General features: G+C 48.7%; 1 protein-coding gene across 2 annotated transcripts; it reads left to right on the plus strand.

The window, feature by feature from the left end:
* The first annotated feature begins 25,405 nt into the window (after positions 1-25,405).
* On the plus strand, positions 25,406-35,513 carry LOC147102955 (myeloid-associated differentiation marker homolog). 2 transcript variants are annotated; one of them, XR_015073160.1, is made up of 2 exons: positions 25,406-25,605; positions 34,810-35,513. XR_015073160.1 is itself a non-coding variant. In XM_085963931.1 (2 exons), exon 1 carries the CDS (start codon positions 26,491-26,493, stop codon positions 27,403-27,405), a length of 915 nt encoding a protein of 304 aa, XP_085820057.1. In that variant the 3' UTR covers positions 27,406-27,449; positions 34,810-35,513. The 2 variants fall into 2 exon arrangements, 1 of the variants encoding a protein (XP_085820057.1); XM_085963931.1 differs by lacking the exon at positions 25,406-25,605 and adding an exon at positions 26,491-27,449.
* Positions 35,514-72,089: the final 36,576 nt, after the last annotated feature.

Consider the following 72,089-nt stretch of genomic DNA (forward strand, 5'->3'; position numbering starts at 1 on the left):
TTATGAGGAAAGGTTGAGTAGGTTGGGCCTCTACTCATTGGAATTCAGAAGAATGAGAGGCGATCTTATCGAAACATATAAGATTGTGAGGGGGCTTGATCGGGTGGATGCGGTGAGGATGTTTCCACTGATGGGTGAGACTAGAACTAGGGGGCATAATCTTAGAATAAGGGGCTGCCCTTTCAAAACTGAGATGAGGAGAAACTTCTTCACTCAGAGGGTAGTAAATCTATGGAATTTGCTACCTCAGAGAGCTGTGGAAGCTGCGACATTAAATAAATTTAAAACGGCGATAGACAGTTTCCTAGCAGATAAGGGAATTAGGGGTTACGGGGAGCGGGCAGGGAAGTGGACGTGAGTCTAGGTTCGGATCAGCCATGATCCTATTGAATGGCGGAGCAGGCCCGAGGGGCCGTATGGCCTACTCCTGCTCCTATTTCTTATGTTCTTATGACTGAGGAGGAGGAGGAGGATGAGACCAAAGGCGAGAACGAGTGAGGAGGAGAGTGAGAGCAAGAGTAAGGAGGAGGAGGATGAAGCCAAGAGCAGGAGGGAGGGCAAGGGGAGGGTGAGGAGAGTGATGGTGAGTGAGGAGGAAGATGAGGGCAAGGGAGAGTGTAAGGGAAAGGGAGGGTGAGGATGAGTGAGGAGGAGGGTGAGGGCAAGAGTGAGGAGGAGGAGGGCAAGGTGGAGGGTAAGGGCAAGGGGTTAAGAGGATGAGGGTAAGAGAGAGGTTGAGGCCAAGAGTGAGCAGGAGGAGGAGGGCAAGGTGGAGGGTGAGGGTGTACGTGGAATGGAAGTCAGAAATACCAAACACTGGCTCATCATAAACTCTGGAACAACACTGGGACAGAATTCAGGCAGCAGCAGTGTGACATTATTGAAGAAAGATGACAGAAGAGACATTAAAAATTATCACAGGAGCTCGGAGATAGCAAGAGGAATCATAGGAAGGGGCAAAAAAGTTTAATTCAGTGGCGCCTATTTTACAAGAAGATTCATTGATTAGCAAGCCATCTTGTCCGCTGACAGTAACTAACATAAAATGAAAAGAGCAGGTACTGCCTATGGTCTGATCATCCCCTATCTTTAATCTTAGTCAGGAGCTGAGGTCCAGGCTCTGCAGCCGTTGTGGTAATAGCGACAAACCTTTGATGTTCCCGCTCATTCAACAGTATGTTGTTTGGTTCAAAGTGAAGAACAAAGGCTGTTTCTGTGCTTTTAAATTATTAGCTCCCTAAGTCCTCTGTAATGATATAGTTTGACTGAAGTGTGCAGTTTATTAGCTGCATAAAGATGATATTATTAGGAGCGCAGGAGAGCGGCAGCGAGTTTTTGCCTTTCAGTTTAGCAGCAGGGGCTTTCAACACTTTGATCTCAATCACTACTAAATGTCTTTGTGAGATAGTGTGAGCTGCTGAAATTACCTTGGGCACTGAGCCCCATCAATTATTCACCATTTCTTCCCTTCTAAATTAAAGTGTTTCTCCATCTCTTTTTTCCTACTTTTATCCCCCCCCCCCATTTGAATACATACTTCAATCGGTTAATAATATTCATTCTGACCTTTTCGAAATGTTAGGACGATTCTCTTCATTCTTGCCAGATTTTTCTTTTTGAAAAGATTAAACAGATTTCAGATAAAAACGTAAATCAGTTAGGGAAATAAATGGGAGCGCTCTCCTCACGCCTGCTGATCATCTGGTTCGTTATTTAATTTCTTCTAAGATTTTTTTCTACTTCCCATTAATTAGTGTGGCGTCAGCCAGTGGCTCAGTGGGTAGCACACTCGCCTCTGAGTCAGAAGGTTGCGGATTCAAGTCCCACTCCAGAGACTTGAGCACAAAAATCTAGGCTGGCACTCCAGTGCAGTGCTGAGGGAGCGCTGCACTGTCGGAGGTGCCGTCTTTCGGATGAGACGTTAAACCGAGGCCCCGTCTGCCTCTCTCAGGTGGGCGTAAAAGATCCCATGGCACTATTCGAAGAAGAGCAGGGGAGTTATCCCCGGTGTCCTGGCCAATATTTATCCCTCAATCAACATCACTATAACTGATTATCTGATCATTTTTACATCAAATGTACAGCACAGAAACAGGCCATTCGGCCCATGCTGATGTTTATGCTCCACACGAGCCTCCTCCCACCCCATTTCATATAATCCTACCAGTGTAACCCTCTATTCCTCTCTCGCTCATGTGTTTATCTAGCATCCCCTTAAATGCATCTATACTATTCGCCTCCACTACTCCCTGTGGTAGCGAGTTCCACATTCTCACCACTCTCTGGGTAAAGAAGTTATTCATTGCTGTTTGTGGGAGCTTGCTGTGCGCAAATTGGCTGCCACAATTCCCTACATTACAACAGGGACTAGCTTCAAAAGGACTTAATTGGCTGTAAAGCGATTTGGGACGTCCTGAAGTTGTAGAAATGCCAGTCCTTTCCTTTTTCTTTAATTCCACACAAGTTGACAGGAAGGAGCAAGTTTCTGAGTGAGTGTCCACTGACCAGGCCCCCCCCCCCCCCCCCACTTGCCCACAGACGTCAGGAAATTTGGATGGTAGCGCGCCGGTAGCCATTTCCTGATCCGTGCGGTTAGTGGTGGAGGCTCGACGCCGGCAAGGCAACCTCGAAAACTGGCCCCAAAGTGCTAAATCTCACTATAAAGCAGGTTAACAGTTGCAGGACTGCAATTGTTTAAGAGCAATGAGCCATGGCTGATGGTGAATCGCCACAAAACGGTTAAAATTACTATTATTTTTGTAGATTTCAATGTCTGCCGATTAAAATGTGGCTTGTTCATTAGTGCTGTGTTCATTAATCCCTATTTTGTTAAGGTGAATGGGCAACGCCAGGCCGATATGGCCTTATTTGCAAAGTGGATCAGCCGCTCATTATACACCTCCCCCCTTGAAATTTTCCTTTCCATTGAAGTCAATGTATTTACAAAATAAAAATAAATGCCATTGCAAGCAAATTACATCGTGGGCTGTAAGTGTAATTGAGTTATTTAACAATAGATTCACAGGAACAGCCCCAAGAATCATGGACTTTACACTGAAGCACCGCAATGTGCTGAAACTTCCAACAGAGGGCAGCATTGTTCTTTTACTCAAATGCTCCAGAGGCACAATGTCAAAGAGGGCGAATGTTTTAAGAAAAACTAAAATGCTGGAAATACTCAGCAGGTCGGGCAGCATTTGCGGAGAGAGAAACAGAGTTAACGTTTCAGGTCGATGTCCTCTCATCAGAAATGTTTCTCTTTGGTGGGGTTTACCAGTGTAACCGGGTACCCACTGCACTCCTGCCAAAGTTAGAGCAGGGTGGGTGGGGGGGAAAATTCGGAGGAAGTTCAGCCCCCTTCAAACCTTCAGACTGCTCTGTGCTCGGCACTGGGGCAGGATGTTGGTCAAAATAGATGGAAATTTGACTCTGCCTTTTCAAATTCCTCCATGGCCTCGCCCCTCCCTATCTCTGTAATCTTCTCCAGCCCTAGAATCCCCCGAGATATCTGCGCTCCGCCTATTCTGGCCTTTTGAACATCCCCAATTTTAATCGCTCCACCATTGGCGGTCGTGCCTTCAGCTGCCTAGGTCCTAAGCTCTGGAATTCCCTCCCTAAACCTCTCCACCTCTTCTCTTTCCTCTTTTAAGATGCTCCTTAAAACCTACCTCTTCGACTAAGCTTTTGGTCACCTGCCCTAATTTATCCTTATTGTGGCTCGGTGCCAAATTTTTTTTTTATAATGCTCCTGTGCAGAGCGCCTTGGGACATTTTATTACATTAAAGGCGCTATATAAATATAAGTTATTGTTGCATTTAACTCTAACCTGGGACTGCTGGACCCTGACACTGGGCTCCTGGAATGGGAAAGTGTTACATTCCCCAGCTGTGACACTGTGATTGCGGGTGATGCTCTCGTTCACAAGGTCACTGTGGTTGAACTTTATGATGCCACAGGAGGAGGAGCCAGAAGGAGAAATCTCCCCTTTAACATCAGTTTGTGGGGTAATTCAGTAGATTATACATCTCCCTCTATAAACAGACCTTAATGCCAAGAGTGAAGCTTTGTGGTGGCAGAATTAGTTCCTCTGAATGGCTACAATTCTCCCAGACCTGTGTGGGTTCACTCAACCCTTTGAATATGTCCCTCATTTAATAACCAGTGATGGTCTTATCGTGTCTGCCAACTGCCCTTACCCCCACACTTAAATCTTCCACACGCTTGACGTGGTTCTCATATTTTCTAAGAATAACCCACAGCTTCTGGGCCTGATTGAGTCAGTCTATGTTGTAAAAACAACTGTGTGGGTGGAGTTATTTATTGTAACTTGGAATTGTGGTTTGCAAGAGCAGTGCCTCTTTCTATATTTACATTTGCCCTCATGTTATTTCTTTCTTTCTGCTCCATCCATCCTACAGTTTCCCCAACCCAATGGCCTCTTCCAGAACCCATGAGCCTGATGGTGGGCAGTGCGTTTCAGATTCAGAGTGTGTGCTACCCTCTCCCTCTGCTCTGCACTTCCAACTACTGGGCCTGGCTGAGGTCTGGGTTGTGTGTGTTAGGAGGTGCAGTGTGAAGGTCTGCCATACCGTCTCATGTTGCGTGTCCATGTATCAACACATCGAACCCCGGGTCAATGACTTTAAAAAGGAACCCTCTATTTTTAGGGGGGGGGGGGAGAGACCCAGGGACTCGCAAAAGGAGATTTTGAACCAAGGAACTAGTGCAACCTGAAGATCCAACAGCCTGTGACATCTGCAATCCCTTCGAATATAGACTACAAGCAAATCACAATTAACATTCTGGCAAAGAGATTGGAATGAATGTTAATGACCAAAACAAATTGGATCTTCAAACACTGCTACTTAAATAGATAAATCTATGGGATTCCTCACGTCATCCAGGTTGCTAGGGGAAAAGGTTCGTCACTTCTTGTGCTCTGAAAAACAAACTCCACCAGTGGGACTGAGGCTGGGCGTGTGTGAGGTAAGAAAGATCCAGCCTAGAGGTTAATCCCAGGATCACCGTATTTATCTTTGGCTTGTTGACGATCATTTTTCATTAACAGATACAATTCATGAGGGGGCGCAGCACTTCCAACCTCCCTTGGGAGATCTGCGCCAAATATGGATCTTGTATTCTCATCGCTGATTATTTATTTGTTAAGCCCTGTTGTGCAGAAACTGAGACAGACTTGTTAGAGTGGCACTGAATGGGCTGTCTATCAGACGATGGAGGTTGCCCTGGTTAAAGAATCCAAATTCAAATCTGCAGAATTATTTCTTTCGGATTTCAATGGGATCTGACACATATACCCTGTATCAGCCTTTACCTACAGACCACTATACATTTAGTCTCAAATTCTATTTATATAGCCCAATTTATATTTATATAGCCCAATCCTTCTTCTTCTTCTTAGGCAGTCCCTCGGAACCGAGGATGACTCGCTTCCACATTAAAAATGAGTTCTCAGGTGACTGATGAGTCCAATGCGGGACCTACAGTCTCTGTCACAGGTGGGGCAGATGGTGGTTGAAGGGGTGGGTGGGTGGGGTGCTTGGGTTGACGTGCGCTCCTTGCGCTTGGCTTCCGCTTGCTCCCGGCGAAGAGACTCGAGGTGTTCGGCACCTTCCCGGATGCTTCTCCTCCACTTTGTGCAGTCTCGGGCCAGGGATTCCCAGGTGTCGATGGGGATGTTACACTTTTTCAAGGAGGGTGTCCTTGAAGCGTTTCCTCTGCCCACCTGGGGCTCTCTTGCCGTGCGGGAGCTCCGAGTAGAGCGCTTGTTTTGGGAGTCTCGTATCGGGCATGCGGACAATGTGACCCGTCCATCGGAGCTGATCGAGCGTGGTCAAAGCTTCGATGCTGGGGATGTTGGCCTGAGCAAGAACACTGACGTTGGTGCGCCCAATCCTACATTACAAGTAACTACACTTCAAAAGTACTTCATTGGCTGTAAAGCGCGTTGGGACGTTCGGTGGTCATGAAAGGCGCTATATTAATGTAAGTCTTTCTTTTTTCTTTCCCAGTCTCTAAGAAACAATGAAAACCTCACAGTTTTTCCACTGCTAGATTTTAATCGCTCCACCATTGGCAGCCGTGCCTTCTGCTGCCTGGGCCCTAAGCTCTGGAATTCCATCCCTAAACCTCTCCGCCTCTCTCTCCTCCATTAAGACACTCCTTAAAACCTACCTCTTTGACCAAGCTTTTGTTCATCTATCCTAATATCTCCTCAGTAACAAATTTTGTCTGATAACGCTCCTGTGAAGCGCCTTGGGATGTTTTACTGCGTTAAAGGCACTATATAAATACAAGTTGCTGTTGCTAAATTGCACTGCATTAAAATGAGGATCAATCAGGGGCTCTTTCAAAAATAAAACCATTATAAGGGGCTGTAATTTTTCGTGCTGATTATAAAGTGAGGGAGAGCTGTGCTGTGGGACAGAATACATTTCCACTTTAGGTACCAAGGCCGGAATTGGGCGGGTCTGGTGTGGACGGTGTCTGTGGCGGGTCCCGGCCCCGCTGCTGGCTCTATCCCACTGTTGAAAATGAGCTTACCTTAATGGGGCCTATTAAGCCCCGCCCAGCACATTACCCGGCCCAATTAGATGGAGCGGGGTCTGCTGACGTCATTCATGACACGTTTTCAGCCGGGATCCTGGCCACATTACATTTGATGTTTATTCTAACAAAGTGGGTGTTGAATCTTTACTCTACAATAATATAATAAAAAAATATAATATGAGTGACAAAGAAATATTTAAATAATATTATCATTAAGTAATATGATGCCATCTACAAATATGATCAAGAACAAAATTTTAAAAGTTCATTAATTGGGAAGTTATTGGTGCTTTAGTCACAAATCTATAGACTTTTGTATCAGTAACTGGTACAAATAAAAGATGTGTGTATGGAGAATACATAAAATTAAGCAGATTGTAAATGTAATTGTAAAGGGGTGGATTTACAATGTTATGCAAGTGCAGCGGAAGAGCTGCGGAAACCCTGACAAACAGTGTAAGTGGTGCTTACAATGTGTTTCTGGGATTTCTGCAGCTCTTCCATTGAAGTTAACAATGGACAAGTGAGAGAACCTCCTCAGAAATTCACCCTAAAGTCTCAGACTGAAAAATTATATTAGTTATATTCAGGGACAGAAAGCAAATTGAACCAGTGGAATGAGTGATGAGAATGAAATTGTGATGATTGATGATTTGATTTAATCTGTAACTGGACAATCACAGTATACTCTGAGAAAAACCCGACTAGAAATGTTGTGTATGTACCTTTAAGGGAATAACTGGTCTCAGACTGCAGTACCGGCAGTGACCACCCCTGTATAAAAGGCCCTAGCAGGCTTCTGTAGTTTTCAGTTTCCAGGTTGTCTCCATTCAGTAAAGACTTGTTATAATCAACTCCTGCAGTCCGTGTCTCAATTATACACGGACATAATACTGGCGACGAGTAAGAAACGAACTTACCTGCAACTCGGCAACACCTCAGATGACGTATTGAAGGTCGAAGCCAGAAGAAAGAAAAAAATAAATAATCCAAAGTAACTCGAGAAACGGGCGTCGACCGTGGGCAACCGCCCTCCAAATCATCGAATTGAAAAGTGCAGGAGAGACTGTCGAGAGCCTGGCTTGATTCTCCAGTCTGTGGTTTCCCAGCTAATCGGGCTGGTGGCAGGTAGTGCACTGATCCTTCCTGGGCTGCGGCGGGCTAGAGCTCGATCGGGTGGCTCTGCAACGGGGCCGGGCAGCGAGTCGGGAAGCAAAGAGAGAGAGAGGGTGGAGCACACAGGGCGCGGCTGGTGCTTCGAAGCCGGGCAGCGTTCGGACCTAAGAAGAGGGAGGGAAGTGTCCCAGAGGGTCCGCTCCACGACGGGAACGGTTCTTCAATTAACGGAGCAAATATTGAAGCGCGATAAAAAAATAAAAATACCGTGGAGAGCGGCGTTGGCAGCAGCGATCGGGGAGACGCGAAGACCATAGGGCGTCGCCATTACAGGATAGTAAAATAAATATAATCGCCAGCAACAGCGTTGGCAGTGGCGGGAAAGCGCAGGAGGCGCCATCTTAACTCGGCGGGGAAGAAGGAAAAGCGCGGGAGGCACCATTTTGATCCATCGGGAATGAAGGCAAAGCGCGGGAGGCGCCATCTTAGATTTTCAAGATGCCAAAGACTGGCGATATCACTGCCTTCGATAATGCAATAGAAGACTGGACCACGTATGTGGAAAGAGTCGAGGTATATTGCGAGGCAAACAAAATAGCCGATGAGAAAAAGGCATCGGTATTGCTAAATTTAATGGGCGCAAGAACATACGGCCTATTGTGGGACCTGATTACTCCAGCCAAACCGAAGGCGAAGAGTTTTAACGAAATTGTTGCTATCCTACAGGAACACCTAAATCCTACACCGCTGCTGATAACAGAAAGATTTAAATTCCACAGGAGAAATCAGCATAAAAATGAGAGCAATGCTGATTACCTTACGGAACTACACAAGCTATCAAAGCACTGCCAGTTCGGAGCAGGACTGGCAGATACCTTACAGGACAAATTTGTCTGTGGACTCCTGAGTGAAGGAACCCAGAAGAGGTTACTCTCAGAGAAAGAGCTGACGCTAGATAAGGCTTTCAGCGTGGCAGTATTGTACGAAGCAGCAGCAAGGGGAGCTGCGGAAATACAACAAAAGCCACAGGAATACGGCACCCACAAAATGACACGGGGATTTGCAAAATGTTATCGCTGCGGCAGAACAAACCATGACCAGAAGGACTGCTGGTCCAAGGACAAAATATGCAGGCAATGCGGAAAGATGGGACACATTGCACGAGTTTGCAGGTCTGGGAAGAAGACCAACGACAACAAAAAGGCTACTAAGGAACCGTACAGAAAAGTACAAAAGATGACGGACAGTAGTTCCGAAGACCAGATGAGCGATAGTGAATCCGGGAACAAGAGACGAAGCTGTCTCAAACTTCACAACGTAATCGCAAAAGAGGATCACCGAACCTTTTGGGTCACCCTCACAATAGCAGGGTCCCAAGTCAAAATGGAATTGGATACAGGATCAGCTCTAACCGTCATGAATCGACGAGACTACGAGCGGCTATTCTCACACATACCCTTGAGAGAGACATCCATTGTCTTGAGGACGTATACGGGGAAAAAAGTATACCCCAGAGGAAAAATAAGGGTGCCTGTCGAATACAACGGCAAGAAAATACGGAAATTGTATCTCTACATTCTGCAAGATGGTGGACCACCATTATTGGGATGTGAATGGATCAGAAAGATAAGTTTAGACTGGCACTCCATTCAGGCACTGACGGTGGCTGGTAAAAAGGATGACGACGTCACTCCTGGACGATTGTCAACAATCTTAGCTGATGCCAAAGAGGTATTTCAACAAGAACTGGGCACTCTTAAAGGTGTAACCGCCTCGATAAAAATAGAGGAGAATGCAATTCCCAAGTTTTTCAAAGCAAGACCGGTACCATATGCAATTCGCCCAGCCGTCGAGGCAGAGCTGGAGAATCTGGAGAATGCAGGCGTGTTATCTAAGATAGACTGGAGCGAGTGGGCGACACCCATCGTTCCTGTCATGAAGAAAACGTTAAACAATAAGTCTGAGGAGCCAAGGAAGGTTCGCATCTGTGGGGACTTCAAGGTGACGGTGAACCCAGTCCTTCACACAGTACAATATCCTCTTCCAAAGATAGATGATATCTTCGCCTCACTATCTGGAGGGAAGGGTTTTACAAAAATTGACCTAGCACAAGCATATTTGCAGATGGAGGTTGAAGAATCCTCTAGGAAGTATCTCACGATAAACACTCACAAAGGTCTTTACCAGTATAATCGACTGGTATTCGGAGTAGCATCAGCTCCGGCGATATGGCAAAGAGCGATGGAACAAGTCCTGCAAGGGATTCCGGGGACTCAGTGTTACTTGGACGACATCCTAGTGACAGGTGAAGATGACAGTGAACACCTTGCCAACCTAGAGCAGGTGCTCACTAGACTACGTGAACATGGGCTATGAGCCAATCGCCCCAAGTGCGAGTTTTTTAAGAAACAGATATCGTATTGTGGCCACGTGATTGATGAAGAGGGGTTGCATAAGTCCCTTGACAAAATTGAAGCGGTAGTTAAGGCTCCAGCGCCTGAAAATGTGTCGCAACTGAGGTAATTCCTCGGATTGGTGAATTACTACCATAAGTTTTTGCTGAATTTGTCCACAATTCTGCATCCACTGAACGCCCTACTACGAACGGGAGTAGCATGGAAATGGAGCGATGAATGTAAGCGGGCCTTTCAGAAGAGTAAGGACCTAATCACTTCAAGAGAAGTATTGGCTCACTACAACCCATCACTACCGATAAGACTGGCGTGTGATGCGTCTCCCTACGGCATTGGGGCGGTACTGTCACATAAATTCTTTGATGGTTCAGAGAGGCCGATAGCTTTTGCGTCACGCTCGTTAACTTCAGCCGAGCGTAACTACGCCCAGATTGACAGAGAGGCCCTCAGCCTGGTGTGGGGGGTGAAGAAGTTCAATCACTACCTGCACAGTCAGAAATTTACTCTACTAACTGATCATCAACCTCTCGTCTCCATTTTCAACCTTCAGAAGGGCGTACCGATAATGACGGCACAACGGCTACAGAGGTGGTCCCTTTTCCTAGGGGCACACCAATATGACATCGAGTACAAAGGAACTAAACAGCATGGGAATGCTGATGGATTGTCGCGCCTACCGTTGCCGACGGTGGAAGAAGAACTGGCAGTGGATCCAGTGGAGTTATTCCACTCGACTATAGTCGAATGTCTCCCTGTGACGAATGCAAACATAGAAAAGGAAACACGAAATGACCCGACACTCTCCTGGGTCTATGATTTAACGGTGAAGGGATGGCCAGCACATGACGAACCACTGCTGCCAGCATTCTCGCCGAGAAGAGAACAGCTGTCAGTGTGCAGAGGAACCTTGATGTGTGGATCCAGAGTAGTAATTCCACCCAAATTGAAGGATAGAGTGCTCAATGAGCTTCATGAGGGTCATCTGGGAGGGGTAAAAATGAAGAACTTAGCCAGAGCGTTTGTGTGGTGGCCGGGAATCGATGGAGAAATCGAAGAGATGACCAAGAGCTGTACAGGATGCCAGAAGGTCCAAAACGCCCCACCACAAGCCCCTCTACATCCATGGGAGTGGCCCTCATCTCCATGGCAAAGGGTGCACATTGATTTTGCTGGTCCCTTTATGGACTCGATGTTTTTAATTGCGGTGGATGCACATTCAAAGTGGCCAGAGGTAATAAAAATGTCCTCAACCACCACAGAAAAAACTATCACAGTCTTACGAGCCATATTCGCCAGGAATGGACTGCCTGAACAGATTTGCTCTGACAATGGACCACAGTTTGTGTCTGAAGAGTTCCGGAGGTTCTTAAAGAACAATGGTGTTAAGCATTACACATCCGCCCCATATCATCCAGCCACTAATGGATTGGCTGAGAGGTTTGTTCAAACATTCAAGAAGGCTATCAAGGCAATGTGTAATGAAGATGTACCCCTACAACACAAGGTGGATAACTTCTTGTTTGCCTACCGGAATGCGACACATGCTCCAACCAAACTCCAGCCATGATGTTCTTCAATCGAAGACTACGATGCCGCTTGGATTTGGTTAAGCCAAACGTCAGAAGAGATGTGGAGAACAGGCAGTTTCAGAATATGAATGAAAGGCCGACCAGGAGTTTTAAGATAGGTCAACCAGTTTTGGCCCGGGACTACCGCACAGAGAAATGGCAGCCAGGAATGATCTGTACACGGCAAGGACCTCTAATGTATACCGTGGACGTTGGAGAGAGCATTGTAAGACGCCATGCTGACCAGATTCTAGAGTCACTGGAAAACGTCAACTCCACACCACGATCTGATACACCTGGCGATGAAACCGAAGTACCAATTGCATCTACCGCAGAATCGGTGATATTGGAAGCAGACGAACCAAACAACAAAATTGATCCCGACTCAACCTTGCCAGAAGAACCTGATATCCCAAAGAGGCGTTATCCAGACAGAATCAGGAAGCCTCCTCAAAGACTGAACTTATAATTGCTTAACTTCAACCAATGTATCTAGCAACCGTAATTGTAATTGTAATTAGTTATTATTTAGTTGTTAAATGAATGTTATGTGCTGTTTATCTAAAAGGGGAGGAATTGTTGTATATGTACCTTTAAGGGAATGACTGGTCTCAGACTGCAGTACCGGCAGTGACCACCCCTGTATAAAAGGCCCTAGCAGGCTTCTGTAGTTTTCAGTTTCCAGGTTGTCTCCATTCAGTAAAGACTTGTGATGGGCCTTCAATAACCACAAAACTAGAAGTTATAGACTTAAACAAGTTGGCTTTTAATCACTAAGATCAGAGCTAACATCTCAACACGCCGACTGGTTCACAGGAATGAGTCATACAGATCCTGGGATCTTTATGTAAGAGAAGTCAGGGGCGGAGCCAAGAGCCAAGACCTGGAACCTCCCAGGTTAGTCGAGAAAGAGGAAGTGAAACTATACACAGTGGGGGAGGGTAATATACATGAGTGCAAAACGAATACAGGATCAAGACAAACAGATTTCATTACAACTTGTTATAATCAACTCCTGCAGTCCGTGTCTCAATTATACACGGACATAATAAGAAACAACACAAAAATTTATTTAAATGGTTTATGTCATTTTTTATAGTGCAGATCAATTCATTGCAATTACTGTTCAGTTGGAAGGCAACAGCCGAGAATGGCCAGTGAAAAATGTATTTCCCTCACCAACCAGGGTAGGATGGGAGCCTTCAGCATTCACATCCTTTCAGGAATTTCTGAATTAATATTTACCAGTAGCTTTTCAAGTAGGACAGAATCTCTATCAATCTGTTAGCTGATGTATTCAACGTGTTTTTATTTTGGTTTGTTTTTCATGCTGTCAAGTAATCAGCTGGAGCAATGGCCACGGAGCTCACGCCTCAGGTTGACAGACGTGGTTCCCGAGCTGCGTGAATCCCATGGCCATGCAGGGAAATTTAGAAAGTAATTGAAAAAAGGCTCTTAAATGCTTGTAAACTACCTGATAATGATTTCAATTGGGTTGCCCATCACTGCCGGTCGGGTCAGCTCCGCGATGACAGACGTGCCTGTGGAAAAAACGCGTGGGAGCGAGATCATAGAATGGTTACAGCACGGAAGAAGGCCATTCGGCCCATCAAGCCTGTGCTGACTCTCAGCTAGTCCCACTCCCCCGCCCTGTCCCCGTAGCCCTGCAAAATTTTTTCCTTCAAATACTTATCCAACTCCCCTTTGAAAGATAAGATTGAGTCTGCCTCCACCACCCTTTCAGGCAGTGCATTCCAGATCTTAATAATTCAACTTTTATTGTCATTGTACAATGCACAAGTACATGAACAACGAAATGTGATCTTGCAAGCTCCCATGAGTCCAGTACAAATAACATTAACATTAAATGTAAATAGTAAAGATCTTAACCACTCGCTGTGTAAAAAAGTTTTTTCTTCCGTCGCCTTTGGTTCTTTTGCCAATCACCTTAAATCTGTGTCCTCTGGTTCTCGACCCTTCCGCCAATGGGAACAGTTTCTCTCTATCTACTCTGTCCAGACCCCTCAATCTTCTCTGCTCCAAGGAGAACAACCCCAGCTTCTCCAGTCTATCCACATAACTGAAGAGATCACAGTGGGTTCCCACCGGACCCCCCCACCGATCTCGCCCGCTGCCATCCCGGAAAATTCAGCCCCTAGTCTCAGCAGTGGAGAGTCCCAGCTCAGGTACAACAGTGCCCGATGTAAAGTAAGGCTCCTTCTCTCCTCACTAACGTTCCTTCATTTCAACACAAGACCTCCTCTTGTACCACTGTGAAGTTGTCTATTTACCACACAAGCAGTCCCATGTGACCTGAGTGAGAGAGCTTGTGTTCAAGTAATGTTCAAGGTGTCAGCTGTGGCTCAGTGGGCCGCACTCTCTCGCCTCTGAGTCAGAAGGTTGTGGGTTTAAGTCCCACTCCAGAGACTTGATCACAAAATTTAGGCGGACACTCTAGTGCAGTGCTGAGGGAGTGCTGCACTGTTGCCGTCTTTTGGATGCGATGTTAAAATCAAGGCCCCGTCTGCCCTCTCAGATGGACATAAAAGATCCCATGGCACTATTTTCAAGAACAGGGAATTTCTCCCCAGTGTCCTGGCCAATATTTATCCCTCAACCAACACAACTGAAAAAAATTATTTGGTCATTATCACATTGCTGTTTGTGGGAGCTTGCTGTGCACAAATCGGCTACCGTATTTCCTACATTAGAACAGTGACTACACTTCAAAAAGTATTTAATTGGCTGTGTAGCATTTTGGGACATATTGAGGCTGTGAAAGGCGCTACATAAATACAAGTTCTTTCTTTCTGAATGAGCTGATGGATCTAAATATGACTTCCGCCATTGTAAATTTGGCAGAACTATTTTTAGTTGTTTACAAAACCCTTTTTAATGAAACCAATACCTCCTAACTGGAAGATATGAATTCTTTTTAAAAGCAATGATATTCAAGGAGCAGGTCGGTGGGGTGGCAATGGGCAGAAACCAGGTAATGATTTGGAGCTCCGGCAAAGAACAGTAAAAAGTTATAAAATACCAATAGAAATGGGGAAGGCTGGGTCGGGGGTGGGGGGGAGAGGTGGAGTGCCTTGTTAGAGATGGGGTGAGTGTGCTCACAGAGACAGGAGGGTAGAGGAATACCAGTGAAGGTGGGGGCAGGTGTGTGTTGGGGGGCGGTTGCAGGAACACGTTGAGATCTCTTCCAAGGTTTAGTCAGTTGTTTTATTTTCAGCCTCACCAAAGCTGGAAAGTAACTGTCAGCCACCTCGCACCCACCCACCCTCCTCCCCCACAGGAACTGGTGAACAGCAATATCCAGCTCTGCTTCATTCTGGTTGCAATGAGTAAGAACAACTGGGGGGGGGGGTGGATTTACAAAATGTCCGCACTAGTCAGAGTGACTGTGCTGCGACCAAACCAGAGTAGATATTCTGTCATTTAAACACCTCAATTATACAATCTGCCCAAGTTCCGATTCCACACATCTTTGCACCTCAACCTGTAGCTGACACAGCGACACACTCTTCATTTCTGCACTTCCCTCAACTTACCGTGTGGCTGCTGATTTCTACAGAATTTGATCTGCGGCTGACAGGCAATAGGTGCTACTATTTTCAGAGCCACTGTTAAGTCGTTCTGCTCACCTCAGACAGGCAAGCCACACATAGCCACCTGGAGGGTTGTGGAGTTGGGGGGGGGTGGGTGGCGTGGTGGGATGGGGGGAGGAGTGGATGAAGGTGTAGGGGAGTGGATGGAGGGGGCAGGTGGATGGGGGGGGGGAAAGAAGTGGATGGGGGAGAGGGAGGCCTGGATAGAGGGGGGAGGGAGGGAGTGGATGGTGTGGGTGGGGGTGAGTGTTGCTGGTCCCCAGTTTTTGTGAAGCAGACTGGCCTCTGGGTTTGCAGCAGGTTGAATCCGTGAGACCTGAGGACAGAGTGGGCCCTGGGTATGCTGACTGCTGGATTTTCATCCCTATCGATCGGCTTATCTTTTTATACTGCATTGATTTACGTCACGGAGGGCACGATAGTGAACTGAGAAAGGCAACCAGCTAAAGTCAATACATGGAATGACCTCTTGCCTTTCAGGGTCTTTGGCCTGCCTTTTTTCCTCTGCTATCCTGCCCCGTCAGACAAGGGAGAGAAACATTGCAGTAATTCGAGCGGAGGCACCTGCACTGGCTCCTCACCCTGACCTTGATTTCCTTCCGCCCGTCCACTACTGGCAAATGTCCGCAGTTTAGTGGGAATGGGGTTGAGGGAGCAGGAGGTGGATCTCAATGGACAAGTTGAACTCGGAGATGGAATTGGGGGGAGATAGGAGGGAAACTAGAGACTCGTTCGTGTTTTAGCAAAGCCTTTGGAAGTGGCTGTTCTAGGACTATAATGCTGCTGGTTCAGTTACGTACCAGCTTCATCACCCATTCTATGTAAATTGATGTCTGTGGCCACCCCTTATACAGGCTGTTTGCAACAGGGTTGCCTATCTACACAGATTTCCAATGCTTCACCAATAATGTTTAGAGGTTTAGTCATTCAGAATTTTCCCAAAATACCAGGGCAGGATTTACAGGAAGCCTACCTGGACATCTGTCCTAGGTTTAACATGTTAGGTGGGTCCAGCAGGTTGCCGTGGTGCTAATTTTCATTCCCACAATGCAGAGCAGCAACAAAATTCACTCTACCGCTAGAGCGTGTCGCTCTGCATTATGGGAAACAGCGGTCTTCATATGTACCAACTGCAACAACAACAACTTATATATTTATAAAGCGCCTTTAACGTAGTAAAACGTCCCAAGGCACTTCACGGGAGCATAATCAGACAAAAATTGATGCCATGTCAAAGACATTAGGACAGGTGACCAAATGCTTGGTAAAATAAGTAGGTTTTAAGGAGTGTCTTAAAGGAGGAGAGGTTTAGGGAGGGAATTCCACAGCTTAGGCCTAGGCAACTAATGGTGGTGCACAAGAGGGCAGAGTTGGATGAACACAGAGATCTCGGAGGGTTGTAGGACTAGAGGAGGACACAGAGTGGTGAGGCCATGGAGGGATTTGAAAAACAAGGATGAAAATGTTAAATTTGAGTTATTGCTGGACCGGGAGCCAATGTTGGTCAGCGAGCGGAGGATGATGAGTGAATGGGACTTGGTGCGGGTTAGGATACGGGCAGCAGAGTTTTGGATGAGCTCAGGTTTATAGAGGGTGGGAGATGGGAGGCCGGCCAGAAGAGTTCCAGTTGGGCAGTAACCCATGGGTGGGTAGATTGTGTACAGCCACAAGGACCAAGAGAATTGGTGAGTAACTGGAGCCGAATGCCGAAACCACTTCAGGGTTGATGGGGGGCGTTTTGAGTTTTTTTTGATGGTGTAATTTTTTTGTTTGTTTTGTTCTGAGTGTTTGTTTTATCATGTCTGAGAGGTGGGTGTTGGGAGGGGGTGGGGAGAAGATTTCCTGGTTTGGAGGACTGGAACCCTGTTGTCTGAGTCGTGTTCTAAATACTCAAACTGAAGCCAAGTCAAAGTGAAGTTTTTTTTAAAAAAGCTGTCATTTAGTAAGAGGCCAAAGAGCTGTGGGCATCAGATTCTCTGCAGCTGATGGTAGAGTCACTCTTGAGGTTGGCTTTAGCAAGTAAATGCACTTCCTGAGATATACAGACAAGCAAAGTACCTTTGATTCATAGTCTGTGCTTCAGATGTGATGTTAAACCGAGGCCCCATCAGCCTGTTCAGGTGGATGTAAACGATCCCATTGAGGCTATTTTGAAGAAGAGCAGGGGTGTTCTCCCCGGTGTCCTGGCCAATATTTATACCTCAACCAACACCACTAAAACAGATGGGCCTAGAAATTTGGGCGCGGCCATTTTTGGGCGTGTAGGTGGCACGGGGAAGCTATCCTCTGAGCTTCCTGCTCGCCACGTTGGATGTTTAGGAAGGCCAATTAGTGCCCGGAAAACAGGAGCTGTGCGGCTGAATTTATCTCAGGTTCCTGAGGCATAGGCCCCGGTTTTCGGGCCGCTGTCGGGCGGCTTTTCATGTGGCCGTGGTCCGAAAATCGTGGAAAAAGCGGGTCGGGACCCCCCCCGCCTGATTCCCCACCCCGTCTGACATTCGGACTGCCGTTTCCACGCGCCCCACTTCAGTCCCGCCCGCCGCTGGCGGGACTGCTCGTCGGAGCACTAATCACCAATGATCACCTTGTTAAGGACGATTTTCCCATGCCGTTGCGACTTTGGGGCTTTCCCCACCTGAAACCCGCCTGCGGGGAACCCCGCCGATGAGAGCTGGCGTGAAAACAGCTGGCTTGCTTGCTTGCAGCAGCAGGTCGCTGAGGGCTGAAGAGATTTAAAGAGGCAGCATTTGCAGGCTGCAGGACCTTGTTGATCAAGGCTTGGGGGAACTATTTGAAGCCTTAGGAGCAGCTGCAGAAAGTTGGAGCCTCACACACTTCTTCAGTGTGAGCTCCTGGGAAGCCCCTCTCACCACCCTAACTCAGGACCTCCTCAACCGAGGCATCTGCTAGAAGCATGGGAGGCCTTTGGCACCTTCCCTTCCTGGCATTAGAGGATCTCCAACAGCAGAGGTGACAGCAGCAGAACCAGGAACAGCAGGATGATTACCAGGAGCACCAGGCTGCTGCTCACTCACCTTAAGCTGCACAAGCCAGAAGGGGCCAGCGCTTGGAAGTGGCTTGAGAGCACCTTGCTGCGCTTTAGGGGGCCAGTGGGACCCGTTTCTGCACTGGCAGTCCTACTCAGAAGGACTTCCATGAAGATCTGGTTTCTCTGTTCAACAGATGGCCAACGCTCCTCAAGAGATGTCATTCTCTTATGAGCACTCACCATGTTTTCCATATGCTGGCGAGTTATCTCCTCCATGGAGGTTGCCAACCTTTCCATGATACTGCGTTCATGCACCAATGACTCCACAAAGGCTCTGCTCATGGTCGCTATGGACTCCTCCATTCGCTCCACACTCGCAGCGACCCTGGAGACAAAACCTGCCAGAGACTCCTGCATCTGTGCATGGAGATCCATCACCTCTTCCCTTGCGGATGGACCCAGAGGCAGAGGGTCGTCATGCAGCACAGCTGAGCTGAGCTGGCAGAGTCCTGCGCCCTCCGACGAGGACTCTCCACTGCTGTCCCTGTCTCCAGAATCTGCTGAGGCTCACTTGTGAGATGTGAAACATCAGGTGACAACACTACTCTATGTCCCGAAGGTCCCCCCGAGGTGTGAGTGTCTGCGCTGGTGCTGGGTGCGCTTACTTCTGCTGATGCTGCGCCCTCAGAGGTTGGAGCTTCCTCTGAGGAGTCTGGTTGCACAGCGTCTTCCTCCTCCACAGTGAGGACGGGGGCTCTGGATGGTACTGTGGGGGAGTAAAGGAAGGAGTTAGAGATGTAATGCCAAGGTTCTTCTGGTGACTCCCAGCGAGTTGGCATCTGCTGACACCTGCATCCATGCAGCATTGGTCTCAGTGGGAGGCCTCTTCCTCCCTGACCTAGGGAAGAAGACCTCCCTGTGGGCCCTAACCCCATCCAATAATGCCTGCAGTGAAGCCTCGTCGAATTTGAAGGCAGCTCGGCCTCTGCTGCTGGCAGCAGCTGGTGCAGGCTCCTCTGCCATTGTGCAAGAGTGGTTGAGAAGCCTGCAGAGGTGGAGAAGCTTACTGGACACTTTGAAAGCACCACGAATGATGGCATCATAGTGTGGGGATTTCTGACTCGAATTGGACAATTAGCAAGGCTTCCCACATGCTGGGAATTAATTGGCCACTTGAGGGAAAATTGCGTGGAGCTGGCTGACACTTTTTTATGTGTGTCAGAAACCCCACATTCGGGGAAATCCGACCATTCCCCACACAAGCCGAAAATCGGGGCAATAGAGTTTTTCTTGCTGACTCTCATCAGCGGCCTGATTTGTTATAAAGTACAGTGCCTACACCCATTAAAAGACCATGTTATCAATTATTTCCTTTTTCCGAAATATAAAAATGCAGATAACGAAACACGGCAACAGCTCATAGTTTTAAAAACTCTTTCTGCTGCTGATTGATATTAGGAGTGTGAACTTTACTTTCCATTCAACTGGTTTGTTAAGTTTTCCCCTCCCCCTCCATTTAACTCTTTCCTCCCCTCCTCGCCTGGCACTGACTCATACTGGGTGTTGCACAGACACCAACCACCCTATGATATCTCACCCAACTCTCAGGGTGATTTTGCCAATGGGGAGCTTTTGGAGGCGGGACTCCCACTTGTCGGGTTTCAGTCCCGTCTCCATCAACTTGTGGCCAACCCACGCTATTTTCCCTTGATTGACCTTGTTAAGCCCGCCCAGCGAGCTTAGCAGGCCAATTAAGGGGAAGCCGGTTGCAGAGAACATCAATGTATGACGTTTCATCTGTCAAAAAATTTTGACAGATGAAATGTCATTGTTTGACAGCTCTGTGAAGCTGTCAAACAATGACATTCTCTGTAGTTTGATGAGGTCTTGAATTCAAGACCTCATCAAACCTCTTTCTTTTGCAGAAATGAGATGGTTGTTGCATTGGAGAATGTAATGGCCATCTGTCATCTCTACCACAGAGGTGCGAGACTCTGCATACCCACCGACTGAAGCCTGCAGGAAGAAACAAAGGTAAGTACACTTTTTCTAACACTTTGCAGTTACCTCAGATACTCACCTCTCCACACTTGCACCCATCACTCACCTCCACAGCACACCTTTGGACCCCTCCGACCCCCCTACTCGGCGGGGTTCGGAGCCTTTGGGAAGCCCGCACTTATGTGGGCAAAATGGTGATAAGCCTATTTTCTGCCTGTTAACTACCTGTTAACAGACAGTTAAGTGGCTGTAATCCCTTCCCGCCTCCAAGGAGACAGGACCCAGCGCGGGTCGGCTACCTGCTTCCTGGCAAGATGGCATGGAGGCGAGTTGGACACCCGCCCCCAAATTCTGCCATTTTCCCGGCAGTCCCGCCTCCCCAGGGCTGGCAAGATCGCGCCCTCTGTTTTCATGTGTGTGAATAGATAATAAGTGCTAACGGGTTATCCCCTAAAGGACATTAGTGAACCAGTTGGGTTTTTACGACAATCCGACAGCTTCATGGTCACTTTTTACTGAATTGGAATTTTAAGCGTATCCATGCATGATTTAATTATTTTTTTCATTCACGGATTATGGGCATCACTGGCATTTATTGCCCTTCCCTAGATGCCCTGAGGAAGCACTTCAGAGGGCAGTTGGTCAACCACTTTGGTGTGGGGCAGGAATCATAAATAGGCCAGACTGGGCAAGGACGGCAGGTTTCCTTCCTGCCGTACACTAGGATCAGTAGATAGCAATCAGGAGTCAGAGTTCTGGGTTCTTTTCCATGAGTCGCCCCTCCCCCCGTGGCTAGCCTAAGGGCACTGTGGACAATTGTTGTCCCTATTTACAGCCCAGCAGAGATTAGGTAACTCTGCACAGCTTGGGTATCAAACCTGGGAGTTTCCTTGTCTATGTGCCTCAGTACCATCAGGCAGCACATTTACCAATAGAGCCAATGAGGCAGGCATAAAACAAAATGCAAGTAATGTTGAGTAATTGTCCCTGTCTGTAGCTTGTTTGTTTTATTTTATTGTAGTGGTGTTACTTTGCAGATTATTCTGTCATGGCTGCCCTGATTTTATCACCGGCAGTTTCCAGTTACATTGAGCATGTCCTCTGAATGAGTTTAAAGGGATGTGACAACAGTTCTTATCATAATTTAACTACCGGGCCGAGCGATGCCACTGTGCGACTGGACTGGTGAACAAATATTACTTGTAATTTTTTTTGCTGAAGATTTTTTTTTCCTGTTCAAGAAAGTAGAACGGAACATTGTTCCGCCCAGTGTCAGTATCAAGCACTCCTGGATCAGGTACAGCTTGATGCAGAATAAACCTCCCTCTACACTGCCCAAGCTGAGTGGTTTTGGATTGCACCAGTGTGAAATTTTCCACTTCCTCCATCTTTCTGGCCTGCTGACTGTGTGTTTGTGGGCTCATACCCAGTGAGAATAGGGCTGTGAGTGCTCCAAACTTACTTAGTTTCAAACAGGCACGATGTGCTGTATGATTCTATATAGGACCTTTATCCGCTCGGTTCAGAACTCAGGTCCTAGAGGTGAAAGGGCAATCTGTTCCTCGCTATGCTACTCACAGCTTTTTAATACCGAAGGCAGGATAGTCGGCACAAAAACTCTAAAATAAAAATGCCAGTTATGTCGAGCAGAATTGAGCTGAGGTGTTGCTGCAGATCAGTGCTCTGTCAAGTTAAGGACATCTGTGGTTAGTTCCTTGTAAACCATGCACAGCTTAAAGCGATGGCACCTGCCTCCTCCACTGGTTGATTACCCCATCATTGTGAAACCACAGCTTGCCGTTCACAATAGTGGTTATTCTACTAGACTAATAATGCAGACGATGCTAGGTCAAATTTCACCATGGCAGTTCAAGAATTTCAATTCAATTTTTTTTTTAAATCTGAAAATAAAAGGTGGTATCTGTAAAAAGTGACCATGAAACTGTGGGATTGTCGTTAACACCCAACTGGTTCACTAATGTCCTTTAGGGAAGGCAACCTGCCGTCCTCGCCCGCTCTGGGCCTATATGTGACTTCAGTCCCACACCAACGTGATTGACTTTTAACTGTCCTCTGAAATGGCCTAGTGAGCCACTCAGTGGTATCAAGGCCCACTACCTTCTCAGGGCAACTAAGGATGGCCAATAAATGCCGGCCTTGCCAGCGATGCTCCCGAGAATGAATTTTTAAAAAATGAATTAAAAAACTAGCAATCTAATTTTAGCATTGCTGACAGTTAATCCATCTTGAACAGAGCAGGGGCAAAGCTGGGTCTCAATCTGTGGAGAGGTGAGGTGGGAAGGGTGTGGAGACGAGAGGTGGGAAGGGCGTGGAGGTTTTTTTCACTCGTTCCTGGGATGTGGGCGTCACTGGCAAGGCCAGCATTTATTGCCCATCCCTAATTGCCCTTGAGAAGGTGGTGGTGAGCCGCCTTCTTGAACCGCTGCAGTCCGTGTGGTGAAGGTACTCCCACAGTGCTGTTAGGGAGTGAGTTCCAGGATTTTGACCCAGCGACGATGAAGGAACGGTGATATATTTCCAAGTCAGGATGGTGTGTGGCTTGGAGAGGAACTTGGAGGTGGTGATGTTCCCATGCACCTGCTGCCCTTGTCCTTCTAGGTAACAAAGATCATGGGTTTGGGAGGTATTGTCGAAGAAGCCTTGGCGAGTTGCTGCAGTGCATCTTGTAGATGGTGCACACTGCAGCCATGGTGCGCCGGTGGTGGAGGGAGTGAATGTTTAAGGTGGAGGATGAAGTTCCAATCAAGCGGGCTGCTTTGTCCTGGATGGTGTCGAGCTTCTTGAGTGTTGTTGGAGCTGCACTCATCCAGGCAAGTAGAGAATATTCCATCACACTCCTGACTTATGCCTTGTAGATGGTGGAAAGGCTTTGGGGAATCAGGAGGTGAGACACTCACCACAGAATACCCAGCCTCTGACCTGCTCTTGTAGCCACATATTAATGTGGCTGGTCCAGTTAAGTTTCTGGTTAATGGTGACCCCCAGGATGTTGATAGTGGGGAATTCAGTAATGGTTATGCCACTGAATGTCAACGGGCGGTGGTTCGACTCACTTGTTGGAGATAGTCATTGCCTGGCACGTGTGGCACAAATGTTACCTGCCACTTATCAGCCAAAGCCTGAATGTTGTCCAGGTCTTGCTGCATGGACTGCTTCATTACCTGAGGAGTTGCGAATGGCACGGAACACTGTGCAATCATTAGTGAACATGCCCACTTCTGAACTTATGCCTTATGATGGAGGGAAGGTCGCTGATGAAGCAGCTAAGATGGTTCAGCCTGGAATACTTCCCTGAGGAACCCCTGCAGTGATGTCCTGGGGCTGAGATGATTGACCGCCAACAACTACAACCATTTCCTTTGTGCTAGGTATGACTCCAGCCAATAGAGAGTTTTCCTCGATTCCCATTGACTTCAATTTTACTAGGGCTCTTTTTTAATGCCACACTTGGTCAAATGCTGCCTTGATGTCAAGGGCAGTCACTCTCACCTCACCTCTGGAATTCAGCTCTTTTGTCCATGTTTGGACCAAGGCTGTAATGAGATCTGGAGCCGAGTGGTCCTGGCGGAATGCGAACTGAGCATCAGTGAGTATGTTATTGGTAAGTGCCGCTTGATAGCACTGTCGATGACACCTTCCATCACTCTACTGATGATTGAGAGTAGACTGATGGGACAGTAATTGGCTGGATTGGATTTGTCCTACTTTTTGTGAACTGGATACACCTAGCCAGTTTTCCACATTGTTGGGTAGATGCCAGTGTTGTAGCTGTACTGGAACAGCTTGGCTACAGGTGCGGCTAGGTCTGGAACACACATATTCAGCACGACAGCCCACAGCGCCTCATAGATGCCCAGTTTTGAGCTGCTAGAACTGTTCCGAATTTAGCACGGAGGTAGTGCCATACAACATGATGGAGGGTGTCCTCAGTGTGAAGACGGGACTTCATCTCCACAAGGACTGTGTGGTGGTCACTCCTACCAATGCATCTGCGACAGATAGATTGGTGAGGACGAGGTCAGGAAGGTTTTTCCCTCGTGTTGGTTCTCTCTCCACTTGCCGCAGGCCCAGTCTGGCAGCTATGTCCTTCAGCACTTGGTCAGTAGTGGTGTTACCGAGCCACTCTTAGTGATGGACATTGAAGTCCCCCACCCAGAGTACATTCTGTGCCCTTGCTAGCTACAGTGCTTATTCCAAGTGGTGTTCAATGGAGGAGTACTGATTCATCAGCTGAGAGAGGGCAGTAGATGGTAATCAGCAGGAGGTTTCCTTGCCTATGCTTGACCTGAAGCCATGAGATTAAGATGTTAAGAACTGCCAGAGTATACCACTGTGCCACCTCTGTCTGGATGGTGATGGAGCAGTCTGGGACATTGGCTAAAGGTATGATTCTGTGACTAGTCTGTGGGACAGCTCTCTCAATTTTGTGAGGACTTTGCAGTTTCGACTGGGTGTGCCATTGTCGTGTCCAAAGCCGGTGCGTCCGGTTTTATTCTTCTTATTGTTTTTTGTTGCAGTTTTGTACAACTGAGTGGCTTGCTAGGCCATTTCAGAGGGCAGTTAAGAGACAACCACATTGCTGTGGAGTCACATATAGGTAAGTACGACAGATTAGTGAACCGGATGGGTTTTTATGACAATCCGATAGTTTTATGATCAATAACATTTCTGATCCGAGCTTTTGATTCCAGATTTATTTAAACTGAATTTATTTATTCCCCAGCTGCTGTGGTGGGATTTGAACTTACGTCTGCTGGATGATTAGTCTAGGCCTCTAGTCCAGTAACATAACCACTATGCTACCGTACCCGGTAAGGTGTGAAGGATGTGCTGAAGCAATTCTGATAAGCATGTTGCTAATTTCTGTTTGCGAGGGTAAAATTCTCGTGGTTATTTTCAGCGCCTCCTGATCTCTCGGGGCTAAACACTGCAGTTGAGAGAATGGATGTGCAGCCTGCTAACAAGGCCTGGGCTAACCTGACTTCCAATTTTCCCTTTCTCGATAGAGCGGCTTTCAACCTCAGCTTAACATTTCCCCACCGAGCAGTGGAGCTGATTTGGTTAAGTTTGTTTTTATTGGTTGTGCCCCTTGCTACCTCTTAATTGGTGATGGCAATTGCCATCAACCACTGCAATAAGAGTGAGCAGTGGAGTTGCAGCCAATATCTCAGCTCCTTGTGGTTTCAGACACAAGATACAGAAGTTTGTAACGAGGAGGCCAGTCAGCCCATTGTGTTTGTGGTGGCACATTACTAGAGCAATCTAAAACTTGCTACAAAATATAGCAGTGTTCTTTTCTTGGAGGGCAAAAAACAGGGTAAGTATTTTTTATTTGTAACATTTAAAGTATGTAAGTGTAGGAATAGACTGGATGTTAGGCAGTTCTTCTTTTCCGAGAGTAGTGAGCTTCTGGAATATACTGCCGGTTGGTGTGGTGGGTGCTTTCAAGAAGCAACAGGACTGGTTCTTGACTGGGGCACAGATCGCATCAATATTCCCGGCCAGAATGGAGATGATTGGGGAAATAGCGGTGTCACTATATGTAGTCAGGTAAGTGTCTTCATAAATCACACTTGGTCCGTGTGATCTCCTGGACTGGTTTCGATGGCCTGAGGGGGTCAGAGAGGAATGTTTCCCTTATTGTATTTGGTTTTTTTTCCTGTTTATTTTCCCTCTCCCAGGAAATTACATAGCTGGATGGAAAGTGTGGAGTCCTGATGCTCCAGCCATCAATGGTGTGTGTTTGTGGCAAGCTTAATGGCCCAGCTGGCCTTTTCCTGCCGCATTCAATAGATTAATGTATTATAAAAACAAAGTGCTGGAAGTGCTCAGCAGGTCGGCAGCATCTGTGGAGAGAGAAACAGAGTTAACGTTTCAGGTCGAACGACCCTTCGTCAGAACAGAGTAATGTGTTAGTTGTCCCGTGTTAGAAAATTAGACTCGCCTAGCAAGCAGCGGTTTCCTAAAGCCCTTACCGTCAGTTGCATCGCTGCAATTGCGGTTAGTAAGTAGGTCGCTTTACATCTGATAAGACCTCATTTCGCGCTCAGATTTTCCAGTGAGACAGGAAACGTGTGTAAGTACATAAATACAGAGATGCAGCCGGTTACTGTGTTATTTTCACGTGGGTCTGCTGCCTCTTGCTTGATTCTTAGCTCCAGGGAAATTGGATCAGGAAGAGAGCGGAGGAACAGGAGGCGAGATGCCGGTGAGATTCAGTGAGCTGAGTAACCTGACCTCCCCGAAGGCCGTGATCCGGCTGCTGCAGATGTTGTTCACCTGCGCGGCCTTCAGCCTGGCGGCGGGCGGACCCGAGCCCAGGTCCGGGGGGACCGGGACCCCCGAGGCCGGGGCCTTCGCCACCTTGGCCATGTTCAGCTGGTGCTTCTCCTTCGCCGTCACGCTGCTCATCTTCCTGGCGGAGTTCACTCAGCTCCACAGCCTGCTGCCCGTCTCCTGGAAGAACCTGCCCGTCGCCCTGGCCGCCTACGCCGCCCTCATGAACCTGACCGCCTCGGTCAGCTACCCGCTGCTGGTGCTGAGCTCCGGCCGGACACCGGCCTCGGACTGCCCTCGGCCCCAGGCCGGCCTCTCCTGCTACTACCAGATCGCCGCCACCGTCTGCTCCTGCTTGGCTTTCCTGGCCTACTTGGCCGAGGTTGTGCTGGCCCGCCGCGCCGAGGGCCGCGCTTACATGGCGACGGCGCCAGGCCTGCTGAAGGTGCTGCAGGTCGCGCTGGCCTGCCTGCTGGCCGTTACCCTGGCGACCGCCGACATGCCGCCCGGCCCCGCCCGGCGCGCCTGCGCGGCCTCGCTGGGCGCCTGCGCGCTGCTGCCGCTGGTCGCCATGGCGACGATGGTGGGCGAGTGCCGGGCCCGCTGCCCGCTGCTGCCGCCGCCCCGCCGCCTGCTGTTGGCCGCCAGCTCGCTCGCCACCCTGCTCGCCGCCGCCGTGCTGGCGGCCTGGAGCCTCGGCCTCGGCCGCCGCAGCGACCTGCTGGCCAAGTGCTCGCGGATGGACTGCCCGCTGCTGGCCACAGCTCTGTTCGCCGTCAACCTGCTGGCCTATGTGGCTGATCTGGTCTACTCCATCAAACTGGCCTGCTCCAGGAGCTGAGATTCCGCAATCACAAACACTGCAACTTGTGGACTGATCCCAGGGTAAGATGGCATCCCTTTCTCTGATTATTTTAACCACATTGCCCGGTGATAAAGCTGTGGCAAACTTCTCTCCACGGTCTTGTTTGTTTGGAGTAGTTCTTTTAGCCCAGCCTTCCCTTTACTGTACACTCACTTTTTTATTATACATTCACACTTATTGTACATTCACATTTATTGATGTCACATTAATGTCAGCTGTGGCTCTGTGGGTAGCGCTCTCGCCTCTGAGTCAGAAGGTTGTGGGTTCAAGTCCCACTCCAGAGACTGGAGCACAAAAATATAGGCTGACACTCCAGTGCAGTGCTGAGGGAGTGCTGCACTGTCGGAGGTACTGTCTTTCGGATGAGGCGTTAAACCGAGGCCTCATTTGCCTCCACAGGTGGATGTAAAAGATCCCATGGCACTATTTCGAAGAAGAGCAGGGGAGTTATCCCTGGCGTCCTGGCCAATGTCTATCCCTCAATCAACATTACTGAAAACAGTTTATCTGGTCATTATCACATTGCTGCTTGTGGGAGCTTGCTGTGTGCAAATTGGCTGCCGCGTTGCCTACATTGCAGCAGTGACTACACTTTTTAAAAAAAAAAGTATTTCATTGGCTGTAAAGCACTTTGGGAAGTCTGAGGACGTGAAAGGTACGATAGAGATGCAAGTATTTCTTTATCCTACATTCACATTTATTAAACACCCACATCTATTATATAGCTACAATTCTATGGCCAAATGAAAAAGAAAGACTTGCATTTCTATGGCGCCTTTCACGACCACCGGACGTCCCAAAGCGCTTTACAGCCAATGAAGTACTTTTTGAAGTGTAGTCATTGTTGTAATATTGTAATGTAAAATGAATTATACATCCACAATTATTATTCATGCATATTAAATAACATTTATTTTTTAAATGTTGCTATACACATTATTAAAACCCATGTTTAATATGCACTCCCATTTATATAGCAACATTTATTACATGCACATCAATTTATTATATACCCACATTTATAATGTACATAATTTTATACATTCACATTTATTATACACCAAATCTGTTATACTGGTGTTTATGGTCTAGTACAGTTTTTACTCATAGAATCATAGAATGATTCCTCGTCAAATAACAACCACTACACTACTGCACCCGTTGTTAGGATTGTAAAACTGCAAGAGGTTACAGGGATAGGGAAGGGCGAGGACATGAAGGCATTTGAACACGAGGATGAGAACTTTAAATCATAGATTCATAGAATGATTTTTTTTTTAAAAAGAAAGACTTGCATTTATGTAGCGCCTTTCATGACCACTGGACGTCTCAAAGCACTTTACAACCAAAGAAGTACTTTTTAAGTGTATTCACTGTTGTAATGTGGGAAACGTGGCAGCCAATTTGCGCACAGCAAGGTCCCACAAACAGCAATGTGATAATGACTAGATAATCTATTTTTGTTATGTTGGTTGAGGGATAAATATTGGCCAGGACCCCGGGGAGAACTCCCCCCCACTCTTCAAAATAGTGCCATAGGATCTTTTACGTCCACCTGAGAGAGCAGACGGGGTCTCGGTTTAACGTCTCATCCAAAAGACAGCACCTCCAACAGCACAGAAGGAGCCCATTCGGCCCACTGTGCCAGTGCCAGCTCTTTGGTAGAGCTATTCAATTAATCCCACTTCCCTGCTCTTTTTTTCCCTTCAAGTATTTATCTAATTCTCTTCTGAATGTTACTATTGAATCTACTTCCACCACCCTTTCAGGCAGCGCATTCCAGATCACAGCTCGCTGTGTTTTTAAAAAAAAAAAAAAAAAAAATGTTTCATCATGTCGCCTCTGGTTCTTTTGCCAAACACCTTAAATCTGTGTCCCCTGGTTACTGACCCTTCTGCCGGTGGAATCAGTTTCTCCTTATTTACTCTACCAAAATCCTTAATGATTTTGAACACTTCTATCAAATCTCCTCTTAACTTTCTCTGCTGTAAGGAGAACAATCCCAGCTTCTCCAATCTCTCCACATAACTGAAGTCCCTCATCCCTGGTATCTTTCTAGTAAATCTCCTCTGCACCCTCTCTAAGGCCTTGACATCTTTCCTAAAGTGTGATGCCCAGAATTGAACACCATACCCCAGCTGAGGCCTAACCAGTGTTTTATAAAGGTCTAGCATAGCTTCCTTGCTTTTGTACTCTATGCCTCTATTAATAAAACCAAGGATCCCACATGCTTTTCTTTTTTAACAGCCTTCTCAACTTGTCCTGCCACCTTCAAAGACTTGTGGACGTCCACCCCCAGCTCTCTCTGTTCCTGCACCCTCTTTAAAATAGTACCATTTAATTTCTATTGCCTCTCATTCTTCCTACAAAAATATATCACTTCACACTTCTCGGTGTTAAATTTCAGGTGCCATGTGTCTGCCCATTTCACCAGTCTGACTGTGTCCTCCTGAAGTCTTTTACTATCCTCCTCATTGTTTACTACATTTCCGAGTTTCTTGTCATCTGCAAACTTTGAAATTGTGCCCAGTATACTCAAGTCCAGATCATTAATATATATCTAAAAGAGCAGTGGTCTTAATTCCAACTCCTGGGGAACACCACAGCACACTTCCCTCCAGTCTGAAAAACAACCGTTCACCACTACTCTCTGCTTTCTGACCTTTAGCCAATTTTGTATCCACGCTGCCACTGTCTCTTTAATCCCATGGGCTTTAATTTTGCTAACTAGTTTATCATTTGGTACTTTTTCAAACGCCTTTTGAAAGTGCATATACACAACATCGACCTCATTGCTCTCATCAACCCTCTCCGTTACTTCATCAAAGAACGCCATCAAATTAGTCATACACGATTTGCCTTTAACAAATCCGTGCTGACTAATTTATTAGCCCATATTTTTCTAAATGCCAATTAATTTTGTCCCGGATTATCATCTTTAAAAGTTTCCCCACCACCGACTTTAGGCTGACTGGCCTGTAGTTGCCGGGTTTATCCCTCTCCCCTTTTTTAAACAGGGGTGTAATATTTTCAATCCTCCAGTCCTCTGGCACCACCTCCATATCTAAGGAGGATTGGAAGATTGTGGGCCGAGCCTCCACAATTTCCACCCTCGCTTCCCTCAGTAACCCAGGATGCATCCCATCTGGACCAGGTGACTTTTCTACTTTCTGCCATCCTTTTAAGTACCTCTTTATCAGGTTTTTATCCTATGCAATATTGCTCCCACTTCCTCCTTTACTGCTACATTGGCAACATCCACTTCTCTAGCGAAAACAGATGCAAAGTTCTCATTTAGTGCCTCAGCCCAGCCCACTGCCTCCATAAAAAGATCTCCTTTCTGGTTCCTTGTCATCCCACCCTTCCTTTGACTACCCTTTTACTATTTATGCGTTTATAAAAGACTTTTGGGTTCCCTTTTATGTTAGCTGCTAATCTTTTCTCATACTCGCTCTTTGCCTTTATATCCTTTTTCAATTCCCCCTGCCCTCTCTGTATTCTGTACCTGACATTTATCATAAACCTTTTCTGTTTCATTTTAATCTCTATATCTTGAGTCATCCAGAGAGCTCTCACTTTGGATGCCCCATCTTTCCCCCTTGTGGGAACATGTCTATTCTGTACCCGAACCATCTCCTCTTTGAAAGCCTCCCATTGTTCAATTACTGTTTTCCCAACCAGTTTTTGATTCCAATCCACCTGGGCCAGAACCCTTTTCAACTCACTGAGGTTAGTCCTCCTCCAGTTATGTATTTTTACATTTGATTGTTCCTTGTCCTTTTCCATAACTATTCTGATATTATAATCACTGTTCCCCAAATCTTCTCCCACTGAAACATGCTCCACTAACCCCACTTCGTTCCCAGAACTAGATCCAGCATGGTTTCCTTCCTCGTTAGGCTGGAAACACACTGATCAAAGTGCGAAGTGATACATTTTGGTAAGAAGAATGAGTAAAGGCATTGGCCCAGAAATTCGGGTCGGGGGCTTCCCGCGGGTGGAAGCCCCCGACCTGCACTTACCTTGCGCGCCGGCAGTTGAGCTGTAGGGCCCTGTGGAATTCCGCTCTGGGGCCTGGCCCAGCTGCCGGCGCGCTGTGCTTGCGTGTCCCAGGGGCGTAGTTAGTGCGATGCGTCCTCTGGGATCACGTGGGCCATGGGCAGCCAATCGGAGGAGGGAAAAGCCCATTCACAAGATTGACAGGAAGACCTGTCAAAACTTATAAATACTACGGGCCCAAAATAGCAGTAAACCTTCAAATAATTTTTTTTTTTAAATCACACTTTTTAAATAAACTATAAATTACATTAAATAACTATTTTAAACAATAATTTAAATTTTTGAAAAAAATAATTTTATATTATAACGGGGCTAAAAATAAACTTACCTTGCTTTAAAGTATTTAAAAATAATAAACCTGTGGAAAAAATGTTTTAATTTTAATTAATTGACCACGTACCTTGCAAAAAGCAGGCCTTACGCCTGCTTTTTAAATGTGTAAATCCTGCAGGCTTACCCTCCCAGGAAAACCTGTTTTTTAAAAAAAAACCTAAGTTCAAAGCGCACACGCAGCCTCCCCTGCGCGCGCGTTCGACCTCTGAACCTCTTCGTTCAGAGGATCGGAAGTGCCGGTTTCCCGCACATGCGCAGTGCATGCAGGAAACCGGCACGTCCATTCGGCCTACAGGTGAGTACCCAGCGCGTACTCACCGGGGGAGAGCCGAATTTCTGGGCCAATATAAACTACAGGGTACAATTCTAAAGTGGGTGCAGGAACAGAGACCTGGGGTGTATGTGCACAAATCGTTGAAGGTGGCAGGACAAGTTGAGAAAGCAGTTTATTTAAAAAAAAAAGCATACGGGATCCTGGGCTTTATAAATAGAGGCATAGAGTACAAAGCAAGGAAGTGATGCTGAACATATATAAAACACTGGTTCGGCCTCAACTGGAGTATTGTGGCCAATTCTGGGCACCGCACTTTAGCCTCTTTCCCCCACCCCCCACATTCCCCTCCCTTTAGGAAGGATGTGAAGGCTTTAGAGAGGGTGCAGAAAAGATTTACAAGAATGGTTCCAGGGATGAGGGACTTCAGTTACGTGGATAGACTGGGGTTGTTCTCCTTTAGAGGAGAGGAGATTTGATAGAGGTGCTCAAAATCATGAGATAGAGAGAAACTGTTCCCATTGGCAGAAGGGTCGAGAACCAGAGGACACAGATTTAAGGTGTTTGGCAGAAGATCCAAAGGCAACATGAGGGAAAACTTTTTTACGCAGCGAGTGGTTAGGATCTGGAATTCACTGCCTGAAAGGGTGGTGGAGGCACATTTCAATCATGGCTTTCAAAAGGAAATTGGATAAGTACCTAAAGGAAAAAATTTGCAGGACTACAGAGAAAGGGCGGGGAGTGGGACTAGCTGACGCACTCTTGCAGAGAGCTGGCAAGGGCTCGACAGGCCGAATGGCCTTCTACTGTGCTGTAACCATTCTATGATTCTAAGAAGGTTCTGCTGAACATATTTCAGGAATTCCTCGCCGTCTTTGCTCTTTACACTGTTACCATCCCAGTCTATATTCTGATAATTGTTATTATACACCCACAGTTATTATACACCTCCAGTTACCCACTGAGCAGTACCTAGGTGTTTGGAATTTTTCTTGTGATTCGAACCCTTCCCGCTCAGTCCAGCAACACCACCTCCTACACTGACCATCGATCTAGTAATTGGAGTCCACACACCTCACCTCAGCACAACTCCCCACCACCAACCATCACTTTGGTGATCACAGCCCCCTCCCCAGCAGAATAATCCCCCACTCACAGCATCATTTTGGTATCTAGAACCCAGCCTCCTCACCCGAGAACCCCTCCCCACTGAGCATCACACCGCAGATTGCAGCCTCCCTGTCCCCGTTCTCCATTCCCCATCACCTCCTCATCTAATCTACCTACCTTCCTTACCTTCCCCTCTCCTCCCCCCCCCCCCCCTCCTTCCCCTCCCTCTCTTCCCTCCCCCCCCACCTTCCCCTCCCTCTCCCCCCCCACCTTCCCCTCTCTCTCCCCCCCCACCTTCCCCTCTCTCTCCCCCCACCTTCCCCCTCTCCCTCCCCCCCCCACCTTCCCCTTCCCCTTCCTCTCCCTCTCCCCCCCTCCACCTTCCCCTCTCCCTCTCCCCCCCCCCCCATCCTTCCCTCTCTCCCCCCCCCCACCTTCCCCTCCCTCCCCCCCCCCCCACCTTCCCTCCCTCTCCCCCTACCTTCCCTCTCTCTCCCCCCACCTTCCCCCTCTCCCTCCCCCCCCACCTTCCCCTTCCCCTTCCTCTCCCTCTCCCCCCCCCTCCACCTTCCCCTCTCCCCCCCCCCCATCCTTCCCCTCTCTCCCCCCCCCCCCACCTTCCCCTCCCTCCCCCCCCACCTTCCCCTCCCTCTCCCCCCCACCTTCCCCTCCCTCCCCCCCCACCTTCCCCTCCCTCCCCCCCCACCTTCCCCTCCCTCCCCCCCCACCTTCCCCTCCCTCCCCCCCCACCTTCCCCTCCCTCCCCCCCCCACCTTCCCCTCCCTCCCCCCCCCACCTTCCCCTCCCTCCCCCCCCCCACCTTCCCCTCCCTCTTCCCCCCCCCCACCTTCCCCTCCCTTTTCCCCCCCCCACCTTCCCTCCCTCTTTCCCCCCCCCCCACCTTCCCCTCCCTCTTCCCCCCCCCCCCCACCTTCCCCTCCCTCTTCCCCCCCACCTTCCCCTCCCTCTTCCCCCCCCCCCCCCCCACCTTCCCCTCCCTCTCTCTCCCCCCCCCCCCCACCTTCCCCTCCCTCTCTCTCCCCCCCCCCCCCACCTTCCCCTCCCTCTCTCTCCCCCCCCCCCCCCCACCTTCCCCTCTCTCTCTCCCCCCCCCCCCACCTTCCCCTCTCTCTCTCTCTTCCCCCCCCCCCCCCACCTTCCCCTCTCTCCCTCTTCCCCCCCACCTTCCCCTCCACTCTCCTATCTGCTTCTTTTCCCCCTCCTTGGTCCAATTCAATTATCCCCCACTCGCTAACCCTGCCTGACCTTGACTCCCTGTGTGCAATAACACAGGACATCACCTAGTATACTTTTTTGTGGGCGTCACTGGCAAGGCCAGCATTTATTGTCCATCCCTAACTGCCCTTGAGAAGGTGGTGGTGAGCCGCCTTCTTGAACCGCTGCAGTCCGTGCAGTGAAGGTACTCCCACAGTGCTGTTAGGGAGGGAGTTCCTGGATTTTGACCCAATGACGATGAAGAAATGGCAATAGATTTCCAAGTCGAGATGGACACACAGTATATTTGCCCATGGACAGTCCCAGTGTCTGGTTAGCGAGTGGTGTTAAAGGGCAGAGTCCTGGCTGACATGTCCCTTCATCTGTTTCAGGTGCTTCCTCCGATGACATTGCCTGCATGTCAGATGGTTCGATGGGTGATCCCGGAATGCAGGTGACCTCCTCCCTGCTCCCTGATTCCCATAAATGTGGGATTTCTGATCCGGATTTCTGTCTCCATCATTCTCTGCCACTGAATCTTGGGATCTGCCTTCCTCTTCAGACAAGACCGTGGCTTCTCATGCGAAGAGTTGACAGCTGGTTAGTGAGCGGATGAATTGCCTGTGTGGGACCCACAGATATCGGACTGCACCATCCGAGGAGGACGTTTATTTAAAGAGTGCCACAGAACACTTTGAGCTCTATTTAGTTGTGGTGCAAGAGAAAGCTGAACATTATCCGAATGTCACAGTCTCTGTATAAAGTGATATTGGGGTCTAGATGAAATCTCCCTGATAATATATAGTGGATGGCGTGATTTACTGTAACTTATCGGAATTGACCAAGTCAATGGGCAGGGTCTGCACCTCCCTCACAATGGTCAAGGACTCTCTGTCCCCACTGGGTGCCACATCTTGACCCTTGACCACTGGCACTCCTTATTGCAGCTGGTAATTTATAAGGGCTATTTTGTATATAGGGAATCTTTCCTTGCATAGAATCTGTTGGGGTGAGCCCAAGATCGACCTATTTTTTAAAATTTCCCTTTGCCTAAGCTGTGGACTATGAACTTTTATAAAACGTGCAGTGTATCCGTGTCACTGTTTGGTCTTTTCACTATTTCCTCCTATTTACCACCCACAGTCGGTGCTTGTTTACGACAAATGGTGATTCCTGTGCACTAGAATTTTTCTTCCATCATTTCCGATGTGGGCGAGTGTTTTGTTAGCACAGGCACAGTTATTTCATCAGCTGTAAAACTAACCGCTTGTGTAACAGCCTCTGATTGGACTGTACACCGAGCAGTGATGAAACGAGGCGCTGTGATTAGCAACTTCAGAGACTCAGCTGCAGAGCGCTACTCATTCGCAAAGATAAGACAACCAAAGTGTTAAAATCATAGATTTACACTCAACATAACGGCAGCATCTCCACCACAGCCAGGCCTGAGGGAGCCTGTTAATACTGTAGCGGTTATGTTACTGGACCAGTCGTCCAGAGAACCTGAGTTCTCACGATGGTAGTTTGAAAATTTGAATTCGGTTTTAAAAATATCAATCTGGAAATAATAAGTGACTGTGCAGCTGTCGGATTGTTGTAAAAATCCAACAGGTTGATTATGCTTACAGCTGCCCACAGACTTTTTGTGGGCTTTTGTGCTGCAATTTACGGTGATCAGGTGTCTGAGACATTAAGAACATAAGAAATAGGAGCAGGAGTCGGCCATTTGGCCCTTCGAGCCTGCTCCGCCATTCAATGAGATCATGGCTGATCTTCTGCCTCAACTCCATTCACCGGCCCTATCGCCATATCCCTTGATGCCCTTACTAGTCAGAAATCTATCGACTTCTGTTTTGAATATACCCAATGACTGAGCCTCCACAGACCTCTGGGGTAGAGAATTCCAAAGATTCACCGCACTCTGTGTGAAGAAATTTCTTCTCATCTCAGTCCTGAATGGCCTACCCTTTATCCTGAGGCTGTGGCCCCTGGTTCTAGACTCCCCAGCCAGGGGAAACATTCTCCCAGCATCCACCCCATCAAGCCCTGTAATAATTTTGTATGCTTCAATGAGATCCCCTCTCATTCTTCTGAATTCAAGAGAATACAGGCCTAGTTCACTCAATCTCTTCTCATTCGACAGTCCCGCCATCCCAAGAATCAATCAACAACACGGCGCCCTCTACAGGGGATCTGGGACCTGTGTGAACGGGGCAAGCAACAGCGTGTCTTTTCAACCAATCAGATTGAAGAATCATTACTGAGGCACGCAGACTCTGAACCAGGAAGTGTAAGTTAGAATATTTAATTCAATGTAAAATCAGGTTCAGAAAGTGGAATAAAGAGAAGGAAAGAAAGATGGGATTACGAGAGAGTTAAGACAGAAAGAAAAAGTTAAGAATGCTGATGCGCCATCAATTACTCAAAAGACTGAGGTTAAGCGAGTAACAACCAGGCTTTTATTAACTAAAGAATGAAGGTCTTGTCTCGAGTGGTCGACCCGTCCAGAATACCAAGGGACTGGGAGGTAGTCACTTATATACCTGGAATAGTGGGAGGAGTCAGCCGAGGCATGTCCAGACCTGTACCTAGTGGAATACACATACACATACAGACAGGTATAACAGTGGTTTACCACATTCACCCCTTGTTTAAAAATGAGTCCGGCGGGGTGAAGTGTATTTAAAAGTTCGTGTATTGGAGTCTCTCCGGAGGTCTTGTCTGCCGCTGTGATCGACGTGGCGATGGCAGGGGTGGTGGAGCTTCCGGCGTCGCGTCCCGTGTAGGCTGGGGCACTGGAGTGTAGTCCTCGTGGGTGACGGTCCAAGGCGAGCCGGCTGCTGGGGTTGGATATCGGGTCGTGGGGGGGGGGGGGTGGTGGGTAGTGGGTTACAGCGGTCCCCGAGGGTGTCGTGGGGGGGGTAGTGGGTTACAGCGGTCCCCGAGGGTGCGAGGTCTCGTATGGAGACTGTGTCCTCCCGCCCATCCGGGTACGCAATGTAAGCATACTGGGGGTTGGCGTGGAGGAGGTCGACCCCCTCAACCAGGGGGTCCGTTTTATTGGTCCTCGCGTGTCTTCTCAGTAGTACCGGCCCTGGGGACGTCAGCCATGGCGGTAACGCTGTCCCCGATGTGGACTTCCTTGGGAAGACAAACATTTTCTTGAGGGGTGGCATTGGTGGCAGTGCAGAGCAGTGACCGAATCGAGTGGAGCGCATCGGGGAGCACCTCCTGCCAGCGGGAGGTCGGAAGGCCCCTAGACTTTAAGGCTAGTAGGGCGGCCTTCCAAACTGTTGCATTCTCTCTTTCCACCTGTCCGTTCCCCCGGGGGTTGTAACTGGTGGTCCTGCTTGTGGCTATACCCCTAACGAGCAGGTACTGGCGGAGTTCGTCGCTCATAAACGATGAGCCACGGTCGCTATGGATATAGCTGGGGAAACCGAACAGGGTGAAGAGGCTGTTCAGACATTTAATGACCGTGGCACTGGTCATGTCCGGGCAGGGGATAGCGAACGAGAAACGGGAGTACTCGTCAATGATGTTGAGGAAGTACACATTGCGGTCGGAGGAGGGGAGAGGCCCTTTAAAATCGACGCTCAGGCGTTTGAAAGGGCGAGTGGCTTTTATCAGGTGGGCTCTGTCTGGTCTATAAAAGTGCGGTTTGCACTCGGCGCAGACTTGGCAGTTCTTGGTCATGGTCCTGACCTCCTCAATGGAGTAAGGCAGGTTGCGGGCCTTGATGAAGTGGAAGAACCTGGTGACCCCCGGGTGGCAGAGGTCATTGTGGAGGGCCCTCAGCCTATCGATCTGCGCGCTGGCGCAGGTGCCACGCGATAGGGCATCTGGGGGTTCATTGAGCTTCCCAGGCCGGTACAAGATCTCGTAATTGTAGGTGGAAAGTTCGATTCTCCACCTCAAGATCTTGTCATTTTTGATTTTGCCCCTCTGCTTGTTGAACATAAAAGCAACTGAACGCTGGTCAGTGAGCAGGGTAAATCGTTTTCCGGCCAGGTAGTGCCTCCAATGACGCACAGCCTCCACAATAGCCTGGGCCTCCTTCTCGACCGCGGAGTGTCTGGTCTCCGGGCCCTGGAGGGTTCGTGAGAAGAATGCCACAGGTCTCCCCGCCTGATTAAGGGTGGCGGCCAGAGCGAAGTTGGACGCATCGCTTTCCACCTGGAAGGGGATGGATTCGTCCACTGCGTGCATGGTGGCTTTGGCAATGTCCTCCTTGATACGGTGGAAGGCCGAGCGGGCCTCTGCCATCAGGGGAAAAGAGGTGGATTTGATCAGCGGATGGGCTTTGTCTGCATAGTAGGGGACCCACTGGGCGTAGTAGGAAAAAAACCCTAGGCACCTCTTCAGAGCTTTTAGGCAGTGGGAGTTCCATAAGGGGACGCATCTGGTCCGGGTCGGGACCGATGACCCCGTGTTCCACAACACAGCCAAGGATGGCGAGGCGGTCTCTGCGGAATATGCACTTCTCCTTGTTATATGTCAGGTTCAGGACTTGGGCGGTGCGGAGGAATTTCTCGAGGTTTGCGTCATGGTCCTGCAAGTCATGGCCGCAGATGGTCACATTGTCTAGGTAAGGGAAAGTGGCCTGCAGCGCGTTTTGATCGACCATCCGGTCCATCTCCCTTTGGAAGACGGAGACCCCGTTGGTAACGCCAAAGGGAACCCTAAGGAAGTGATCGAGGCGGCCGTTTGCCTCAAAAGCAGTATACTGGCGGTCTTCGGGGCGGATGGGGAGCTGGTGGTACGCTGATTTCAGGTCAATGGTCGAAAAGACGCGGTACTGCGCGATCTGGTTGACCATGTCACCTATGCAGGGGAGTGGGTAGGCGTCCAGCAGGGTGTAGCGGTTTATTGTTTGGCTGTAGTCGATGACCAGGCGTTGTTTCTCGCCGGTCTTAACGACCACAACCTGGGCTCGCCAGGGGCTGGAGCTGCCCTCAATAATCCCCTCCTTCAGGAGCCGCTCCACTTCAGTTTTGATGAAAACCCTGTCCCCGGCACTGTATCGCCTGCTCTTTGTGGCGATGGGCTTACAGTCGGGGGTGAGGTTAGCAAACAGTGGGGGGGGTGGGACTCTGAGTGTGGAGAGGTTGCATCTGGTGCGCGGCGGGCAATTTGGAGGCTGCTGGCTGCGGACTGTGAGTGGGGGGAGGGGGCCACCGTACGCCATCGTAACGCTTTTGAGGTGGCACTGGAAATCTAACCCCAGTAGAACGGCAGCGCAAAGTTGGGGCAGGACCAGGAGTTTAAAATTATTGAACACAGTCCCGTCTACTACTAGTGTCACCACGCAGTAGCCGCCAATGTCCGCTGACTGGGACTCGGCGGCCATAGAAATCCGCTGGTGCGCAGGCAGGACTGGGAGAGAGCAACGCCGCACCGTGTCGGGGTGGATGAAGCTCTCTGTGCTCCCGGAGTCAAAAAGGCAGTTTATTGCATGGCCGTTTAACGTCCATTTTGGACCGAGCTAGTTGGTGCAGTCTCGTTTGGTCCAGCGTAGGGGTCGGTGTGTCGCTGCGGGTATCAGATGGGGGGGGGTTGGCGGCCTGCTGCGTCCCGGCTGGTGTCCAAGATGGCGGCGTCCATGATTCCCATGTGGCTGGAGTCGTCCAAGATGGCTGCTGCTGCGGTGGTTCGCACATGGCTGGGGAGGCCCAAGATGGCGGCCCGCACGGCCCACATGCGGCGCTGTTGGGGGCCCAAGATGGCGGCTCGCGCGGCCCACACGCGGCGCTGCTGGCGTTCGGGGTGGCTTTGGCCTTGCAGACGCTAGCGTAGTGTCCCTTTTTCCCGCAGCCCGAGCAGGTCGCATTCTTCGCCGGGCAGCGCGCTCTGGGGTGTTTGGCCTGGCCACAGAAGTAGCATTTCTGGCCTTGGGATACTGCTGTCTGGCTTTGAGACACTGCTGCGGTGGTTGGGCCGTTGTTGGGCTGTGGCTGGGGTGGCACGGTACTATGGGGCTGTCCTACCGTGTCCCAGGTTGTCGTTCCCCGCGGCGTCCACGGTGCAGAGGAGTGGGCATCCATGCTCCGGTAGGCTGCGTCCAGCGTTAGTGCGATTTCGGAGGCTTTGTCGAGGGTGAGGTCACTCTGCTCCAGCAGTCGCTGTCGGGTGTAGTTGGACCTGTGGCCCGCTACGAAGGCATCCCGGATCAGTTCCTCCGTGTACTTAGTGGGCGTTACCGCTTTACACCCACAGGCCCGGCCAAGCACGGACAGTGCTTGGAGGTACTCCTCAGTCGATTCCCCAGGTTGTTGCTTGTGACTCCCCAGGAGGTGCCTGGCGTAAACTTCGTTCACAGGGCGCGTGTACTGGGTCTTGAGGAGCTGGAGGGCGGCTGTGTACGAGGTCGCGTCCCGGATGACTGAGTACACTCGGTGGTTCACCTTGGAGATCAGGACAGACAGTTTGTTCGCATCCGTTACGACCGCAGTGGAGGCAGTCAGGAATGCCTCGAAGCACATGAGCCAGTGAGCAAACTTGGTGGAAGCGTCCGCTTCCCGACTGTCCAGGTCCAGGCATGCTAGTGTGAGGATCTTCTCCATTATAAAAAATTTAGTTAATAAAATTGATGCGCCACCAATTACTCAAAAGACTGAGGTTAAGCGAGTAACAACCAGGCTTTTATTAACTAAAGAATGAAGGTCTAGTCTCGAGTGGTCGACCCATCCAGAATACTAAGGGACTGGGAGGTAGTCACTTATATACCTGGAATAGTGGGAGGAGTCAGCCGAGGCATGTCCAGACCTGTACCTAGTGGAATACACATACACATACAGACGGGTATAACAGTGGTTTACCACAAATGCATTTTAATTTTTAAAAATCTCTTAACAATTAAAATCTGAAGGAATGAGACTCCACACTTGTAAAAATTAATTTTCGTGCCAGAGGTTGTTTGGTAGTACAGGAAACTCTCTTTTAACCGGCACCTAAATATCCAGAAGTCTCTCTTAACCGGCAAAATTCAGGAGTAGGGTCAGGTAAGTTTTACTATATATTAGTGGCCGTGTAACCGGGGTTCCTGGATCTGTGGCCGTGTAACCGGGGTTCCTGCACCTGTGGCCGTGTAACCGGGGTTCCTGCACCTGTGGCCGTGTAACCAGGACTCCTGCACAAGGGCCGTGTACAGGGCTCTCGTACCTTGGTAAGTATACCTCTCTGTAATCCGGACTTTTTGATCAACTGGCGCCACGCCGGTCCCGTCGGTGCCGGATAAAAAAGAGTTTCCTGTAATTAAGACTTCTCACGCCATTAAAAATTCACTTACACTTGAATGCACCAGCCCGAACTCTGGCATGTTTAGTGCATAGAAACATAGAAGATAGGAGCAGGAGTAGGCCATTCGGCCCCTCGAGCCTGTTCCGCCATTTAATGAGATCATGGCTGATCATCCAAATTCAGTACCCTGTCCCTGCCTTCTCCCCATATCCCTTGATCCCTTTAGCCTTAAGAAATCTATCTAACTCCTTCTTGAATATATTTAATGAATTGGCCTCAACTGCCTTCTGTGGTAGAGAATTCCACAGGTTCACCACTCTCTGGGTGAAGAAATTCCTCCTCATCTCTGTCCTAAATGGCTTACCCCTTATCCTTAGACTGTGACCCCTGGTTCTGGACCCCCTGGCCATCGGGAACATCCTTCCTGCATCTAGCCTGTCTAGTCCTGTTAGAATTTTATAAGTTACAATGAGATCCCCTCTTATTCTTCTAAACTCCAGCAAATACAAGCCCAATCGACCCAATCTCTCTTCATGTGTCATTCCTGCCATCCCAGGTACCAGTCTGGTGAATCTTCGCTGCACTCCCTCCATGGCAAGAACATTCTTCCTCAGATAAGGCGACCAAAACTGCACACAATACTCAAGGTGTGGTCTCACCAAGGCCCTGTACAACTGCAGCAAGACATCTATGCTCCTGTACTCGAATCCTCTCGCTATGAAGGCCAACATATCATTTGCCTTCTTAACCGCCTTCTGCACCTGCATGCTTACCTTCAGCGACTGGTGCACAAGGACACCCAGGTCTCGTTGCACTTCCCCTTTTCCCAATCTATTGCCGTTCAGATAATCTGCCTTCCTGTTTTTGCCACCAAAGTGGATAACCTCGCATTTATCCACATTGGGCAGATGCAGTATAATCACCCAACCTGTCCAAATCATACTGGAGTTTCTCTGCATCCTCCTCACAGCACACACACCCACCCAGCTTTGTGTCGTCTGCAAACTTGGAGATATTACATCTAGTTCCCTCGTCTAGATCATTAATATATATTGTGAATAACTGGGGTCCTAGCACCGCTCCCTACGGTACTCCACTAGTCACTGCCTGCCACTCGGAAAAAGACCCGTTTATTCCAACTCTTTGCTTCCTGTCTGCCAACCAGTTCTCTATCCAAGACAGTATCTTACCCCCAATCCCATGTGCTTTAACTTTACACGCTAATCTCTTATGCGGGACCTTATCGAAAGCCTTCTGAAAGTCCAAATACACCACGTCCACTGGTTCTCCCTTATCTATTCTACCAGTTACATCCTCAAAAAATTCCAGTAGATTAGTCAAGCACGATTTACCTTTTGTAAATCCATGTTGACTTTGTCCGATCCTGTCACTGTTTTCCAAGTGCGTAACTAGTGGATGAGTACGTCCCATAACTGCACGCCCTTCCGTGTACGTGAATGCCGAGTCTCTCGGTGAGATAACGGTGTGGCGAAGCTTGTGGAGGAGCAGGACAGCTCGGACAGCAACTTCCTGATTTCCTCGTTTAACTGCGCATGTGTGGACGCCGGAAGTTGCTGTCCGATTTACTCCATAGTAACGGTGAGCACCGATAGCCTCACCATTATTCCTACTGCAAAATCTGGTCCTATGTTGTTAATCCAGAGGCTCAGTGAAGAGGTTTTTTCCAGTTCCAATATAGATATTTTAGTGCTAAGTAGCTCCAACTATTCATGTAGTTTGTGTTATGACCCATTACTCCACCTAGTGGTCCACAGCCAAACTGTAGCGCAGGTTGTCACTGTTGGTCATCTGTAGTGAAATGGTAAGTGGGTGTGGAAAGAATGTGGTTTTAAACTTACTCCAAGTGAACAAAGGGAATCTACCCGCCATGGCTGTTAAAACCTGGTAGGTTGCTGGGGTTCTTTAATCTCCCTTCCCAGAAGAGGCTGGAGGTTATCCTGACTTCAATAATTTACCTTTTTTAAAAAAGTTTTTTGTTCATGGGATGTGGGCGTCGCTGGCAATGCCAGCATTTATTGTCCATCCCTAATTGCCCTTGAGAAGGTGGTGGTGAGCCGCCGCCTTGAACCGCTGCAGTCCGTGTGGTGAAGGTACTCCTACAGTGCTGTTAGGGAGGGAGTTCCAGGATTTTGACCCAGCGACGATGAAGGGTCGGCCGATATACTTCTAAGTCAGGATGGTGTGTGACTTGGGGAACTTGGAGGTGGTGGTGTTCCCATGCACCTGCTGCCCTTGTCCTTCTAGGTGGTAGAGGTTGCAGGTTTAGGAGGTGCTGCCGAAGAAGCCTTGGCAAGTTGCTGCAGTGCATCTTGTAGATGGTACACACTGCAGCCACGGTGCGCCTGTGGTGGAGGGAGTGAATGTTTAAGGCAGTGGATGGGGTGCCAATCAAGTGGGCTGCTTTGTCTTGGATGGCGTTGAGTTTCTTGAGTGTTGTTGGAACTGCACTCATCCAAGCAAGTGGAGAATATTCCATCACACTCCTGACTTGTGCCTTGTAGATGGTGGAAAGACTTTGGGGAGTCAGGAGGTGAGACACTCACTACAGAATACTTAGCCTCTGACCTACTCTTGTTGCCACAGTATTTATATGGCTGGTCCAGTTAAGTTTCTGGTCAATGGTGACCCCCAGGATGTTGATAGTGGGGGATTTGGCGATTGTAATGCCATTGAATGTCATGGGGAGGTGGTTAGAGTCTCGCTTGTTGGAGATGGTCATTGCCTGGCACTTGTGTGGCACGAATGTTACCTGCCACTTATCAGCCCAAGTCTGAATGTTGTCCAGGTCTTGCTGCATGCGGACATGGACTGCTTCATTATCTGAGGAGTTGTGAATAGCACTGAACACTGTGCAGTCATCAGCGAACATCCCCACTTCTGACCTTATGATGGAGGGAAGGTCATTGATGAAGCAGCAGAAGATGGTTGGGCCTAGGACACTGCCCTGAGGAACTCCTGCAGCGATGTCCTGGGGCTGTGATGATTGACCTTCAACCACCACAACCATCTTCCTTTGTGCTATGTATGACTCCAGTCAGCGGAGCGTTTTCCTCCCGATTCCCATTGACTTCAGTTTTACTAGGGCTCCTTGATGCCACACTCGGTCAAATGCTGCCTTGATGTCAAGGGCAGTCACTCTCGCCTCACCTTTGGAATTCAGCTCTTTTGTCCATGTTTGGAGCAAGGCTGTAATGAGGTCTGGAGCTGAGTGGTCCTGGGAGAACCCAAACTGGGCATCAGTGAGCAGTTTATTTGTGAGTAAATGCTGCTTGATAGCACTGTCGACAATACCTTCCATCACTTTGCTGATGATTGAGAGTAGACTGATGGGGCAGGATTGGCCGGATTGGATTTGTCCTGCTTTTTGTGGACAGGACATACCTGGGCAGTTTTCCACATTGTCGGATAGATGCCAGTGTTGTAGTTGTACTGGAACAGCTTGGCTAGAGACGCGGCTAGTTCTGAAGCACAAGTCTTCAGCACGATAGCCGGGATGTTGTCGGGGCCCATAGCCTTTGCTGTATCCAGTGCGCTCAGCCGTTTCTTGATATCACGTGGAGTGAATCGAATTGGCTGAAGACTGGCTTCTGTGATGGTGGGGATCTCAGGAGGAGGCGGATATGGATCATCCACTCGGCATTTCTGGCTGAAGATGGTTGCAAATGCTTCAGCCTTGTCTTTTGCACTCACTTGCTGGGCTGCACCATCATTGAGGATCGGATATTCATTGAGCCTCCTCCTCCTGTTGTTTAATGGTCCACCACCATTCACGACTGGATGGGGCAGGACTGCAGAGCTTTGATCTGATCCGTTGATTGTGAATTCGCTTAGCCCTGTCTATAGCATGCTGCTTCCACTGTTTAGCATGCATGTAGTCCTGTGTTGCAGCTTCCCCAGGTTGGTACCTCATTTTTAGGTACGCCTGGTGCTGCTCCTGGCATGCTCTTCTACACTCCTCATTGAACCAGAGTTGGTCCCCTGGCTTGAAGTCCCCCACCCAGAGTACATTCTGTGCTCTTGCTACTCTCCGTGCTTCTTCCGTGTTCAACATGGAGGAGTACTGATTCACCAGCTGAGGGAGGGCGGTAGGTGGTAATCAGCAGGAGGTTTCCTTGCCCATGCTTGACCTGAAGCCATGAGACTTCATGGGGTCCGGAGTCAATGTTGAGGACTCCCAAGGCCACTCCTTCCTGACTGTATGCCACTGTGTTACCACCCCTGGTGGGTCTGTCCTGCCGGTGGGACAGGACATACCCAGGGATGGTGATGAAGGAGTCTGGGACATTGGCTGAAAGGTACGATTCTGTGAGTATGACTGTCAGGCTGTTGCTTGACTAGTCTGTGGGACAGCTCGCCCAATTTTGGCAGAAGTCCCCAGATGTTGGTGAGGTGGACTTTACAGGGTTGACTGGGCTGGGTGTGTCGTTGCCGTGTCCGTAGCCGGTGCCGAGGTTGATGCCAGGTGGTCCGTCCGTTTTTATTCTTGTTTTCCATAGCAGTTTTTTTACAACTGAGTGGCTTGTTAGGCCATTTCAGAGGGCAATTAAGCATCAACCACATTGCTGTCACATATAGGCCTGACCAGGTAAGGACGGCAGATTTCCTTCCCTAAAGGACATTAGTGAATCAGATGGGCTTTTACGACACTCCAATAGTTTCATGGTCACCATTACTGATACTAGCTTTCTATTCCAGATTTATTAGTCCAGTGTCTAGTGGATTATTAGTCCAGTAACGTAACCACCGTGCTACCTTTCAAGCAGTCCTCTTGTACCTGATTTTTCTCAATGTTTTCCTCCCATTCCCATTTGTTAGTTTTCTTACTCGAAGTCCCATCTCCCCCATCACCACTCCCCTCCCCCCCAACCGACTGGAGGGGTGGGAGGATGAGGCAGTCCGAGTTGGAGGGGTGGGAGGGTGAGGCAGTCAGGGTGGGAGGGTGAGGCAGTCCGAGTTGGAGGGTGGGAGGGTGAGGCAGTCCGAGTTGGAGGGGTGGGAGGGTGAGGCAGTCAGGGTGGGAGGGTGAGGCAGTCCGAGTTGGAGGGGTGGGAGGGTGAGGCAGTCAGGGTGGGAGGGTGATGCAGTCTGAGTTGGAGGGGTGGGAGGGTGAGGCAGTCAGAGTTGGAGGGGTGGGAGGGTGAGGCAGTCAGGGTGGGAGGGTGATGCAGTCTGAGTTGGAGGGGTGGGAGGGTGATGCAGTCCGAGTTGGAGGGGTGGGAGGGTGAGGCAGTCAGAGTTGGAGGGGTGGGAGGGTGAGGCAGTCAGGGTGGGAGGGTGATGCAGTCTGAGTTGGAGGGGTGGGAGGGTGAGGCAGTCAGAGTTGGAGGGGTGGGAGGGTGATGCAGTCCGAGTTGGAGGGTTGGGAGGGTGATGCAGTCAGAGTTCTCTGCCCAGCCAGGGTTCCCACTCTGGAATGTGTGCTAGTGATCCCTGCTGGAAGTACGTGTTTGTTAAAGAAGATGAGGCTGGGCTGGGACACCCCTCCTGGGGGAAATAAACGTGTGTGTGTGTGTGTGTGTGTGTGCCACAACTCTGTGGTATCCGTGGTCCACTCCCGTGTACAGCACAGCCTGTGATCCAGGTGTGTGGTGAACTCTCGTGTATACTGTGCACTGAACACGAGGGAGGGAGGGTTGGAGGCCCGATGCACATGGATGATACTCCGACTGGTGCTCATAGTTTCCTGGAACACTTCATAGCAGGTGTACTATTTTTTCATATTTATCTTTTGTATCTATATAAAAGGCAGGCGTTTCTCGCTGGCGATTTTTTAATCTTCCCTGCAGAACAAGCTTTACAAGCTTCCCTTGAGTATAGGAGATTGAGGGGTGATCTGATCGAGGTGCTTAAAATGTTAAAAGGATTTAATAGTGTAGCTACAGAGAAACTTTCCTCTGGTGAGGAATTCAGAACAAGGGAGGGGATAATCTTAAAATTAGAGCCAGGTCATTCAGGAGTGAAATCAGGAAGCACTTTTTCACACAAAGGGTAGTGGAAATCTGGAACTCTCTCCCCAAAAGGCGGTGGATGTGGGTGGGGGAGGAAATTGGAGCTTTCCAGACTGAGGTCAATATATTTTTGTTGGGTCAGGGTATCGAGGGATATGGAGCTAAGGCGGGTAAATGGAGTTGAGGAACAGATCAGCCATCATCTCATTGAATGGCGGAGCAGGCTCAAGGGACTGGATGGTCTACCCCGCACCTTCCAACCTGCAGACTTCCCTCAATAAAAGCCAATCAAACTCTGACCTTAGGTTGTGCAGACCTATAGTGGTTGGACCTTAAAAGGGCCAGGCCATTTGAAAACCAAAAGATCCACTCTAGCAGCAGAATGATCCATGGTGTGCTACATGGTGTAACGTTCCTGTCATCTTAAACAGCACATCATCTGACTTACTGAGCATCTGCTAGTTTCTGTATAAAATAAGACAGAAATTTTCTATGTAAATCAGAATATTTTTTCAGCATTTGCGCAAATTCTTTTTTGTGGAATAGGCTCGAGGGGCCGAATGGCCTTCTCTTGCTCCTATTTCTTATGTTCTTATCAGGCCAAGCTGCAGTGCGATGCCATGCACTTTGTCACAGGAAGGTTGGACGGTGGGGAATAAAATCCCAGGCTGATCTCACAGAGCTCTGAGCAGCTCCATCGCCACAGTAATTCACATTATATGGGACTCCGGCACTGGATGCAGCTTAGAGGTGGATTTCCCCTTTCAAATGATGGGAGTGCAAACGGTGATGAGCAGCAAGAAAGAGCCTATGATCCGCAATAGCGCGCAGCAAACCCGGGCCAGCAGTCTGTCAAGGTTGCGGATTTGAAAGAGGGAGAGAGAAAAGTAGAGAGAAATCGGAAAGCAGCAGCAAGGAGGGCACTGTGTGGTGCGAATTTTCTCTGACCAGCAGGTGGAGCAAGAGATCACCTTTAAAAATGATACCAGAATGGAGAGGCTCTAACTACCAGGGAAAAAAGAAAATGACTTGCATTTATTTCGTGCCTTTCACGACCTCAGGATGTCCCAACACGCTTTACAGCCAATTAAGTACTTTTGAAGTGCAGTCACTATTGTAGCGTCGGAAAAATGGCAGCCAATTTGCGCACAGCAAGCTCCCACAAACAGCAATGTGATAATGACCAGATAATCTGTTTGTGATGTTGATTGAGGAATTACTATTGACCACAACACCAGGGGGGATCTCCCCTGCTCTTCTTTGAAGTAGTGTCATAGGATCTTTTATGTCCACCTGAGAGAGTGGACAGTGCCTCGGTTTAACAACTCCTCCAAAAGACGGCACCTCCAACAGTGCAGCACTCCACCAGCACTGCACTGGAGTGTCAGCCTGGATTATGGGCTCATCTCTGGAGTGGGACTTGAACCCACAACCTACTGACTCAGAGGCGAGAGTGAAAGACTGAATGTGCTGGGGCTCTTTTGTCTGGAAAAGAGAAGGCTGAGGGGTGACCTAGTAGAGGCCTTAAAATTATAAAGGGGTTTTATAGGGTAGACAGAGAGAAGACGTTTCCACTTGTGGCGGAGTCCAAAACTAGGGACCATTAATATAAGATAGTCACTAATAAATCCAGTAAGGCATTCAGGAGCAACTTTACCCAGAGAGTGGTTATAATGTGGAACATTAGTAGTTGAGGCGAAGAGCAAAGATGCATTTAAAGGGAGGCTAAATAAGATCATGAGGGAGAAAGGAACAGAAGGGTATGTTGATGGGGTGAGATGAAGCTCGTGTGGAGCATTAACACCGGTATGGACCAGTTGGGCCAAATGGCCTGTTTCTGGGCTGTAAATTCAATATCACTTATGTCCTGGTCCATTCATGTGGGGCTGTATTTTTCTCTCTGTCAGTAGAAAGTGCTAACAGACTACTTCTTGTATTTTGCACTGCTGTGGGGATTCCTGCCCCCTCCATCAATCGATTCATGAACATCGGCGAGCAGTGAGATTATAAAGCTGAGTTTTGCTGGTTAAAGTCACGACTGATAAACTCGCGCTGCATTGTGCAGCTGAACGGCCAAATCAGAAAAATCAGGCTTTTCCTCGGGTTCAAATCTGGAGTTGAGTGAGTTTAATAAAGAGGAACATTTCAAAGCAACTTCTTCCAGCCTTCTAGCCAGGTCCTCCAACAAACTGACACTGTACATCCTCTTGGCCTCTTTATCATCTGTGAGAGTTAACTTCCAATCCAAAACCTGCCCATTTTATTCCACAGCAGAGTTTGCCAGTTACTGGTCAACAAAACAGGCGCTTTTCACATATCATTGAGTCATTCTTGTCCATAAGTGCACACCCTGGATTAACAAACTTTTCAGCATGTGCACCAGTTAAGTAGTTCATTAGTTGCTTGGAACATAGGAACAGGAGGAGGCCATTCAGCCTCTCGAGCCTGTTCCACCATTCAATTCGATCATGGCTGACCTGCCCCTCAATTCCATTTACCCGCCTTTGTTCCTTATCCCTTAGGACCATTACCCAACAGAAATCTACCAATCTCAGTTTTGACATTTTTAATTGACCCCCAGCTTCAACAGCTTTTTTTGGGGGGGGGGGGAAAGAGAGTTCCAGATTTCCACTACCCTTTGTGTAAAGAACTGCCTCCTGACATCACCCCTGAATGGGAAGGGTAATTTTTAAGGGTGCCTTATGATTGGCTATTTTCCTGCTTCCACGAACAAAATCACATTTTCAGGAATTACACATCAAATCCGGGCATCACATGATTAATGAGTTGTCAATTATAGACATAGGCGCTGTAGACATTTACTTCTCCATTATCTCACTCTCACTTCCTCCAACCCTTCTTGTGTTCTCCAGTTCTCTAACTCTGGCCTTCTGTGGAACCCTCTCTCTTTCCCCCCTACTTTCAGTGCCTGGGCCATCAGCAGTCTCGGCCCTGCTCTCCCTCCCTAATCTCCTGCCCCTCATTGCTTCTCTCACCACCCTGAGGACCTTCCTCTTCATCGAAACCTTTAGTCAGCTCTTCACTCTCCGAGGCTCGGCAGTGTCCATTCCTTTCTTCCCCGGCATGACGTGCTGCTGATGTTTTTTCCTACGCTAAAGGTTCTACAGAAATACAAAATTTGGTTGTCATCATTGTAGTTTCAAAGAGAGGGAAAGAAATGAACAGATACATGGCGTAACTCTTTTACATGGTAATAAACAGGCTTTTATAACCAATTCACAACAACTTGCATTTATATAGCGCCTTCAATGTAGTAAAACATCCAAAGGTGCTTTAATTGACAGTTTATCTCTGACTTGTAGATGTGAATGAATGCATGACAAAACGCAATGTTGGTCCATCTGTAGCCCATTGACTGCATCAACCACACCAGCCTTACCTCATCAACAAGGTGACAGAGGGTGTTTCACTATTATTCAATCATCCCCCCTGTGATGCCCAGGTTCACAGTGGAATTTACCCTATTTTTCTTGTAACTACTGCATATTTATGTCTTCCCTAGTTTGTTGAACGTGGGTGTAATGTATTATCGCATCGACTAAACAAATCGCTGAGGAACTAATGTAAGCCAATTATATTTTATGGATCAAATACTTAGATAATCCACCTCCTCCGATAATGACGCAGTCCATGCCCACATGCAGCAAGATCTGGACAACATTCAGGCTTGGGCTGATAAGTGGCAAGTCACATTTGCACCACACAATTGCCAGGCAGTGACCATCTCCAAGAGAAAGCCTGACCACCAGCGTTTCCTGTAACCGCACGCTGCTCCAGGGAACCCGCGCAGCCGCTTTGCCAGCATTTCAATGTAAAAACTGCGCATGCGCAGTATTTTGAATGACCTGTGCAGCCCTTAAAGAGGCCGCGCAGGGCCAAAAAAAATAACAGGGAACATAGCTGACCACCTCCCCTTGACATTCAACGGCATTACCATCGCCGAATCCCCCACCATCAACATCCTGGGGGTCACCATTGACCAGAAACTTAACTGGACCAGCTACATAAATACTGTGGCAACAAGAGCAGGTCAGAGGCTGGGTATTCTGCAGCGAGTGTCTCACCTCCTGATTCCCCAAAGCCTTTCCACCATCTACAAGGCACAAGTAAGGAGTGTGATGGAATGCTCTCCACTTGCCTGGATGAGTGCAGCTCCAACAACACTCAAGAAGCTCGACACCATCCAGGACAAAGCAGCCCGCTTGATTGGCACCCCATCTACCACCTTAAACATTCACTCCCTCCATCACTGGCGTACCGTGGCTGCAGTGTGTACCATCTACAAGATGCACTGCAGCAACTCGCCAAGGCTTCTTCGACAGCACCTCCCAAACCCGCAACCTCTTCCGCCTAGAAGGACAAGGGCAGCAGACACATGGAACACCCCCACCTCCAAGTCACACACCATCTTGACTTGGAAATATATCGGCCGTTCCTTCATCGTCGCTGGGTCAAAATCCTGGAACTCCCTCCCTAACAGCACGGTGGGAGCACCTTCACCACACGGACTGCAGCGGTTCAAGAAGGCGGCTCACCACCACCTTCTCAAGGGCAATTAGGGATGGGCAATAAATGCCGGCCTTGCCAGTGACGCCCACGTGTATGAAAGAAAAAACATCCACTGCAACACACAATTGAATCAGAAACAGATGGGATTTGTGCAAGCAGCACGAACGGGATTAGAGATAGTCTTAGCTCAAAGTTGACAGCTGCGTAAAACAGTCGATAATCTTCTACAGAGCAGAGATATGGGCAGGTGCTTTAAGTGCAGGCTCAGTGTTGAGGATGCTGAAAATGTGTTTCTATGACCTGGAGTGTTCAGGAAGTGCACTGCGTAAGATCTCTGAAATCTTCATTGCAGAGGAATTTTCCGTGTTATTTTCCCTAATTGGCCTGGATTTTTAATCTGGTTTTCTGCCTCTCCCTGGAGATTACCTGGCTTTCGGGTGGGTGGGGTGGGGTGGGGTGGGGTGTGCCTGTATCACGACATCACTATGTTATGGGACCAGTGTGGGTCTTTCCCTGCCCGTCACTGTCAGTATGTTCCGGGGCTGCTGTCCACTGCACACTTCTGGCCCGAGAGTATCCTTGGCCTGAGGAAAGCATGCAGGACGTAGTCAGGGAGGAACCTGGAAACCAGCAGCTCCTGTGTGCAAGTGATGCGCTCATACTGGGCAGGGGAGTAAGATCACGTCCATTAACGAAACCTGCACAAGTCCTAAATAAATCATAGCTGCAGTTATCCTCCTTAATAGGAACCCCTCCCAGTGAAAATCTACGCCCTGTTGCCAGTTTACCTCCGCTTGTGTAGAGTTGCCAACAATGTTCCCTCTAATTTTTTTTTCCGTGCACAGTCCATTTAACTTTGTTGCGTGACCACGCACGCGTGGTATCCTTTCCAGCGGCAATAGCTGGTGAGCGGTCTGCGCGGGGCCTCCCGATCGGTGCATGGCCGCAATCCTTAGGGGGAGCATTGGTCGCCAACCCTCCAGAATTGACCCGGAGTCTCCAGGAACTAAAGGTTAATCTCCAGGACACTGCTGCCAGCAAACCGGGAGAAAAATCAGAGGGGTATTAAAAGAAAATGTTCACTTTCACCGAACATTTATTAGTTATAAAAATATTGGAGTCGGGATTTTTAAAAATGGCTGATTGGCTGACTGTCAAGCATCATCCAGAGCCTGTTTGCTTTCCGATTGGCCGTGGGAAGGGGGTGAGCTGCCAGGATGGTCGTGTCAGGTGAGCAATGGCGGGAGCGTGGGGGCGGGGCGGTTAGAGGCAGGAGATTGAGTGACGAAAGCTCCGGGAATACGTGTAACCAGAATTGGCGACTCTGTCCGTGCATCAGCTTGGCTCAGTTAGTAGCAGGGTCTCACCTCGGTCAGAAGGTTGGTCTCCCCACATAGTGCGCAGCGAGTACAGTATACTAAATCGAAAGAAGTAAAAGTAAATCGCTGTTTCATCTGGAAGGAGTGTTCGGAGCTCTGGAAGGTGGGAAGGGAGGAGGTGAAAGGGCAGGTGCGGCATCTCCTGCACTTGCATGGGAAATGCTGTGGGAAGGTGCCGTGGGTGTCGGGAGTGTTGGAAAAGTGGACCAGAGTGTCACAGAGGGAAGAGTCTCTTTGGAATACTGAAGAGGGAGGGGATGGGAAGATGAGTTTGGTGGTGGCATCGTGCTGGAGGTGGCGGAAATGATGGAGGATGATCCGTTGAATGTGGAGGCTGGTGGGATGGAAGGTGAGGACAAGGGGAGCCCTATCGTGGTTCTGGGAGGGAGGGAAAGGGGCGAGAGCAGAAGTGCGGGAAATGGAACGGACACGGTCAAGGGCCGTGTCAACCACGGTGGACGGAAATCCTCGGTTGAGGAAAAAGGAAGACATATTGAAAACATTGGTGTGGAAGGCGGCATCGTCAGAGCAGCTACAATGGAGACAGAGAAACTGGGAGAATGGAATAGAGTCCTTACAGGAAGTGGGGTGGGAGGAAGTGAGTCAAGTCTCAACAAAATTTGTTCCTCTCTCCACAGATGCTGCCTGACCTAACTATTTCCAACATTTTTTGTTTATATTTCAGATTTCTAGCATCCGCAGTATTTTGCCGTTGTATTAGAGTATTCTGATAGGGTTAGGTAAAGAGGGGTGGGTGGAGGCTTGTGTGGAGCATAAACACCAGCCTCGGACCAGTTGGGCCGAATGACCTGTTTCTGTGCTGTGCATTCTCTGTAACTCGAACAGTGCAAGGAAACTGAATCAGTAGATGAAGTCAGTCAGTGGCCTGGGGTACCACAATAATCTTGTCCTTTGAACTAACTGTGTGGTTGATTTGCTGAACAGCATTAAAGCTCTCCCTCCCATCTAATGATCCAATCAACACTCGGCGGTCAAAACAGTGAATAGAAAGTGGCAGAGAGAGGCAGTGAACCATGTTAGAGTTAACGATAATTATATCAGCTGTTGAATCTTTAAGCGGCGTACTGCTAGAGATATTCCCTCTTTGAATGCAAATGTCCCTTTAATGTTCTATTTGAATTTCCCTATAATTTGCAGATGAATGTCACCTTGAGCCTTTGATGGTTGGTGTGCTTTGCTTGCGTCATATATTTGGCAGCAGAATAAGCCCTATAGTCACAGGAAGTTCCTTTTGACCAGCCTTAACTAGGCTGTGACCTCCAGTAACCCGACTGAACAACCAGGGAATGAGAACAATGCCGAATGTGGGAACCTGGACTTCAATCAAAGTCAATTTTTGGGAAATGTGCGGCGAATGATCCTGATCTGAAACTCAGGAGATGGCTACCCTGTCACAGAAGGACGATGATTGCTGGGAGTCCAGTGTTCTGCGTTCCTCAATGGAGCAGCTTCGACCTGTCAAATCTCATGTATTTGCAGCTGCACTCCCTGTGCTTCTGGGATGTAAAGGGTTAATTGCCTCTGCATGTCTCTCTGTAAAAAAATAATCCAACTCTACCTCATTGTCACCCGAACCCCTCAATTGGATTCCAGTCTGCAACGCACTCCCGGGAATCTTTTATTCTATGTACAAACCACCCCTCGATTAGGTTATTGGAACTGTCCTGTAATCTCCTTTACATATGTTAATAAGATTTAAAAAAGAAAGACTTCCATTTATATAGCGCCTTTCACGACCACCGGACACCCCAAAGCGCTTTACAGCCAATGAAGTGTAGTCACTGTTGTAATGTGGGAAACGCAGCAGCCAGTTTGCACACAGCAAGATCCCACAAACAGCAATGTGATAATGACCAGATAGTCTGTTTTAGTGATGTTGATTGCGGGATAACTCTTGGCCAGGACAACGGGGAGAACTCCCCTGCTCTTCTTCGAAATAGTGCCGAGGGATCTTTTACGTCCACCTGAGAGAGCAGACAGGGCCTCGGTTTAACGTCTCATCCGAAAGACAGCACCTCCGACAGTGCAGCACTCCCTCAGCACTGCACTGGAGTGTCGGCCTAGATTGTTGTGCTGGAGTCCCTGGAGTGAGACTTGAACCCACAACCTGCTGCCCCAAAGGCAAGAGTGCTGCCCACGGATCCACGGCTGACACCTGTAATGGGACTTAATTACTTTGCTGTTTTAGAGACCAGCTCAGGCGGCTCGGATGAAAAAAACTCCTTTTTTGCCGTGAGCTCGCCTCCATCCAGTCCAGCACCAGTTGTGAGTCCCCTGCAGCTGCTGCGAGACTCATTCTTCCCATTGACTTGTGACGCCACTGTTATACTTGGATGGTGCACTGCTGTGGGTCAGACTGAGATCAGATACCAAGGAGTTCTGGACATGTGCAACTCGCTTTGTGCTCAGAGCCCCTTCCCCCAGGGAGGGTTCATAGACTCATACAGCACCGAAGGAGGCCATTCGGCCCATCATGCCTGTACCGGCTCTTTGGTCGAACTATCCGATTAGTCCCAATGCCCTGCTCTATCCCCATAGCCCTGCAAATGCATTGGAGTATTTAATGTGAGGAGAGTGTAGCTGGGAAGCAAGGCTTCTCTCCTAACATTAAACATGTTGAAGTTTATAAATTGCCCAGAAGCAGAGATTCTGGACACATTTAAAACATGGCTTTGCACTGGACTGGAGTTATACCGCACTTGGTGCAAACCCATGCTGCCTCCTAGAGGAAGTCTCACTTTGCTTGGCATTAGCATGCTTCTGGAATCAGATTAGGACTTGATCCCCCAAGTCAAACTCTCACTGTAACATTGATGCCTGCCTGAACCCACTTCTCATTAATGTGAAGACTGCAGTAAAGACTCGCAGTGAGAGAGGAAGTGATAACCCAGGGGGGGATGTAAGACGTTCACATTGTTTTGAACTTCTGTCCGATAGTTTATAGAGTTCAGACCCGTGGAACAGACAGGGAAACTCCTCTGTAATTACCGCAATCGGACTTGTCACCTTTCTTGAAGATGGTCACAATTACAGCATCTCTGAGATCCCCTGGCATGCTCTCCTTCTTCCAGATAAGAGAAATGAGTTCATGAATTCGCACCAGTAGTGCTTTTCCGCTATGCTTTAGTGCCTCGAACTCCAAACCATCGTCAACACCTTCACCGAAGCGTACGAGAGCATAGGCCTTACACTAAACATCCGTAAGACAAAGGTCCTCTACCAACCTGCCCCCGCCACACAGTACTGCCCCCCGATTATCAAAATCCACGACAAGGCCTTGGACATCGTGGACCACTTTCCATACCTCGGGAGCCTACTGTCAACAAGGGCAGACATCGATGACAAAGTCCAACACTGTCTTCAGTGTGCCAGTGCAGCCTTCGGTCGCCTGAGGAAGAGAGTGTTTGAAGACCAGGACCTCAAACCCGGCACTAAGCTCATGGTCTACAGAGCAGCAGTGATACCCGCCCTGCTGTATGCCTCAGAGACATGGACCATGTACAGCAGGCACCTCAAAGCACTGGAGGTACCACCAACGCTGCCTCCGCAAGATCCTGCAAATCCATTGGCAGGATAGGTGCACCAACGTCAGTGTTCTTGCTCAGGCCAACATCCCCAGCATCGAAGCTTCGACCACGCTCAATCAGCTCCGATAGATGGGTCACATTGTCCGCATGCTCGATACGAGACTCCCAAAACAAGCGCTCTACTCGGAGCTCCGGCACGGCAAGAGAGCCCCAGGTGGACAGAGGAAAGGCTTCAAGGACACCCTCAAAGCCACCTTGAAAAAGTGCAACATCCCCACCGACACCTGGGAATCCCTGGCCTAAGACCGCACAAAGTGGAGGAGAAGCATCCGGGAAGGCGCCGAACACCTCGAGTCTTTTTGCCGGGAGCAAGTGGAAGCCAAGCGCAGGCAGCGCAAGGAGCGCACGTTAACCCAAGCACCCCACCCACCCGCCCCTTCAACCACCGTCTGCCCCACCTGTGACAGAGACTGTAGGTCCCGCATTGGACTCATCAGTCACCTGAGAACTCATTTTTAATGTGGAAGCAAGTTATCCTCGGTTCCGAGGGACTGCCTAAGAAGAAGAAGGAACAGACAACTCGAGACAAAGATTTCAGGGTAAACTATTCTTTACTTAAAATCAACAAGAGGTTACAAGCAAGCACACAAAATATTACATGACAACTCATACTCTATCCTTTACTTATTACAAGTAAGCACGCACGAATCTAATCATTTACTTTAAGCTCAAGTGATCACATGGGTACTAAGACCAGAGAGAGGTCGGCTCGGCGGTGCCCAGACTTATGACTTTAACTGGCAACTGACCAGGTCACCCTGGACTGCAGCCGCGAGTGGTCAATTTACAGCATCTTTTATAGCCCAAAACCTGGCACCTCGCCCACAGCATTCATGTCCCGCACTGTGTGAACAGCGTTGTTTTCTCTCTCTCACCTTCCTATCTGTTTTGACGCTTGGTCAACCAAGGCCTGAAGAAGTCCTTGTTTTTGCACCTGAGGGTTGGCTCCTGGTTCTCACTGAATTTTCAAGGTCTTGGGGGCAATTTTCCCAGCCCCGAGGAGGCGGGACAGTTGGCAAAATGGCAAAAACTGAGGGCAGGTTCCGAACCCGCCTCTGCACAATTTTGCCGGAGGTGGGTTTGATGGGTGCGATTTGGTCCCGCCTCCATCAGTCGGGAGAGGTGGTTAAGACCCTTAAATAGTAGTTAAGGGCTTCTATAATCCTATTTTGACAGGCCTTAGTTATTTTACCACATTTTGTGTGTGTTGCACGACCCTCCTAAACCACGCCAGCTAATCCTGGCGGGTTGACAAGTGGGTGGCCTCCTCACAGCTGCAGCTCCACCATTAAAACGGAGCTTTCATCAGGGAGCAGTTGCAGGTGGCAGAACTTTTGTTCCAAAGGTCTTTCAGCAATTTTAGCAGGCCTACCGAAGTCTGAGGTGCTGCAGCTTCCATCTCTCAACTGTGGGACGTCATTGGAAGACCCTCTCCCCGCTTGGACTGAGCGCTTCCCCAACAGAGGTATCTGCCAGCAGCATGGGAACCATTTATTTCCTTTCACCATGGACCTCAGATTCGGATGAGGAGCAGCCACAGCAGCAGCAGAACCAGGCAGCTCAGCAACAACAGCAGCAGGAGCCCCAACCTCCTGCTCACCCACCTGATGCTGCACAGGGCAGAAGGCGCCAGCGCATGGAAGCATGTCATGCAAAGAATGCGCTCATCCTGGCCAGATTTGCATAGGTTGCTCATTGTGGTACATGTGCTTGGCTCCTTCTTAACACATGATAGACAATGGACATGACTCTCTTGCCTCCTTTCACTCTGACCACCAACCTGACCATGCAAGTGTCGCGGAGCCCGCAATGTGGAGCTGCCTAAGCCGAAATAACAGATGCCATCACACCAACAGTTTGCCATCACCTAATTTTAATATGTTCCCACAGGGATGGCATTTCATCAATAAACAGAAACAATCACCCAATCTCCACACAGATCTGGAGGTTATTTCCCTTGCCAGCTGGACCCACACAGCCTTGGTTTCTTTGGGAGGCCTCTTCCTCCCAGATGAGGGGAAGAGCACCTCCCTGCTAGCTCTCGCTCCCTTAACCAGCACCTCATCCGAGAAACTCGGGGAGGCCCTTGCCTTGGAGCTGGCCATTCTTCAAGGAGATAACAGTTTGGAGGTGGTGCAGCATTGACCAAAACCCAGTGGAAGAGCCAAGGCAGCAAGCAGCCCTTAACTGAAGCTGGATAAGTGACGTCAGCAGAGACGAGTTTCAATCCCAAAACACTAATTGGCCCAGGGGAACCCACACCTCTGAAATCAACTGGCCAATTAGGGGAAAATCGCAAATTTTTCTCACCTCTCAGTGGAGGCGGGTTTGGAACCCACCCGAAACCCACCTCCATTGGGAAAATCGCGCCACTTATCTTTTGGAGAAAAACAACAGCTTGCAAGCGCATCATTTATTTTACAAATCTTTAGCCAGGCCCTCCAAGCTAACATGTCGAAAGTCCTACAAGAGAGGGGGCGGTACTGGACCTAATTCTGGGGAATGTAGCCGGGCAAGTGGTGGAAGTGTCAGTAGGAGAGCATTTTGGCGACAGTGACCATAATTCGGTGAGATTTAAGGTGGTCATGGAAAAAGACAAAGACGGCCCGGAAATAAGGGTTCTAAATTGGGGGAAGGCCGATTTTAATATGATAAGGCAGGATCTGGCCAATGTGGACTGGGAGCAGCTGCTTATAGGAAAATCCACATCAAAACAGTGGGAGACTTTCAGAAGGGAAATAGAGAGAGTACAACGCCAACATGTTCCTGTAAAGGTCAAGGGTGGGACCAACAAGCAAAGGGAACCTTGGATGACAAGGGATATACAGAAATGCATTAGAAATAAGAGGGGGGCTTTTGGCAGTTACAAAAGACTAAAGACAGAAGAAGCCCTAGAGGAGTATAAAAAGTGCAGGGGCATATTTAAAAAAGAAATTAGGAGGGCGAGGAGGGGCCATGAAATAACACTGGCGAGCAAAATAAAGGAAAACCCTAAGATGTTTTATAAGTATATTAAGGGCAAGAGGATAACCAGGGAAAGGGTAGGGCCTATTAGGGACCAAAGTGGCAATCTGTGTGTAGAGCCAGAGGATGTAGGCGGGGTTTTAAATGAATTTTTTGCATCTGTGTTCACTATGGAGAAAGACGATGCAGACATAGAAATCGGGCAAGGGGACTGTGACATACTTGAACATATTAGCATCGAGAGGGAGGAGGTGCTAGCGGTTCTGGCGGGCCAAAAAGTGGATAAATCCCCAGGCCCGGACGAGATGTATCCCAGGCTGCTGTGGGAGGCAAGGGAGGAGATTGCAGGGGCTCTGACACTAATTTTCAGAACCTCTCTGGCCACAGGGGATGTACCAGAGGACTGGAGAACAGCTAACGTAGTACCATTATTCAAGAAAGGTAGCAGGGATAAACCAGGGAATTACAGGCCAGTGAGTCTAACATCTGTGGTGGGGAAATTATTGGAAAAAATTCTGAGGGACAAAATTAATCTCCACTTGGAGAGGCAAGGATTAATCGGGGATAGTCAGCATGGCTTTGTCAAGGGTAAATCATGTCTAACAAATCTGATCGAATTTTTCGAGGGGGTGACTAGTGGGGTGGATGAGGGAAATGCTGTGGATGTGGTGTACATGGACTTCAGTAAAGCTTTTGACAAAGTCCCGCATAGGAGACTGGTCAAGAAGGTAAGAGCCCATGGGATCCAGGGTGCCTTGGCGCGTTGGATCCTAAACTGGCTGAGTGGCAGGAGGCAGAGGGTGATGGTCGAAGGTTGCTTTTGTGACTGGAAGCCTGTGTCCAGTGGGGTACCTCAGGGATCGGTGCTGGGTCCCTTATTGTTTGTGATCTACATAAATGATTTGGATGAAAATGTAAAAGGTATGATCAGTAAGTTCGCAGATGACACGAAAATTGGTGGGGTGGTAAATTGCGAGGAGGAAAGCCTCCGGCTACAGGACGATATAAACGGGTTGGTCAGATGGGCGGAAAAGTGGCAAATGGAATTTAACCCTGAAAAGTGCGAGGTGATGCATTTTGGACGGACAAATAAGGCAAGGGAATACACAATGAGTGGTAGGACCCTAGGAAGTACAGAGGGTCAGAGGGACCTTGGTGTACATGTACATAGATCCCTGAAGGCAGCGGAGCAGGTAGATAAGGTGGTTAAAAAGGCATATGGGATACTTGCCTTCATTAGCCGAGGCATAGAATATAAGAGCAGGGAGGTTATGATGGAGCTGTACAAAACGCTGGTGAGGCCACAGCTGGAGTACTGTGTGCAGTTCTGGTCGCCTCACTATAGGAAGGATGTGATTGCTTTGGAGAGGGTGCAGAGAAGATTCACCAGGATGTTACCTGGGATGGAGCGCCTCAGCTATGAAGAGAGGCTGGACAGGCTGGAGTTGTTTTCCTTGGAGCAGAGAAGGCTGAGGGGGGACCTGATTGAGGTGTACAAAATAATGAGGGGCATAGATAGGGTAGATAAAGAGGAACTTTTCCCCTTAGTGGGGGGGTCAATAACAAGGGGGCATAGATTCAGGGTAAGGGGCAGGAGATTTAGAGGGGATTTGAGGAGGAACTTTTTCACCCAGAGGGTGGTTGGAATGTGGAACTCAATGCCTGAAAGGGTGGTGGAGGCAGGAACCCTCACAACATTCAAGAAGCATTTGGATGAGCACTTGAAATGCCATTGCATACAAGGCTATGGACCAAATGCTGGAAAATGGGATTAGACTGGACAGGGATGGATGGGCGGCGCAGACACGATGGGCCGAAGGGCCTCTTTCTGTGCTGTAAAACTCTATGACTCTATGACTCTATGACTCCAAGCCTGTCGGTACATTACATTTGGTCACTTTAGGTTCAGTCAAGTTTACCGTGAACGGTGTATTCTTAGAGTCCACCCTCAAGTGGCTGGGCCAGGGTATAATATACTTTTGAGACTAACACATTTCATTAACTCTACCAAGTATTCTGGCAGAGGTGGAATGTCGTAGCTGAACCGAGTCACATACTGGTGTAATTGTTCTTTTAACTCATCTTCTACACATATCGACTTGCCTATGCAAACAACTGCTTAATAAAACCCACGCCCCAAGTCTTACAGGTTGGACTGGGGTAAAACAAAACGTTCCCACCACAATCGGACAATTCAGGTTGTTGCTGTACTGGTACTCCCGATGCATTGTAGTGACACAAATATTCACCCTTCCCTCGATACGCAGATCGTACGGGGAAATGCTGTCCCGCGATCACTTTCATGGTGCAGTTCCATTCTATCCCGTCCCAATCAAACCCGCACGCAGGGGCAGCGTGTTCTATCACGTCATAAGGGCAGATATAATGTGTCCCGAGCCTGAGCACACCCGGTAAGATCTGGGGCCACCCATGTGGTCCCATCCACCCGGGTCACATACTGCGGGGGTTTGTCATACCTCACTAAGTGCTCTCCCTGACGTACTCCTATATTCTCCGTGCTGGATGGGATAATGCAATACCATCCCTAATAGGGTGATGTCGTTCTGTTCCTGCAAATGGCATTCATGTTTCACCGGGTACACCTGTACCAACCCCCTGACTTGGCACATAGTTATGGTAAATTGATAAGTGCCTTCAGATGTCGATCAGTCACCCACAAAGGAAGCTTCCCCTCAGCAATGCTCTGCAGGTTTTCACGGGCTTGTTCCACTAACCAGGATCCATACATTACACACACATCATTTCGAGCGGCCTCACTAGAGGCATTCCGATCCTCCTTTAAAATTTGATTTATCTTTTTAGCATGGGATTCTAAATACTTAACCACATCCTGCAGATGAATGGTCATAATTTGGTCCTCCTTCTATTCCTCTTGTTCCAGACCATTCATTTCATTCAAAATTTCCCTTAAACGATTTCTAACCGCCTTTACGGATTGATCCAAATTAGCCAAATCAAGGCTATAACGAGGGAGGTTCCGGTATCATTTATCAGACCCCGTCGCCTTCTGATATGGTCCCCTTTAATCCCGTAATCGACATCGTTTCCTTCAATGACCTCGGTACTATTTTCCCCAAAAGTATCGTTGAATTCATTACCCTCCCCTGAACCCTTGCGATATAACGGCTCTAATTCTGATTCCGCCAGTGTTGTGCTGGCCCTTTCCCAAAATCCCTCTATTAACTCCTGCATCATCCTCCCATCCAACCGCGCTGTCTCTGATTTGCAGCAGTTTGTAAGTCCCACCTCAGTCAGATTCAATATTACTGGCATCACCTCGTGATGCACATCATGGTATAATATCATCCGAGTTGGGATCACCACTAACCCATTTGTCAGTCCCGGGGTGTGTTTAGGGCAAGTGACCTGGGTTGTATGTTGTCCTTCCCGTGATTGTGTTTTATTCATAGGGGGAGGGGTTTTTGGCCGAACTTTGAATTCTACTGCATCTATAACCGCACTTCCTTCACCACATCCCCTTACGTGATAGGTGCTAATACCGGTATCGTCCTTATACCATTGATAGAACTCCTTGGCTCTATTGTGAGCAAACATCGTACAACTGGTCCCATCCCTTTCAATCATGGACAAGCCGACCGAATCATTCAACTGGAACCCATCTGTCACCCCACTTGGGCTCACACATCCGTAAATTCCCTCATGAATTTTCCACCATCAGGGTCAATATAACAGAATGTCTCCCGCCGCTCGGGATTGGGTCGGGCTTCCTACATTTCCCCGAGGGTTCCCTATCTGATAGTACTTTGAATGGTCACCTGGCTCTGCTTGTAAGAACCACACCTTTGGCCCGGTGGGGCGATCTTTGCATTTTATGCAGACCCTCCCTACCTTCCTGGACCTCATACGTGGTAACCCATACTGACCCTGAACACGCGGCCTCGCAATCACCCTTGATGTACTGGAGGGTAATGTTTCGGGTGGTGAAACGTTGGTACAAAGCCACACTCAACCTCATCCTGCTGTGCCTCTCATCACATCCCCAACACTCTGCCTTCCCTACCCTATTCCTGCACATCCTTACTCACACTAACTTACCTTGCACCTCCACCCATCCCACTCTCTACATTATCACATCCCCATCTCACTAGCCACCCCAACCACTCACTCTCATCCTAGTGCAATCATACCAACGAACAACACACAAGGGTAGCCACTTGGGTGTTTTATCCAATTTTATATAACGTTTCTGTTAATGTGGTGTCAAACATAAAAATCTTTATTTTCAACACTTTCAGGTGTTGGACAGATTTGTGTGCACCTTTGGAAGTGACTTAGTGAGTTGTAGTGAATGGTGAGACATAACGGTACCTCCAGCAATGGTCATGAGTGTGAAAGGAATGGATTGGGCATTGTAGGGATGCTTTATGGTGTTGGTGTGGGGTGGTGCCAACCTGGCGCATCATGTGGCAGCCAGGGTGTATGTACTCTTCTGGTTGGGTGATTAAACGAATCGTCTGTAACTTAATAAAACTTTAAATAAAACTTAACAAATTAAATTAAAATTTCATTAGCCAGGGTGGTGATGCACTCCAGTCCCCGCGGCGCCCACTGGTCGCGGAAGGCCTCGAGCGTGCCGGCGGACACTGCGTGCTCCATCTCCAGGGCCACCCGGGCGTGAACATGGCCGCGGAAGAGAGGCAGTCAATCGGGCCGGACGACCCCCTCGACCGCCCGCTGCCTGGACCAGATAATGGCCACTTTGGCCAGGCCCAGGAGCAGTCCCACGAGGAGGTCCTCCGATCTACCTGCTCTCCTCCACACCAGGTGACCAACAATCAGGAGTGTGGGACTGAAGTGCAGCCAAAGATCGAGGAGCAGCCCATTCAAATAATGAAAGAGGGGCTGCAACCTCTGACATTCCATGTATACGTGGAACACGGACTCTTCCAGGCCGCAGAAAAGGCAGGCGGCCTGAGAGTCCGTGAACCTGCTTAAAACTTTATTGCACGGGACTGCTCCTTGCAACACCCTCCAGGCCAAGTTCCCAATAGAAAAGGGAGGACTCCTGCGTAGCCATATGGGTGTACAGCATAAACATAGAAACATAGAAGATAGTGTTGTGTCGGTACCTTTCTACCTAGACACAATTTAGGACTCAGAACTCAGAGATTCAAACATGAAGTGCTTTATTGGAAGGAAAGGAAGTTCTGGCAAGTTCCGAACAAAGAGAGCTAAACTTAACAGAGAACACCCAACCATTTATCTCCTGTGACAGCGCCACCACAGGTGGGAGGAGAACACACAATAGAACACACAATACATAACATTTCCTCCCCTCTTAAATGGAAGGTCCACATTATTCCTCAACAGGTAAGTTACTTTCAATGCACTCAACGAACCTAGGGTAGAGGTAGACTGCCTCAAACCCTGACTTTACCCTGGGGTTTATTCTGCCCCAGTCTTGTGGGTAAGTCACTAAGCCTACAGATCCAAGCGTCTTGGAGGCCGCTGCTCTCTGACAGGATACCGGCGGTCATCACTGGCTTCCACAGCAGTAGGCATTGACACAGGCCTGGATGGAGAAGGTGCCTGTGTCAGTCGAAAGTCAGGAGTTTGCACAGGTGGAACAGTCTCTTTGACTTCCTGTTTTGGAGAAGAGCACTGTGGCAAAGGATGCTGGTTTGCGGTATCATCCGGAAACAGTTCAGGCCAACCAGCCGTTGGAGCCTCTGTGGCTGTCTCTGCTCCTAGCAACAGTTGATCTGTGTGTCTTCTCCAGACGACGTCCTCAGCAGTCTCAACCGTGTAAGACACAGGGCCCGTCTGCGCGATCACCGTAGCAGGAACCCATTTCGGTCCAGTGTTGTAGTTTCGAGCTAGGACGTGCTCTCCAGGGTGAAACCGTCTCTCCTTGGCTCTTTTCTCTCTCTTTTCAACTTGAGCTTGTTGTTGACAATGGACAACCTGTTCTGCCCTTGGAGGTTTGAGTAAGTCAAAACTTGTCCGCAACTGCCTCTTCATCATGAGCGAAGCGGGGGAAGTTTTGGTTGTGGCATGCAGCTTGTTCCTGTAGGACAACAGGAAGCTGTTCAGACGTTGGTGGATTGAGCCCTGACCTTGCGATGCCTTCAAGGCGTGCTTCAAAGTTTGCACAAACCTTTCTGCCTGGCCGTTAATACAGGGATGATAGGGCGCAGACCTGATGTGTTGGACACCATTCACATGCAGGAAGGTTGCAAACTCCTGTGATACAAATTGTGGACCGTTGTCACTTACGAGTTGTTCCGGTGAGCCATAACGGCTGAACATCTCACCAAGTTTCTCAATTGTTTTCTCTGCCGTGGTAGACCTCATCACAGCGACCTCCAGCCACTTGCTACGAGCGTCCACAACCACCATAAACATCTTCTCTTCGAAAGGACCGGCGAAGTCCACATGTACTCGCTGCCACACTTCTGCAGGCCAATCCCAGGGGTGTAGGGTTGCCAGCTGTGGAACATTCTGGACCCTTTGACATGGGGAACATGTTTTGGCTTTCTCAATATTCCCATCGAGACCTGGCCACCAGAAGTAGCTTCTTGCCATTTCCTTCATCCGAACCATCCCATTGTGGCCTGTATGAAGTTGTTGCAGTATAGGTTCCCTCAGAGGTGGCGGAATGATGACACGGCGTCCCCAAAGAAGACAACCTGCCTGGACAGAGAGCTCATTTCTTTTTAAAACGTAAGGTTTCAAACTAGGAGAATCTCCTATAGCTCTCCCTCGAATGACATCGTCCATTACCTCAGACAGGACTGGATCATTGCGGGTGTACCTTTGCACCTGAACTGCAGTGACAGGTGCTCCCTCCACTTGTCTAAAGTAGAAGATGTCTATCTGACGAGGCTCTGGGGGAGTAACAGGCAAGGGTAGCCTCGAGAGACCGTCTGCGTTGCCGTGCAAGTCTGATTTGCGATATTTGATGTCGTATGTGTGTCCTGACAACAGTAAAGCCCACCTTTGCATCCTGCTTGCAGCGAGAGACGGAATTCCGGTGTGGGGCCCGAAGATTGAAGTCAATGGATGGTGGTCCGTCAGGAGTGTGAACCTTCTCCCAAACAGGTACTGATGAAATTTTTGAATTCCAAAAACGATTCCCAAGGCCTCGCGCTCGATCTGCGCATAGTTACTCTCGGCCTTGTTCAAGGTGCATGATGCGAAGGCGATAGGTTTCTCTTCACCCGAAGGCATGATGTGGGATATGACTGCTCCCACACCATATGGTGATGCATCACATGCTAGCTGCACGGGTAGCTTTGGGTCGAAGTGTGTCAGGACCTCCGATTTCAGCAATGCTTTCTTTGCTTGGGCGAAAGCTTCGTTGCACAGTTCAGTCCATTTCCATATTTTGCCTTGACATAGCAACTGATGTAACGGCTTCAGCAATGTTGCTAAGTCTGGAATAAACTTCCCATAGTAGTTAAGTAGCCCCAGAAATGAACGTAACTGGCTCACATTCTGGGGTGCTGGGGCCTCCACGATCGCCTTGACCTTTGACGGCGCCTTATGCAGGCCAGTAGCGTCAATCACATGCCCCAGGTACTCAACTGAAGACTGAAAGAATTCACATTTGTCTTTACGAACTCTGAGTCCGTATTCTTTCAGTCGTAGTGTCGCATCCAAGTTCAGAAGATGATCCTCCTCATTTGTCCCAGTGACAAGGATGTTGTCCAGGTAGCACTGGACTCCTGGCAGTCCACTCAAAATCTGATCCATTGCCCTTTGGAATAGAGCAGGGGCCAACGTAATTCCAAACGGAAGGCGGCAGTACCTGTGTAGCCCCTTGTGTGTCACAATTGTCAGCAGCTCCTTTGATTTGTCATCGACATGCATTTGTAGATAAGCCTGGCATAAGTCTATTTTGCTGAACTTTTGCCCTCCGGCCAGGCCCGTAAAAAGATCATCAATGAGGGGAAGAGGGTACTGTTCCGCAGACAGCAACGGGTTAATAGTCACTTTAAAATCCCCGCAGATTCGAACAGATCCATCCTTTTTCAGGACAGGAACAATGGGTGTGGCCCATTTGCTCACGCTCACAGGCTCCAGGACTCCATTCTCGACTAAGGCCTCCAAGTTAGCCTCAACTTTTGGCCTAATTGCATAGGGTACAGGTCGGGCTTTGTGAAACTTTGGCTTGCTGTCAGGTTTAATGTCCAGTCTCACGCTGATCTTTTTCATGCTCCCAAGTTCCCCATTGAAGAGTTCTGCATGTTTGTTTAACACTGCAGTCAAACCTGACTCCCCTTTTGACATCATGCGGACTGCAGGCCAGTCCAGCGTGATTTTCTCTAGCCACGCACGTCCCAGTAGCGATGGGTAATTTCCCTTTACCACATATAGTGGCAGTTTTGCAGTCTGTCCGTTCAATTTAACTGTCATCTCAATGACGCCTCTCATGGCCACAGGTTCGTCGGTATACGTCTTTAGCACAAAGTTTGTTGGCTGAAGGGTAAGATGCTTTAGCATTTTGTTGTAGACAGTGTCTGAAACAAGGGACACAGCCACGCCTGTGTCCACCTCCATCCGCACTGATTGTCCCTCCACCAGTGGTGACACCCAGTAGCCATTTAAATCACCTGCAACCGTCAGTATGTGCACCTCTTCCTCCTCAGAGGTGTCGCTCCCCTCTGTTTTGCTTGTTCCATCATACTGCACTGAATGAACACTCTTTTTCCTCTCTTGTCCAAATACAGACATTTTGCTTCCATGCTTCCCAGCTCTGTCTGTTCTTTTTTTTACCTCTACAGGCGCGTTCAATGTGACCCTTTTTGCCACAATTTCGGCATTCCAGCTCCGTACACCAGCAGTCATTAGCGTGATGGCCCGTTTTCCCACAACGGTAACATGTGCCGTTCCGCGCACCTTTAGGCTCAGACGACACCTTGTGAACTCTCCCTGTTGAACTCAACTGGTGAGCCTCCTTTTCCGCCATCTCCATGGAGACACTAACTTCAATGGCCTTTTCAAGAGTAAGGTTGTCCTTAGTAAGAAGGCACTTCTGTGTGGCTGCATTTTGCAGACCACACACAAGTCTGTCTCTAATGGTATCATTCAGCACCTCCTTGAACTGGCAGTGTTCCGACAACCTTTTTAAAGCAGCAATAAACATCGTCACTGATTCCCCCTCCTCTTGATTCCGTTTATGAAATCTAAATCTCTCAGCAATAACCAGAGGTTTTGGTGAAAAATGTGCTCCAAGAATTTCCACTAGTTGCTTATATGTTTTAGTTCCTGGCTTATCTGGTTGCACGAGGCTGCGAAGTAAATTAAATGTCTTCGGCCCGATTACACTCAAAAAGGTAGGCACGACCTTTTCATTTGTCACCGCATTCGCCAATACAAAATAGTCAAAACGTTCTGTATAAGCGCTCCATTGCTCCACATTTTCATCAAAATCACCGATGTTTCATAATATAGTAGCCATCTCACGTTTCAAATTAAATTTTCTGTTTACTCACTGCATCCGTAACGTATGCAGATTCGTCCGCTCCTCGTTGCCACTTGTTGTGTCGGTACCTTTCTACCTAGACACAATTTAGGACTCAGAACTCAGAGATTCAAACATGAAGTGCTTTATTGGAAGGAAAGGAAGTTCTGGCAAGTTCCGAACAAAGAGAGCTAAACTTAACAGAGAACACCCAACCATTTATCTCCTGTGACAGCGCCACCACAGGTGGGAGGAGAACACACAATAGAACACACAATACATAACAGATAGGAGCAGGAGTAGGCCATTCGGCCCTTCGAGCCTGCTCCGCCATTCAATGAGATCATGGCTGATCATCCAAATTCAGTACCCTGTCCCTGCCTTCTCCCCATATCCCTTGATCCCTTTAGCCTTAAGAAATATATCCAACTCCTTTTTGAATATATTTAATGAACTGGCCTCCACCACCCTCTGTGGCAGAGAATTCCACAGGTTCACCACTCTCTGGGTGAAGAAATTCCTCCTCATTTCAGTCCTAAATGGCTTACCCCTTATCCTTAGACTATGACCCCTGGTTCTGGACTCCCCGGCCATCATAAACATCCTTCCTGCATCTAGTCTGTCCAGGCCTGACAGAATTTTATAGGTTTCGATGAGATCCCCTCTCAATCTTCTAAACTCCAGTGAGTATAAGCCCAATCGACACAATCTCTCCTCATACGTCATTCCTGCCATCCCAGGTATCAGCCTGGTGAATCTTCGCTGCACTCCTTCCATGGCAAGAATGTCCTTCCTCAGGTAAGGCGACCAAAACTGCACACAATACTCAAGGTGCGGTCTCACCAAGGCCCTGTACAACTGTAGCAAGACATCCTTGTTCCTGTACTCGAACCCTCTTGCTACGAAGGCCAACATACCATTTGCCTTCTTAACCGCCTGCTGCACCTGCATGCTTACCTTCAGCGACTGGTGCACAAGAACACCCAGGTCTCTTTGCACTTCCCCTTCTCCCAATCTATTGCCATTCAAATAATAATCTGCCTTCCTGTTTTTCCTACCAAAGTGGATAACCTCGCATTTATCCACATTATACTGCATTTGCCATGTTTCTGCCCAATCACCCAACCTGTCCAAATCGTACTGGAGTTTCACGACATCCTCCTCACAGCTTACCCTCCCACCCAGCTTTGTGTCGTCTGCAAATTTGGAGATATTACATCCAATTCCCTCGTCCAGATCATTAATATATATTGTGAACAGCTGGGGTCCTAGGACCGATCCTTGCGGTACCCCACTAGTCACTGCCTGCCACTCGGAAAACGACCCGTTTATTCCAACTCTCTGCCTTCTGTCCGCCAACCAGTTCTCTATCCAAGTCAATACCTTGCCCCCAATCCCATGTGCCTTAATTTTACACGCTAATTTCTTATGTAGGACCTTATCGAAAGCCTTCTGAAAGTCCAAATACACCACATCCACTGGTTCTCCCTTATCTATTTTACCAGTTACATCCTCAAAAAATTCTAGTAGATTAGTCAAGCATGATTTACCTTTTGTAAATCCAGGTTGACTTTGTCCGATCCTGTCACTGCTTACCAAGTGCTCTGCTATTACATCTTTTATAATAGATTCTAGCATTTTCCCCACTACCGATGTCAGGCTTACCGGTCTATAATTCCCCTCTTTTTCTCTACCACCTTTTTTGAAAAGTGGGGTAACATTAGCTACCCTCCAATCCATGGGTACTGTTCCAAAGTCTATTGAGTTCTGGAAGATGACCAGCAATGCATCTACTATTTCTAGGGCCACTTCCTTAAGTACCCTGGGATGTAGATTATCAGGCCCTGGGGATTTATCGGCCTTCAGTCCCATCAATTTTCCTAACACCATTTCCCTACAAATACTGATTTCTTTCAGTTCCACCCTTTCATCAGGCCCTATGTTCCCCGGCATCTCTGGGAGGTTATTTGTGTCCTCCTTTGTGAAGACAGAACCAAAGTATGAATTTAGTTGGTCTGCCATTTCTTTGTTTCCCATTATAAATTCCCCTGATTCTGACTGCAAGGGACCTACGCTTGACTTCACTAATCTTTTTCTCTTCACATATCTATAAAAGCTTTTACAGTCAGTTTTTATGTTCCCTGCTAGCTTACTCTCATATTCTATTTTCCCTTTCTTAATTAATCCCTTTGTCCTCCTTTGTTGAATCCTAAACTGCTCCCAATCCTCAGGATTATTGCTCTTTCTGGCCAATTTATATGTCCTCTCCTTGGATCTTATGCTATCCCTAATTTCCCTTGTTAACTCAATCTGGCCATGATGAGGCCATCCCTGGCCTCCCAGGCAGCAATGTGGTCGGGTGCTGATGCCCTCTGTCCTGTGCAGCATCAGGTGATTGCGGAGAAGGTTGGTGTTGTTGGTGCTGCTGGTGTTGGGGCTGATCGTGGTCCGGTTCCATGTTGATGGAATAGATGGCAGGTGAAGTAGAGATGACAGAAGCATTCTGTCAATGGTGAGAGTGTTCTTCCAATGAGA

The sequence above is a fragment of the Somniosus microcephalus genome, chromosome 21 (genome assembly GCF_052327205.1).
Source record: "Somniosus microcephalus isolate GS21.2 chromosome 21, FLI_Smic_1.0, whole genome shotgun sequence".
NCBI classification, from domain to species: Eukaryota; Metazoa; Chordata; class Chondrichthyes; order Squaliformes; family Somniosidae; genus Somniosus; species Somniosus microcephalus.

Coding starts and splice junctions, on each gene's coding strand:
- LOC147102955 (XM_085963931.1), top strand. CDS start 26,491: ATGCCGGTGAGATTCAGTGAGCTGAGTAACCTGACCTCCCCGAAGGCC.